The 67,180-nt window shown below is 35.7% G+C and overlaps 4 protein-coding genes and 2 long non-coding RNA genes across 7 annotated transcripts; 4 read left to right on the forward strand and 2 right to left on the reverse strand.

Moving 5' to 3' along the window:
• The first annotated feature begins 18,581 nt into the window (after positions 1 to 18,581).
• Positions 18,582 to 19,543, forward strand: LOC124456506. Its single transcript, XM_047006928.1, has one exon. The coding sequence runs from the start codon at positions 18,607 to 18,609 to the stop codon at positions 19,423 to 19,425; it is 819 nt and encodes a 272-aa protein (XP_046862884.1). The 5' UTR covers positions 18,582 to 18,606; the 3' UTR covers positions 19,426 to 19,543.
• A 311-nt stretch (positions 19,544 to 19,854) lies between these two features.
• LOC124456505 (evolutionarily conserved signaling intermediate in Toll pathway, mitochondrial-like) lies at positions 19,855 to 21,989 on the reverse strand. Its single transcript, XM_047006927.1, is given in 5 exon segments — positions 19,855 to 20,076; positions 20,850 to 21,033; positions 21,126 to 21,410; positions 21,413 to 21,482; positions 21,484 to 21,989. Coding segments are annotated over 5 exon segments (882 nt in total). The 5' UTR covers positions 21,687 to 21,989; the 3' UTR covers positions 19,855 to 19,936.
• Positions 21,990 to 22,123: 134 nt separating this feature from the next.
• LOC124456504 (40S ribosomal protein SA-like) lies at positions 22,124 to 26,561 on the forward strand. Its single transcript, XM_047006926.1, has 7 exons — positions 22,124 to 22,172; positions 23,104 to 23,279; positions 23,963 to 24,081; positions 24,202 to 24,345; positions 24,991 to 25,221; positions 25,294 to 25,440; positions 26,359 to 26,561. The coding sequence occupies exons 2-7, from the start codon at positions 23,141 to 23,143 to the stop codon at positions 26,512 to 26,514; spliced, it is 936 nt and encodes a 311-aa protein (XP_046862882.1). The 5' UTR covers positions 22,124 to 22,172; positions 23,104 to 23,140; the 3' UTR covers positions 26,515 to 26,561.
• Positions 26,562 to 29,863: 3,302 nt separating this feature from the next.
• On the forward strand, positions 29,864 to 51,898 carry LOC124456501 (BAI1-associated protein 3-like). 2 transcript variants are annotated; one of them, XM_047006924.1, is made up of 36 exons: positions 29,864 to 30,354; positions 31,510 to 31,600; positions 32,799 to 33,008; positions 33,414 to 33,473; positions 33,996 to 34,023; positions 34,978 to 35,016; positions 35,466 to 35,643; positions 36,491 to 36,535; positions 37,897 to 37,974; positions 38,530 to 38,617; positions 39,338 to 39,445; positions 40,086 to 40,193; positions 40,579 to 40,679; positions 41,485 to 41,602; positions 41,937 to 42,061; positions 42,268 to 42,352; positions 43,273 to 43,329; positions 43,711 to 43,808; positions 43,913 to 43,961; positions 44,498 to 44,646; positions 45,210 to 45,333; positions 45,399 to 45,467; positions 46,191 to 46,265; positions 46,344 to 46,448; positions 46,909 to 47,124; positions 47,281 to 47,349; positions 48,000 to 48,079; positions 48,146 to 48,212; positions 48,741 to 48,782; positions 49,228 to 49,299; positions 49,790 to 49,873; positions 50,264 to 50,342; positions 50,412 to 50,450; positions 50,525 to 50,648; positions 50,959 to 51,173; positions 51,577 to 51,898. In XM_047006924.1, the coding sequence occupies exons 1-36, from the start codon at positions 30,155 to 30,157 to the stop codon at positions 51,684 to 51,686; spliced, it is 3,585 nt and encodes a 1,194-aa protein (XP_046862880.1). In that variant the 5' UTR covers positions 29,864 to 30,154; the 3' UTR covers positions 51,687 to 51,898. The 2 variants fall into 2 exon arrangements, with proteins under 2 accessions (XP_046862880.1, XP_046862881.1); XM_047006925.1 differs by lacking the exons at positions 29,864 to 30,354; positions 31,510 to 31,600; positions 32,799 to 33,008; positions 33,414 to 33,473; positions 33,996 to 34,023 and adding an exon at positions 34,031 to 34,194.
• Positions 51,899 to 54,715: 2,817 nt separating this feature from the next.
• LOC124456503 lies at positions 54,716 to 57,905 on the reverse strand. The gene is made up of 2 exons (XR_006952318.1): positions 57,767 to 57,905; positions 54,716 to 55,331 (listed from the first exon to the last, which is right to left on the reverse strand). It is a non-coding gene; the product is annotated as an uncharacterized LOC124456503 (long non-coding RNA).
• Positions 57,792 to 60,018, forward strand: LOC124456502. Its single transcript, XR_006952317.1, has 4 exons — positions 57,792 to 57,878; positions 58,551 to 58,578; positions 59,204 to 59,242; positions 59,955 to 60,018. It is a non-coding gene; the product is annotated as an uncharacterized LOC124456502 (long non-coding RNA).
• The last annotated feature ends 7,162 nt before the right edge of the window (positions 60,019 to 67,180 follow it).

The following is a 67,180-nucleotide window of genomic DNA, read 5'->3' on the forward strand; positions in this document are numbered from 1 at the left end:
GATCGACTAATTATAAAGGCAGAAGATGTAGGAGTGAATAAAAACCATTTCCCGTCAAATCAAAGGAAAGCTTGGATATGATATTATGCAATAAAGTTGTAGAGAAAAAAAAACATTTTTAACGTTGTCACGGATATTACGAGTGCCGTAACAAAGTGTTGACGAGTTTCACATGCATTTGTCAAACAAGCTTGGTAGACAAAGAGCATGCCAAAAATATATGATGGAAAACTTGCTCAGCGCATCTACAAGCACCAATTTCAGAGCTCGCTCCACAAATTAATTGAGAATCTGAGCATGCGTTGTCAACTCCACAAACTCTCCAAGCTCATGGTAACGACCAACTGGATGTACTAGTACCGATTTTGGAGTAATTAGCCTTCAATCACACTTTAAGACAAATCATCTGCGCATGCGCAGTCTCATTGAGCATGCGCAGTCAACTTGACCAGCCTAAGGTCATGGTCATGGCAACGACCAACTGCATCTACTAGCACCAATTTTGAAGTAAATAGCATGCTTAGTAACAATTTAATAGAGAAATCGTCTGCGCAGTCCACTCGAGTAATTGTTCATAGTCATGACAACGACCAACTATATGTACTTGCACTACATTTTGTGTCAATTAACTCACTTAGTCGCAAATTATCAAAGAAATCATCTGGGCGCAGTAACGATAACAATCATCCCACAACTTTCGTACGCCTTTAAATTTTGGTATATATATATAAAGCTAAAACTTCATATAGTAGATATCAACTAGCAGTGGAAGCTGGGTGCGATATAGTATGCAGTGGCTTAGGGCCCACACGGTGGCGACCGCACTCTCCTGCGTACCCTGAGCAAAGCCTATCGCAGGTGATCTCAGGTCTGATAAGGGCCTATTGGCATCTCCCAAGTAGGATAGCGTGGAGGGGCCGAAATCTCCTACCGAAACGTTAACATGCGGCGTTCTAGTGCCTTGCGCTTAAGGTATCGGGAAGCATGGACCGAAAACGGGGTTTTGCCGAATTTTATCTTTTGTTTTCTTCTCATAAAACAAACCAAGCAATGTTTCAATTAACTTCTTATGACCCTGTCTTTCTGACACTTATAAATAAAGACAACCTTAAACATGTTTTATACCAATTTTATCGGTTTATATCTTTCTGATTTAACTCTCCCATTTACTGTTTCTCACGTATTACGAGCAAACCATACATATGTTTCCAAACAAACAAGGATTATGTGGTTCTTTAGTTAACATGCGACGCTCTAGTGCTCAACTATCTCGGGCTATCGGAGGCATGGACCGAAAACGGGATTCTTTGGTTTCAAAATTTATCTTTTTCTTTACAAGAATTCTTTCATAAAAAACTAGAACGTCCAAGGATACTTCAAACGTTCAAACAACTTCTGCCTTTTGAACTATAACTTAAAAAACTCTAAGCATGTTTATACGTTTTTATTTATTACCTTTTACAACGTAACTTTCTATAACCTCTCGTGATGAACGAGAGCCTCCTTATACAATATGACTCTTTCATCATGAACGAACGCATCCATGGGCTTCACGGAAAAAAGGGATTATGTACTTTGTTATAATCGTTTCTACAAAGATAACATTTATTAGGCTAAGAAATTTGAAAATAAAAATATATTTGAGTTATTAGCAAATGACAAGTCGAGAATTCATTGATCATACTCATTCCAATTGGTCAACAACCATGACATTTATAATTTTGAATCCAACCCTTTATCAAGGGCTATATTGTTAATTAACGACAGTAACTTCATACGTCGTTCTTGCTGAACACCTTCAGGTGAAGTAGGATCATCAATAATCTGTTATATACAAAACATAATTTATCCATAGAATCATAGCAAAGTTACGATGGACAGATGAGAGTTATTAACGCTATAAAACTTAAATTCAATATATCGTATAAAGTACCTCAAATCCCGACGATTTCTCGTATCGAAAGGATTCTAAAGTAAAGATGAAAATTAAGATGAGAAATTTCCAAGAATTGAAACTAGAGAATTTTTCAACAAAAATGTTGAAAATACCTGTACACTACCATAAGATTCTTCAATGTCTATACTCTAAAATAATAATCATTAAAACGACAATTTCAAAAAGCATAAAAAAACTAAGTATTTGTAACATTGGTGAAAGATACAGGATGAACATGAAACCTTCTCAGAAGACGATGGAACGAGACCATAACCATTTGATGTGAACTTCTTTCAAACAACGTTTGCGTAATCCGTTAGCATACCATGAAAACTACCTTCTGGTTTAGGCGACGCTTTACTAGCAACCTCCTCAACGTCTTCAGGACAATTAACGTATACTGAACTGGTGTCACAGGCTCAATGACGATGACCAACCACTAGCCATACCTAACATGTTACCACCAGAGATCTTTCTTGGGTAGATCAAGGTTTTAGGAATTTCAGACAAGGGTTGTGTTGAGCTGAGAACTAAAAAAGAACAAATATGGATAGGTGATGAAGTGGAGAACAAGAATAGAGGTTATAGGAGACACACTACGTATGCTCATTGGTGTTTACAAGAGTATACATTACAGGATAACTATGGATCCAAGTAGTCTAAACAACTAGGTACATTTAAGCAATCCATCTTTCCCATCGTAAACACAAGTGTCAAAAAAACGTGATCAAATTACAAAATTCGTGCAATCAAATAGTCGGACATGGTATTGTATTTGTAGAAGAGAGCCAATAAAATAAAAAGATTCTCTTGGGGCATTTGTAAATATTAGTTTAGAAATACAGATCGACTAATTATAAAGGCAGAAGATGTAGGAGTGAATAAAAACCATTTCCCGTCAAATCAAAGGAAAGCTTGGATATGACATGCAATATGCAAGTATAAAGTTGTAGAGAAAAATAAAACATTTTAACGTTGTCACGGATATTACGAGTGCCGTAACAAAGTGTTGACGAGTTTCATGCATTTGTCAAACAAGCTTAAGTAGACAAAGAGCATGCCAAAAATATATGATGGAAAACTTGCTCAGCGCATCTACAAGCACCAATTTAGAGCTCGCTCTGTCACAAATTAATTGAGAATCTGAGCATGCGTTGTCAACTCCACAAACTCTCCAAGCTCATGGTAACGACCAACTGGATGTACTAGTACCGATTTTGGAGTAATTAGCTCGCTCAGTCACACGTTTTAAGACAAATCATCTGCGCATGCGCAGTCTCATTGAGCATGCGCAGTCAACTTGACCAGCTACCTAAGGTCATGGTCATGGCAACGACCAACTGCATCTACTAGCACCAATTTTGAAGTAAATAGCATGCTTAGTAACAATTTAATAGAGAAATCTGCGCAGTCCACTCGAGTAATTGTTCATAGTCATGACAACGACCAACTATATGTACTTGCACTACATTTGTGTCAATTAACTCACTTAGTCGCAAATTATCAAAGAAATCATCTGGGCATGCGCAGTAACGATAACAATCATCCCACAACTTTCGTACGCCTTTAAATTTTGGTATATATATATAAAGCTAAAACTTCATATAGTAGATATCAACTAGCAGTGGAAGCTGGGTGCGATATAGTATGCAGTGGCTTAGGGGCCCACACTTCGGTGGCGACCGCACTCTCCTGCGTACCCTGAGCAAAGCCTATCGCAGGTGATCTCAGGGTCTGATGGGCGGAAGCTTGCTATTGGCATCTCCCAAGCAGGATAGCGTGGAGGGGCCGAAATCTCCTACCGAAACGTTAACATGCGGCGTTCTAGTGCCTTGCGCTTAAGAAGGTATCGGGAAGCATGGACCGAAAACGGGGTTTTTTGCTTTCGAATTTTATCTTTTTGTTTTCTTCTCATAAAACAAACCAAGCAATGTTTCAATTAACTTCTTATGACCCTGTCTTCTTCTGACACTTATAAATAAAGACAACCTTAAACATGTTTTATACCAATTTTATCGGTTTATATCTTTCTGATTTAACTCTCCCATTTACTGTTTCTCACGTATTACGAGCAAACCATACATATGTTTCATGGAAAACAAACAAGGATTATGTGGTTCCCTTTAGTTAACATGCGACGCTCTAGTGCTCAACTATCTCGGGCTATCGGGAGGCATGGACCGAAAACGGGATTCTTTGGTTTTCAAAATTTATCTTTTCTTTACAAGAATTCTTCTCATAAAAACTAGAACGTCCAAGGATACTTCAAACGTTCAAACAACTTCTGCCTTTTGAACTATAACTTAAAAAACTCTAAGCATGTTTATACGTTTTTATTTATTACCTTTTACAACGTAACTTTCATAACTCTCGTGATGAACGAGAGCCTCCTTATACAATATGACTCTTTCATCATGAACGAACGCATCCATGGGCTTCACGGAAAAGGGATTATGTACTTTGTTATAATCGTTTCTACAAAGATAACATTTATTAGGCTAAGAAATTTGAAAATAAAAATATATTTGAGTTATTAGCAAATGACAAGTCGAGAATTCATTGATCATACTCATTCCAATTGGTCTGGAACAACCATGACATTTATAATTTTGACCATCCAACCCTTTATCAAGGGCTATATTGTTAATTAACGACAGTAACTTCATACGTCGTTCTTGCTGAACACCTTCAGGTGAAGTAGGATCATCAATAATCTGTTATATACAAAACATAATTTATCCATAGAATCATAGCAAAGTTACGATGGACAGATGAGAGTTATTAACGCTATAAAACTTAAATTCAATATATCGTATAAAGTACCTCAAATCCCGACGATTTCTCGTATCGAAAGGATTCTAAAGTAAAGATGAAAATTAAGATGAGAAATTTCCAAGAATTGAAACTAGAGAATTTTTCAACAAAAAAATGTTGAAAATACCTGTACACTACCATAAGATTCTTCAATGTCTATACTCTAAAATAATAATCATTAAAACGACAATTTCAAAAAGCATAAAAACTAAGTATTTGTAACATTGGTGAAAGATACAGGATGAACATGAAACCTTCTCAGAAGACGATGGAACGAGACCATAACCATTTGATGTGAACTTCTTTCAAACAACGTTTGCGTAATCCGTTAGCATACCATGAAAACTAACTTCTGGTTTAGGCGACGCTTTACTAGCAACCTCCTCAACGTCTTCAGGACAATTAACGTATACTGAACTGGTGTCACAAGGCTCAATGACGATGACCAACCACTAGCCATACCTAACATGTTACCACCAGAGATCTTTCTGGGTAGATCAAGGTTTTAGGAACTTCAGACAAGGGTTGTGTTGAGCTGAGAACTAAAAAGAACAAATATGGATAGATGATGAAGTGGAGAACAAGAATAGAGGTTATAGAAGACACACTACGTATGCTCATTGGTGTTTCACAAGAGTATACATTACAGGATAACTATGGATCCAAGTAGTCTAAACAACTAGGTACATTTAAGCAATCCATCTTTCCCATCGTAAACACAAGTGTCAAAAAAACGTGATCAAATTACAAAATTCGTGCAATCAAATAGTCGGACATGGTATTGTATTTGTAGAAGAGAGCCAATAAAATAAAAAGATTCTCTTGGGGCATTTGTAAATATTAGTTTAGAAATACAGATCGACTAATTATAAAGGCAGAAGATGTAGGAGTGAATAAAAACCATTTCCCGTCAAATCAAAGGAAAGCTTGATATGACATGCAATATGCAAGTATAAAGTTGTAGAGAAAAATAAAAACATTTTAACGTTGTCACGGATATTACGAGTGCCGTAACAAAGTGTTGACGAGTTTCACATGCATTTGTCAAAACAAGCTTAAGTAGACAAAGAGCATGCCAAAAATATATGATGGAAAACTTGCTCAGCGCATCTACAAGCACCAATTTCAGAGCTCGCTCTGTCACAAATTAATTGAGAATCTGAGCATGCGTTGTCAACTCCACAAACTCTCCAAGCTCATGGTAACGACCAACTGGATGTACTAGTACCGATTTTGGAGTAATTAGCTCGCTCAGTCACACGTTTTAAGACAAATCATCTGCGCATGCGCAGTCTCATTGAGCATGCGCAGTCAACTTGACCAGCTACCTAAGGTCATGGTCATGGCAACGACCAACTGCATCTACTAGCACCAATTTTGAAGTAAATAGCATGCTTAGTAACAATTTAATAGAGAAATCGTCTGCGCAGTCCACTCGAGTAATTGTTCATAGTCATGACAACGACCAACTATATGTACTTGCACTACATTTGTGTCAATTAACTCACTTAGTCGCAAATTATCAAAGAAATCATCTGGGCATGCGCAGTAACGATAACAATCATCCCACAACTTTCGTACGCCTTTAAATTTTGGTATATATATATAAAGCTAAAACTTCATATAGTAGATATCAACTAGCAGTGGAAGCTGGGTGCGATATAGTATGCAGTGGCTTAGGGCCCACACTTCGGTGGCGACCGCACTCTCCCTGCGTACCCTGAGCAAAGCCTATCGCAGGTGATCTCAGGGTCTGATGGGCGGAAGTTTGCTATTGGCATCTCCCAAGTAGGATAGCGGAGGGGCCGAAATCTCCTACCGAAACGTTAACATGCGGCGTTCTAGTGCCTTGCGCTTAAGAAGGTATCGGGAAGCATGGACCGAAAACGGGTTTTTGCTTTCGAATTTTATCTTTTGTTTTCTTCTCATAAAACAAACCAAGCAATGTTTCAATTAACTTTATGACCCTGTCTTCTTCTGACACTTATAAATAAAGACAACCTTAAACATGTTTTATACCAATTTTATCGGTTTATATCTTTCTGATTTAACTCTCCCATTTACTGTTTCTCACGTATTACGAGCAAACCATACATATGTTTCATGGAAAACAAACAAGGATTATGTGGTTCCCTTTAGTTAACATGCGACGCTCTAGTGCTCAACTATCTCGGGCTATCGGGAGGCATGGACCGAAAACGGGATTCTTTGGTTTTCAAAATTTATCTTTTCTTTACAAGAATTCTTCTCATAAAAACTAGAACGTCCAAGGATACTTCAAACGTTCAAACAACTTCTGCCTTTTGAACTATAACTTAAAAAACTCTAAGCATGTTTATACGTTTTTATTTATTACCTTTACAACGTAACTTTCATAACTCTCGTGATGAACGAGAGCCTCCTTATACAATATGACTCTTTCATCATGAACGAACGCATCCATGGGCTTCACGGAAAAGGGATTATGTACTTTGTTATAATCGTTTCTACAAAGATAACATTTATTAGGCTAAGAAATTTGAAAATAAAAATATATTTGAGTTATTAGCAAATGACAAGTCGAGAATTCATTGATCATACTCATTCCAATTGGTCTGGAACAACCATGACATTTATAATTTTGACCATCCAACCCTTTATCAAGGGCTATATTGTTAATTAACGACAGTAACTTCATACGTCGTTCTTGCTGAACACCTTCAGGTGAAGTAGGATCATCAATAATCTGTTATATACAAAACATAATTTATCCATAGAATCATAGCAAAGTTACGATGGACAGATGAGAGTTATTAACGCTATAAAACTTAAATTCAATATATCGTATAAAGTACCTCAAATCCCGACGATTTCTCGTATCGAAAGGATTCTAAAGTAAAGATGAAAATTAAGATGAGAAATTTCCAAGAATTGAAACTAGAGAATTTTTCAACAAAAAAATGTTGAAAATACCTGTACACTACCATAAGATTCTTCAATGTCTATACTCTAAAATAATAATCATTAAAACGACAATTTCAAAAAGCATAAAAAAACTAAGTATTTGTAACATTGGTGAAAGATACAGGATGAACATGAAACCTTCTCAGAAGACGATGGAACGAGACCATAACCATTTGATGTGAACTTCTTTCAAACAACGTTTGCGTAATCCGTTAGCATACCATGAAAACTAACTTCTGGTTTAGGCGACGCTTTACTAGCAACCTCCTCAACGTCTTCAGGACAATTAACGTATACTGAACTGGTGTCACAAGGCTCAATGACGATGACCAACCACTAGCCATACCTAACATGTTACCACCAGAGATCTTTCTTTGGTAGATCAAGGTTTTAGGAACTTCAGACAAGGGTTGTGTTGAGCTGAGAACTAAAAAAGAACAAATATGGATAGATGATGAAGTGGAGAACAAGAATAGAGGTTATAGAAGACACACTACGTATGCTCATTGGTGTTTCACAAGAGTATACATTACAGGATAACTATGGATCCAAGTAGTCTAAACAACTAGGTACATTTAAGCAATCCATCTTTCCCATCGTAAACACAAGTGTCAAAAAAACGTGATCAAATTACAAAATTCGTGCAATCAAATAGTCGGACATGGTATTGTATTTGTAGAAGAGAGCCAATAAAATAAAAAGATTCTCTTGGGGCATTTGTAAATATTAGTTTAGAAATACAGATCGACTAATTATAAAGGCAGAAGATGTAGGAGTGAATAAAAACCATTTCCCGTCAAATCAAAGGAAAGCTTGATATGACATGCAATATGCAGGTATAAAGTTGTAGAGAAAAATAAAAACATTTTAACGTTGTCACGGATATTACGAGTGCCGTAACAAAGTGTTGACGAGTTTCACATGCATTTGTCAAAACAAGCTTAAGTAGACAAAGAGCATGCCAAAATATATGATGGAAAACTTGCTCAGCGCATCTACAAGCACCAATTTCAGAGCTCGCTCTGTCACAAATTAATTGAGAATCTGAGCATGCGTTGTCAACTCCACAAACTCTCCAAGCTCATGGTAACGACCAACTGGATGTACTAGTACCGATTTTGGAGTAATTAGCTCGCTCAGTCACACGTTTTAAGACAAATCATCTGCGCATGCGCAGTCTCATTGAGCATGCGCAGTCAACTTGACCAGCTACCTAAGGTCATGGTCATGGCAACGACCAACTGCATCTACTAGCACCAATTTTGAAGTAAATAGCATGCTTAGTAACAATTTAATAGAGAAATCGTCTGCGCAGTCCACTCGAGTAATTGTTCATAGTCATGACAACGACCAACTATATGTACTTGCACTACATTTGTGTCAATTAACTCACTTAGTCGCAAATTATCAAAGAAATCATCTGGGCATGCGCAGTAACGATAACAATCATCCCACAACTTTCGTACGCCTTTAAATTTTGGTATATATATATAAAGCTAAAACTTCATATAGTAGATATCAACTAGCAGTGGAAGCTGGGTGCGATATAGTATGCAGTGGCTTAGGGCCCACACTTCGGTGGCGACCGCACTCTCCCTGCGTACCCTGAGCAAAGCCTATCGCAGGTGATCTCAGGGTCTGATGGGCGGAAGTTTGCTATTGGCATCTCCCAAGCAGGATAGCGTGGAGGGGCCGAAATCTCCTACCGAAACGTTAACATGCGGCGTTCTAGTGCCTTGCGCTTAAGAAGGTATCGGGAAGCATGGACCGAAAACGGGTTTTTGCTTTCGAATTTTATCTTTTGTTTTCTTCTCATAAAACAAACCAAGCAATGTTTCAATTAACTTCTTATGACCCTGTCTTCTTCTGACACTTATAAATAAAGACAACCTTAAACATGTTTTATACCAATTTTATCGGTTTATATCTTTCTGATTTAACTCTCCCATTTACTGTTTCTCACGTATTACGAGCAAACCATACATATGTTTCATGGAAAACAAACAAGGATTATGTGGTTCCCTTTAGTTAACATGCGACGCTCTAGTGCTCAACTATCTCGGGCTATCGGGAGGCATGGACCGAAAACGGGATTCTTTGGTTTTCAAAATTTATCTTTTCTTTACAAGAATTCTTCTCATAAAAAAACTAGAACGTCCAAGGATACTTCAAACGTTCAAACAACTTCTGCCTTTTGAACTATAACTTAAAAAACTCTAAGCATGTTTATACGTTTTTATTTATTACCTTTACAACGTAACTTTCTCATAACTCTCTCGTGATGAACGAGAGCCTCCTTATACAATATGACTCTTTATCATGAACGAACGCATCCATGGGCTTCACGGAAAAGGGATTATGTACTTTGTTATAATCGTTTCTACAAAGATAACATTTATTAGGCTAAGAAATTTGAAAATAAAAATATATTTGAGTTATTAGCAAATGACAAGTCGAGAATTCATTGATCATACTCATTCCAATTGGTCTGGAACAACCATGACATTTATAATTTTGACTATCCAACCCTTTATCAAGGGCTATATTGTTAATCAACGACAGTAACTTCATACGTCGTTCTTGCTGAACACCTTCAGGTGAAGTAGGATCATCAATAATCTGTTATATACAAAAACATAATTTATCCATAGAATCATAGCAAAGTTACGATGGACAGATGAGAGTTATTAACGCTATAAAACTTAAATTCAATATATCGTATAAAGTACCTCAAATCCCGACGATTTCTCGTATCGAAAGGATTCTAAAGTAAAGATGAAAATTAAGATGAGAAATTTCCAAGAATTGAAACTATAGAATTTTTCCACAAAAAAATGTTGAAAATACCTGTACACTACCATAAGATTCTTCAATGTCTATACTCTAAAATAATAATCATTAAAACGACCATTTCAAAAAGCATAAAAAAACTAAGTATTTGTAACATTGTGAAAGATACAGGATGAACATGAAACCTTCTAAGAAGACGATGGAACGAGACCATAACCATTTGATGTGAGCTTCTTTCAAACAACATTTGCGTAATCCGTTAGCATACCATGAAAACTAACTTCTGGTTTAGGCGACGCATTACTAGCAACCTCCTCAACATCTTCAGGACAATTAACGTATACTTGAACTGGATGACCAACCACTAGCCATCTAAATGTTACCACGAAGATTGAATCTGAGCAATTGATAGATAGATGATGAAGTGAGAACAAGAATAGAGGTTATAGAAGAACACTACACTCATTGGTGTTTGAGACATTACAGGATCTGGCACTAAACAACTATACATTTAAGCAATCCATCTTTCCCATCGTAAACACAAGTGTCAAAAACGTGATCAAATTACAAAATTCGTGCAATCAAATAGTCGGACATGGTATTGTATTTGTAGAAGAGAGCCAATAAAATAAAAAGATTCTCTTGGGGCATTTGTAAATATTAGTTTAGAAATACAGATCGACTAATTATAAAGGCAGAAGATGTAGGAGGAATAAAACCATTTCCCGTCAAATCAAAGGAAAGCTTTAATATGACATGCAATATGCAAGTATAAAGTTGTAGAGAAAAATAAAAAACATTTTTAACGTTGTCACGGATATTACGAGTGCCGTAACAAAGTGTTGACGAGTTTCACATGCATTTGTCAAACAAGCTTAAGTAGACAAAGAGCATGCAGAAAATACATGATGGAAAACTTGCTCAGCGCATCTACAAGCACCATTTCAGAGCCTGCTCTGTCACAAATTAATTGAGAATCTGAGCATGCGTTGTCAACTCCACAAACTCCAAGCTCATGGTAACGACCAACTGGATGTACTAGTACCGATTTTGGAGTAATTAGCTCGCTCAGTCACACGTTTTAAGACAAATCATCTGCGCATGCGCAGTCTCATTGAGCATGCGCAGTCAACTTGACCAGCTACCTAAGGTCATGGTCATGGCAACGACCAACTGCATCTACTAGCACCAATTTTGAAGTAAATAGCATGCTTAGTAACAATTTAATAGAGAAATCGTCTGCGCAGTCCACTCGAGTAATTGTTCATAGTCATGACAACGACCAACTATATGTACTTGCACTACATTTGTGTCAATTAACTCACTTAGTCGCAAATTATCAAAGAAATCATCTGGGCATGCGTAGTAACGATAACAATCATCCCACAACTTTCGTACGCCTTTAAATTTTGGTATATATATATAAAGCTAAAGTTCATATAGTAGATATCAACTAGCAGTGGAAGCTGGGTGCGATATAGTATGCAGTGGCTTAGGGGCCCACACTTCGGTGGCGACCGCACTCTCCCTGCGTACCCTGAGCAAAGCCTATCGCAGGTGAACTCAGGGTCTGATGGGCGGAAGCTTTGCATTGGCATCTCCCGCAGGATAGCGTGGAGGGGCCGAAATCTCCTACCGAAACGTTAACATGCGGCGTTCTAGTGCCTTGCGCTTAAGAAGGTATCGGGAAGCATGGACCGAAAAACGGTTTTGCTTCGAATTTTATCTTTTGTTTTCTCTCATAAAACAAACCAAGCAATGTTTCAATTAACTTCTTATGACCTCTGTCTTTCTGACACTTATAAATAAAGACAACCTTAAACATGTTTTATACCAATTTTATCGGTTTATATCTTTCTGATTTAACTCTCCCATTTACTGTTTCTCACGTATTACAGAGCAAACCATCCATATGCTTCATGGCAAACAAACAAGATTATGTGGTTCCTTAGTTAACATGCACGCTCTAGTGCTCAACTATCACGGGTATCGGAGGCATGGACCGAAACGGGATTCTTGTTTTTTCAAAATTTGTCTTTTTCTTTACAAGAATTCTTCTCATAAAAAAACTAGAACGTCCAAGGATACTTCAAAGGTTCAAACAACTTCTGCCTTTTTGAATTATAATGTAAACAAACTCTAAGCATGTTTATACGTTTTTTAATTGTTACCTTTTACAATATAACTTTCTCATAACTCTCTCGTGATGAACGCGAGCCTCCTTATACAATATGACTCTTTCATCATGAACGAAAGCATCCATGGGCTTCATGGAAAAAATGGATTATGTGCTTTGTTATAATAGTTTCTACAAAGATAAGATTTAATAAGCTAAGATATTTGAAAATAAATATATTTGAGTTATTATGGAAATAACAAGTCGTGAATTGATTGATCATACCCATTTCAATTGGTCTGGAACAACCATTACATTTCTGGCTGGTCATCTAACCCTTTTTCCCGGAATATATTGTTAATTAACGACATTAACTTCATACGTCGTTCTTGATGAACATCTTCATGTGAAGTAGGATCACCAATAATCTATTAAGTATAAAAACATAATTTATCCATAGAATTATAGCAAAGTTACGATGGACAGATAAGAGTTATTAAAGCTATAAAACTTAAATTCAATATATCGTATAAAAAGTACCACAACCCGGCATTTCTCGTATCGAAGGATTCTAAACTAAAGATGAAAATTAAGATGAGAATTTTGAAGAATTGAAACTAGAGAGTTTTCAACAAAAAAATGTTAAAAATACCTATACTACCACTAGATTCTTCAATGTCTATGCTCTAAAATAATAGTCATTAAAACGACAATTTCAAAAAACATAAAAAAACTAAGCATTTGTAACATTGGTGAAAGATACAGGATGAACATGAAACCTTCTCTGAAGACGATGGAACGAGACCATAAATATTTGATGTGAACTTCTTGCTAACAACGTTCGCGTAATCCATTAGCATACCATGAAAACTAACTTCTGGTTTGGGCGACGCTTTACTAGCAACCTCCTCAACGTCTTCTGGACAACTAACGTCAACTGAACTGGTGTCACAAGGCTCAAATGACGATGACCAACCACTAGCCATACCTAACATGTTACCACCAGAGATCTTTCTTGGGTAGATCAAGGTTTTAGGAACTTCAAACAAGGGTTGTGTTGAGCTGAGACCTAAAATAGAACAAATATGGATATATGATGAAGTGGAGAAAAGGAATAGAGGTTATAGAAGACACAATACGTATGGTCATTGGTGTTTCACAGGGGTATACATTACAGGATAACAATGGGTCCAATTAGTCTAAGCAACTAGGTACATTTAAGCAATCCATCTTTCCGGTGGTAAACACACGTGTCAAAAAACGTGATCAAATTAAAAATTCGTGCAATCAAATGGTCGGACATAGTATTATTTTTCGTAGAAGAGGCCAATAAAATAAAAAGATTCTCTTCGGGCATTTGTAAATATTATTTTAGAAATACAGATCGAATAATTATAAAAGGCAGAAGGTGTAAGAGTGAATAAAACCATTTTCCGTCAAATCAAGGGAAAGCTTGAATATGACATGCAATATACAGGCATTAAGTTATAGAAAAATAAAAAAACATTTTTAACGTTGTCACGGATATTACGAGTGCCGTAACAAAGTGTTGATGAGTTTCATGCATTTGTCAAAACTAGCTTAAGAGACAAAAGCGTTACAAGCACCAATTTCAGAGCTCGCTCTATCACAAATTAATTGAGAATCTGAGTATGTGTTGTTAACACCACAAACTCTCCAAGCTCATGGTAACGACCAATTGGATGTACTAGTACCGATTTTGGAGTAATTAGCTCGCTCAGTCACAAGTTTTAACACAAATCATCTGCGCATGCGCAGTCTGCTTAAGCATGCGCAATCAACTTGACCAGATACCCAAGTTCATGGTCATGGCAAAGACCAACTGCATCTACTAGCACCAATTTTAAAGTAAATAGCATGCTTAGTAACAATTTAATAGAGAAATCATCTGCGCATGCGCAGTCTGCTTGAGCATGCGCAGTCAACTTGACCAGATACTCAAGTTCATGGCCATGGCAACAACAACCTGCATCTACTAGCACCAATTTTGAAGTAAATAGCATGCTTAGTAACAATTTAATAAAGAAATCATCTGCGCATGCGCAGTCTGCTTGAGCATGCGCAGTCAACTTGACCAGATACCCAAGTTCATGGTCGTGGCAAAGACCAACTGCATCTACTAGCACCAATTTTGAAGTAAATAGCATGCTTAGTAACAATTTAATAGAGAAAACATCTGCGCATGCGCTCGAGCATGCGCAGTCCACTCGAGTAGTTGTTCATAGTCATGACAACCACCAACTATACGTGTTTGCACTACATTTGTGTCAATTAACTCACTTAGTCGCAAATTATCAAAGAAATCATCTGCGCATGCGAAGTAACGATAACAATCATCCCACAACTTTCGTACGCCTTTAAATTTTGGTATATATATATAAAGCTACAACTTCATATAGTAGATGTCAACTAACAGTGGAAGCTGGGTGCAATATAGTATGCAGTGGCTTAGGGGCCCACACTTCGGTGGCGACCGCACTCTCCCTGCGTACCCTGAGCAAAGCCTATCGCCGGTGATCTCAGGGTCTGATGGGCGGAAGCTTGCTATTGACATCTCCCAAGTAGGATAGCGTGGAGGGGCCGAAATCTCCTACCGAAACGTTAACATGCGGCGTTCTAGTGCCTTGAGCTTAAGGAGGTATCGGGAAGCATGGACCGAAAACGGGGTTTTTTTGGCAATGTTTTATATACGCTTAAGTACGTAATAAATTGGACGGCTGTCTCTTAGCTTTGCGATCAAAAGAATTCCTTTGAATCTGAAAAGTGTGCTGTTTAATCACAAATTTACTCGAGAAGAGAAGAGATGTTTCAATTAACTTCTTCTGACACTGGGCCTTTTCCTGACACTTATAATTTAAGACAACCTTAAACATGTTTTGAACAATTTTTATTGGTATATATCTTTCTGATTTAACTCTCTCATTTACTGTTTCTCATATTTCACGATCAAACCATCCATGTGCTTAATGGCCGACAAGATTATCTCGTTCCCTTAATTAACATGAGACGCTGTAGTGCTCAACTGCCTCGGGGTATCGTGGGGCATGAACCGAAAATGGGATTTTCATGTTTTCAAAATATGTCTTTTTTCTTTATAAGAATTCTTCTCATAAAAGCAACTAGAGCATCCAAGGATACTGCAAAAGTTCAAAACAACTTCTGCCTTTTTTACTTATAACTCAAACCAACTCTAACCATTTTTATACGTTTTTTATTTGTTACCTTTTACAATGTAACTTTCTCATAACTCTCTCGTCATGAACGAGAGCCTCCTTATACAATGACTCTTTCATTATGAACGAATCCATGGGCTTCATGGAAAAAAGGGATTGTCTATTTTGATATAATAGTTTCTAGAAAGATAAAATTTAATAAGCCAAAATATTTGTATCGTCTAAATTGAAGCTCGTTTTGAACCATTATGTTATAAGATTTTCTTTCATTTATGATATTAAATTTCTTTTTACCTTACAATATTTCGTGATTCAATCTAGAAAGTAACTTCTCTTCTCGAGTAAATTTGTGATTAAACAGCACACTTTTCCGATTCAAAGGAATTCTTTTGATCGCAAAGCTAAGACACAGCCGTCCAATTTAATACGTACCTAAGCGTATATAAAACATTTCCAAATCTGACACAAAAATTTCCTTCGCATGACCAAATTACCATCTTTTTAAATGATGTTGTATGTAACAAAAAGTTACCTTGACTGAAGCGAACCCTCCTTTTTCCAAACTCACGGAGAATCCACCACATTCTCTGTTGGTCCTTGTAATATATCACTCGTCAATAGCATTCATTAGAGTACTCTTCTCACAATACTCCATCTGTTTAAACAAAGTTTGCGGAGTACATTTTGAATCTTCGTGCAAATCTATTGTAGTGATTGCTTCCTCTTCACTTTCGAATCAGAGTCCTTGTCCTAAAGGAAAGACGCAGGTAGTCAATTTTACATATGTTTAGCAAAATCATCAACAGTTCCCACTACTATATACCCAGAAACGGATCCAACGGACCTCGAAATATATTATAGCTGCTCAATTTTAAATTTAAATTACTTTCAGAAAAACACAATTTTTTTGAATTTCCAAGGAACATAATTTTACCACTGAACTTGTCTCTTAGGTGCTTAGAAATGTAAATACATTCCAAATTACGCTGCAGTAATTGATTTTGATGTACCATAGATCCGCTACTGTATATACGTCGTGAGCCAACGAGTTTCCAAACTCTATGTGTGGTGTGCATATTTTGCAATCAAACAACTAACAAAATTCCATATTGTGAATTGAGTTTAGGCTGTTTTGTACAGTTTAGCCCCCAATCAATAGATTAGGATCTTATCATAGTATTTTTCTTAAAATATGTAGTAGGAGTCAAGAATAGAGTTGTTTTGAAATTGAATGCATTGCTAACAATATTGTCAATACTCGAATCCTTGCGTCTTTGCACAAATTGACAAATTGTAAGCATTAAAGATAATAAGTGTGAAGGTTTCTTGTGATTGTAAGTGCTAGCTCTTGGTTTTCTTTAATTTAAGTATGCGTTGTTATAGTAAACAGGGTAATACTTTAAAACCAACATAACAGAACTGTTTTGAAAATATTTGCTTCTACCTAAAATTTTTATTGAAAGAAATTTTTGATGGCTGCATGCATTCTACATTTTAGCAATTCGCCTTTAGCCTCATATAACAAAAATCTACTTGGTTTAATTACAGTTAATCGAGGATTCACATGGGAATGATTTTATGAATTAGTTGTAATGAAGTTGAAGGCAGAAGAAGCAGAAATGAATTGAAATAACGTTTATATATCTTATGAAGATGAAGTGGAACTAATTAAAATGGACAATGAAATAAATGTGAAATTGTAAAGAGTGAAGATGAAATTTTACAAATAAGTGGTGGTCCAGCCATAGTCTCTTTGTTCATTTTTAGTCTTTCTGAACCAAGCTTTTGTCCAAATAGTTTCTTTACATAATACACAATGCTAAAATATTACACATAGTGTACAATATTATTTATAAAATTTGTTAAAATATTTTCCTTGACACAACCATTTCAACAAGATTTGCTCTCATGCAGCAATAAACAAGCATGAAAATATAGTCCAGGAGTTCAGCAGTTGGTCATGGGTCGTTCTGAATATTTTTTAATCTTGTTGTATGTTAGTTTAAATTATCTGAAAATTTCTAACCAACAATATGAAGGGCATCATATCATAGTATTTTGAATTATGTTCTTTTTGTAGCACACCAAGATATTTAAAAATTAAATGAATGCAAAATTGCAAGAATATCACTATGTTCTAAGGTCTGTTTTATACGTCGCATTTTACATAAGTCGAGTGCATTCAAAACAAAAGACAATAAGATAAAATTCGACTCATGTGAAATGCGACGTATGAAACAGGCCTAAGACATCAGCGAACATCCTAGCAAAGTTAACTCAAAATCTAATGACTACGTCTCATGCCTTCACATGTATTTTTTCTAAGACTTGTCGACTTAAGAGATGAAAATATTTGCACAAAGCTGTCAGCAAACAGTTAAGTTGTCCGTTTATGCATACGTAAACTTGAAGACATTTTTAACGGTCAATTATAAAATAAAACAATAAAACGCGTGCAGTGATTGGTCTAGAACCGTTTTTGCATTAGCCTGTGCAAAACACATCTGAGCTCAAGCAATCAAATCAATCAAAACAATCAATAAGTCAAAGAGAATTTGCAAATCGATCATAAATACATTATACAGGAAAAATTAAAATGTTTGTCTGTTTTGCATTATTGTTATTTTATAAAAGAAATAGAAGATATTTTTCGTGTTTGGACTTACTTGGATTAGATAACACAGGAGATTTTCGCGGTGTCTTATGGAGGGATGGACATGGGATGGATGGAGCCATGGATTATGGATATTGAGAACAATTTCACGGTCTGTTGGCGTGTGACGTGTAACCAATGCGTGTGACGAATCCAAACGATGAACATTAATTGCGTGCGTTTTCTGGCTCTGACCTTGGTTTTAATAAGTTTAGTTTATATTTTTTACTCGATATGTGATGCTAGAAAAGGCAGTTTCTTTAGCAATATCGTTGCACCGAAACGAGTGACTTACATTCTTGCATTTGGCGACTCACTGACACGAGGCTACGTTTCACCTTCTACAGGAAGACGTGACCATCCATATTCAAAAATTTTATCGAAAACTCTGAAGTATCTTCACTCAAAAGATGACATTTTTATTGTCGACAATTATGGGAAAGCTGGCGAGCAAGCCTTGGGTACTGCACAAGAAAGACTTACAGCTGCCTTGAGGAGAAGGTTTTACAAATGGGTTATTATTTTAACTGGAACAAACGACTTGGCAGCCTACTCAAAACATAAAGATTCCAGGAAAAGATTTCATAACGACACAGTATTCATAACAGCGTTGTTCTCAAAAATTAAGACTCTATCCAACATGGCTATGCACACCGGTGCCAGAGTTTTTCTTGGTACGATATTTTCTCGTCAGTGTGAAGAGCAATTAAAGAATAAACGCTGTGATAAGTTAGCCAACAATCGCAAAACACTGAATAATAAAATTCGTAATTATGTTCTTGATACCAAAGGTCTATTGATCCTTGTTGATTTCGATCGAGAATTTCCATATAAAGAAATGAGCCAGCAACAAAAGCAATTGTATTGGCAAGATGATGTGCATTTTACAGAAGCTGGATACGAACGCATGGCCAAATTCATTTATACAACAATGTTTCCTTACCTTCCTGAAAGACACTATATAAGACCAGAACCTTGAATTGTTCATACAAACATTTATATTTCCTGCTATGGATTTTCTAGGGAAAAGTGTTTGCTAAGGAGGAATTTGTGTTTGATGGAGCTCATTTCCAATAAATACGTATCGCCCAATCAAATTGTGTTAACTCTTTCACTGCCATGTATGTGCTACTAAAGTAGCCCACCACTTTTTGCCAAAAAAATTGCAATTTTTCACAAATCTAAAGTTTAGTTAAGGCATAACTTGGCAGTGAAGAAGTTGAAAAAATAGAACTTGACAGAAAAAGTTTAGCCTGACATGCCACTGAAATCTAATCATAACCAGAGCACATGCCCCTCTGGCCTCCCACCTTAAAAATTAGATCTGTTTGCGTAGAGTTAATGTTTTCATTCTAAAATGCCAGAAAAAACTGCCTTGAAAATAAGTGACCAGAAGAGTTACATCGTATTAGATGTTAACTAGATTAACCATGGAGTAACAAAAATACCCCGGTTCTTTATTAATGATGACAAGCCATAAATAAAGATTCTCAATTTACTATGTTTCTGACATTGAAAATTACATTGAATTCCGAAAGTTTGGGATGGTCAGTCTGTATTTCATTTAACCAAATTCTCAGAATTTCTTCAGTTTCTTTTCCTTCAATGATACACATTGCAAGTATGTTATCTGAAAAAGATAAGTGGTTTATTATTTGTTCCTATATATTACTATTAACTTCACAAGGGAAATCAAGTTTGTACCAAATAGTGAGGTAGTTAAAGCTGGAGCGCCTAATGTCTCAAGTTTCAACCTCAAATTGTTCAAAATCTTTTAAGTGTGAAAAAAACATTAGACTGGACAGTAGATGATCCAGCTATAGGCAAAATAAATTTTCATTGCTAATTTTGAATTTAAAACACCTCTATAACAAAGTCATTGGTTATAAATTTCTAAAGAATAAAAATTAACGAATCGATGTGATAAAGTAATTTATTTTGCCTATAGCTAAATCTGCCCCTGAGATTGGAGAATATAAGAAGTCAAGTTTTAATATCAGATTACTCTTGGTGATAATATTAAAGTGAATTATATAAGGAATCAAGTTTCAAATTCAGATCACTCTGATTAAGAGAGATGTAACAATTGAAGTTTCAACATCAGATCACTCCAGATAAAGATGCTAAACTGGAATATATAAGAACTTAGTTTTCAACTTAAATCACTTCTGATGAAGACATTAGACTGCAGTTTCAATGCTTACATAGTCTAGCTTAGTGTCTTAGAGCATCTTAGCATTCTGATTTCACAATCATATCAGCTACTGAAGATTTCAGACTGGAGTATATAAGAACTCTAATTTCAACATAGGAAGTAAACTGTTATGAGGATTGACTATCACCATGATCACTAATACAAAAATTAATCCATTTGTGTGAACATTGATGAGTAAAATACAACACCTTCATGACAACAGCTGTCAACAAAATCAGCATTTAATAGATAGTAGGGTACAGTTTTTTTTCTTAGCCAAACATTGTGAGGCCCTTCTAAAAAAATTTGTCTTTTCAAATCTTGTTCTTCTAGCAAATTCTCGAGGTTCCCATTCTTGGCACCAATGATTTGTTGCTGAACTCCATCATGAGTCTGGAGCAAATGAACAAAGATGAATTAAAGAGATGAATTTAGAAAGAACAAAACTTTTCTATGATTAATTGCAATGATAGATGATGGCTCACCTTATATCTAGCATCAAAGTTCACCATACTTTCGTTTATCATGCGCTCAATTGCCAACTTATGCAATTCCTCTATAGTTTCAGGCAAATCTATAGGCAATGGATCTGGATACATTTCATCAAACTTATCAAACCAAAAAACAATACGTCTCAGTTTATTCAGTGGTATGCTATTGTTTCCAAATACAGCATCCACAATGTCGTAGGTATCTATATTTGGCCGAATGTGGTTCTCTTCAAGTTTAGTGAGAACCCTCACAGCACAATCAATTTGACGCCTGTGTGGGTCCACAAGGTATCAAAAACTGTCTTGTTATGATAAACACCTTTGGGAAAACTTCCAACAACTGATTGTAAGTATGGACGTTTTTTGCCAACCGAATGCATCCATGTATGTCATTGCAGTATCGATAAAATCAATCACACGGGTCCGCTTTACATCGCGTTTCTTAAATGCCTCAACTGCATTCGTAAATCCCTGTTCATTCGGCGAGCTGGCTGCAACATTTTCAAAAAGTTGAGCTGACTTTGTTAACTGTCTCAAAGGAAAGACGGGAGGCATATCAACTTTTGATTATTACTAGGCTTTTCTGAAATGATATCAACAGAGTCTGATGTGTTAACCTCAAGTTGGAAACGATTCAGAAGAACACAAGAATTGTGGAAACTTTGGAATTTAGTCAATTTACTGCACACGTTAGAAATAACATTACGCTTTACGGATAAGGAAGCGTGCCCTTTGTGAAGCAGTAAACGTGAAAATAATCTCGAACCAATCATAAGACAGTTAGACATTTCATTTGCTCTTGAAAAATAAAGAACGTCGAATTTCCCAACTCATCAAATGGCAGCCATGTTGATCGATTTACGGATTCGGGTTTAAAAGATTCGAATGAAAAATAATGAAATTAATCTCCTTCTAAGATAATCATTTAACTCGATCTTGTTAGGCCCTGCGTTCTATATAAGGCCACCCCGCGTTTTCATGAAAGGACCACGTGCACAAAAGAATAGTCTTTTCGATTCTCCATTTTGGCTTGTTAACATAGTATGTGTTTTCAAGTATATATTCTTGTACTATTTGTGTGTTGCGAAGCTTGCATTTTTGTTAAGTACAATCCTGAATCATGTTTCTATCATGCAAAACATTTTGTCTACTTCACAGTACAGTTTGCCTTCTAAAATCATGAAATTTCAATCAAAGTTAAATAAAGAGACTAACAACTCATGCAAAGCCTAAAGATATTACTTTGTCTTTATCTTATCCGAACCTTAATCATATGTAACTTTTTTACTGTAACGAGTGTATCGTTTAAGTTGATATTTTGACTTTTCATTCTGAATATACATGCATGAAATCTCTCTTTTACGTTTTGTTTTACCCCCCTCTCCCTACCGTTTTTACCCCCTTCCCCAATGGTAGTGCCCCTCTAAAACATAATACAGTTGTACATTGTGTGTATTTTCCCTTAGTGCATTCCTTTTAAACTGTATATCACACATATAGCAACATTTAAGATAAGTTACATGTTTGTAACTTATAAATGCTGCTTATCATTTACTTTATTTATGATAAGTATTTGTTTGTTGCAAATTGAAACTCATGATTTGCAGAACAGACCCAGACTGAAAAATTTGTACCACTCACCCGAGATTAATTTTGAGAAAACTATGCTTTTCAAATTTCGAATCTTGATTGTGCAGTTTTGAGACTTTACAGTCTTGGAGTTGGCTACATTGATTGAATTCTGGGTCTGCAGTCAGCTTTAGTTGGACATACCAGTGCAATTACTTTCAAAGTTTTTAAACACCCATGCCAAATATGTGCTCGAAAAGCAAGAGTGAAAGAAAGCATTAGATTGTTTTAATATAACATTTTGGCAATGAAGGCCATCTCTATTGCTTTCTTTTGCATTTTTGCTACATCATGTAGAGCAATAGATTTGAATGCTCAGGACATTACAACATATTCTTTGTAGGTTGTCCGTCGTAACATATTTTGGTGCAACATTTACAATGTCTGGAGGACCAGCCGCCGAAGTTTTACAGTTAAAGGAAGAAGATGTTGTGAAGTTCTTGTTATCAGGAACTCATTTAGGATCAAACAATATTGATTTCCAAATGCAACCATATGTATATAAAAGAAAACCAGATGGTAAAGTGAAATTTTATTGGTTCTATTTTACAGCCATTTGCAATTGACCATGCAGCATGCATAAATTAAAAGTTTGCTATAGTTTCAATACTTGATGTTACTAATGGCTAACTCATTGTTGCTAAGGCATGCATGTTAAGTTATGGAAAATGTTGTTTTTATTTAATAAACAACTGTGACATGTCAAAATTTGGGAAGTATGGAAAGACATTTGAAAACGTTAAACTGTATCATTAGATATAAGACTTTAAATTGGTATTGGTGAGACAGTGTGTCTTTTTTGTGACTCGTAGGGCAACACTTTGTTATTAACCAATGCTAGCTCAGAGCTACGCCTTAGCAACAATCAGATAGCTGCATAGTAATGTCAAGTTTTGAAACTATGACAAACATTTAGTTTATGCATGCCTCATGGTCAATTGCAAATGGTAGCTTGAAAAAATATGTCATCTACTGGCAAATAATGAAAAAATTGCCTTTTCTATCATGTGAAAATGTTACTTTCGGCTGATTTTGGTTAGCATCTGATCTTGATTATAAAAGCGCTGGAGTTATTCCAGTTTTCTCTTTGAAATTGATGTAACAATAAAACAGTTATTGACTGATATCTCCGGAAACAGTGTCTCATGTCAGCAAAACAACATTCCTTTAGTATAATGGATAATTGTCATTTTTCGCTGCAGGTGTGTATATTTTTAATCTCAGAAAAACTTGGGAGAAGTTGATGATAGCTGCTCGTATTATTGTGGCCATTGAAAATCCTGCTGATGTTTGTGTTATTTCTGCTCGTCCTTACAGCCAGGTTTGTTAACTAAACTTTTGTTTCTAAGGTTACTATAACTAGGAGTGCTAGATACTATTACACGACTAGAAAGGAAAGGCTACTGTTGCTGTTGCTGTTGTTAATGTCCTGTTATTTTAGCGTGGTATTTTAAAGTTTGCTGCCCACACTGGTGCTAATGCTGTTGCTGGCCGTTTCACACCTGGTACATTCACCAATCAGATTCAAGCAGCTTTTCGTGAACCTCGATTGTTGATTGTCAGCGATCCGAGGATTGACCATCAGGTTGTGTTTTTGGTTTCAGTAATGTTTCATTAATGTTTTTGTTTTTGTTGTCATAATGAAATTGTATAGAGTGTTTTTATCGGTTGCCATGTTGGGGGAAAATCCCATTTAGTGACAATAATTCATGTTAATTTCATGCTTTGTCCAGCAATGAGCATCAACAATTTGATGTGACCCCCCCAACATGGCTGCTTTTATGTCATGTGCAAACACTCTGTTCGAAAAGTTTTGAAAGATTTAAATGTCGTAATGTGTCCACTAGCTACATATCCTATGAGGTTTATTCTTGCAAATTTATACATACGTATTGGTGTTTGCCTTTGGATGACCTTGACACATATGGTCATCTTATACATAAACTGTACATGTTTTGGACATACGTATTGGTGTTTGCCTTTGGATGACCTTGGCACATATGGTCATCTTATACATAAACTGTACATGTTTTGGACACTTATCAGAAAAAGCAGACAATTTTAAACAAGAAAATTTAAAATATTTCTCAACAAGATGTCTATATTCGGAATCTGTTTTATTTTATCTTATTATCAGAGGTTATGGTTATTTTAATTTTTGGTATTTTCTGAAGAAAATTTATTCTACTTAGTTATTCTAATGCTTTATTTTTGATGTATATTTTGCTAGGCTGTAACTGAAGCAAGTTATGTTAATATCCCAGTCATAGCCTTTTGCAACACTGACTCGCCTTTGCGGCATATTGATGTTGCCATTCCTTGCAACAACAAAGGTGCCTTGTCTATTGGTCTGATGTGGTGGATGTTAGCACGTGAGGTGTTGCGTATGCGAGGAACCATTAGTCGAGATAGCCCCTGGGATATCATGGTTGATCTCTACTTCTATCGTGACCCAACAGAGGTTTTACAGATTATAAAGCCATCCGTATTTCAAATATTGCTCTTATATAATTAGCATGCATTATTGTATCAGGTTGAGAAAGAAGAATCTGCAGCAGCCGTTGAGGAAGCTCCATTTCAACCACCTCCAGTTGTACCTTCAACCGATTGGACAGCCAGTCCACAGGTTGATACTGTCACCGATGGTGCTGATTGGGCTACCATGTCTGAAAGCAAGGATGTAAGTATTAGTAATGTATTAATTTTGCTATGTACTGGTACCGTTTGTATATATTGTGATGTCAGAATGTCTTGTACGTACCACAAAGACATTCTGACATCACAATATATACATAATCTGAAGACATACTTTTATTACACATATACAAAATTTCCTTCATTATGCCTACTATGTTTGCCGGAAACTGAAATTTACGTAACATGGTTATACATACACGAAAAACATGCGGCTTAGATAAGAATAGTACTCATTACATGTTTGTAAATGTAGATCGTCCAGGCTGGTATAGTCCTGAGAAGGACTGTGTTGTTGTAGACTGACATTTCGACAACCTTAGCGGTAGTCATCTTCAGAGTCAAATGAGGAGTAAACGTCAGGTTAGCTGTATTTGTTATCTGGTTCTTACGTCATTGTATTGTGTGTACAGGAAATGCGTATTGTCATTGTGTATTGTCATTGTGAAATATTTCACTTCACACTAATTCACAATGACAATACACATTTCCTGTACACACAATACAATGATGTAAGAACCAGATAACAAATACTAACTATACCAACCTGGACAATCTACATTTGCAAACATGTAATGATACTCCCGGGCTCAAACCATTTACTTTAATAGTACTCATGTAGTCACCATGTCAGATAACCATTTTTGACTCTTTCAAGATGGTTTTGAATAGAATAATCATAAGCTGTGTCCACTATTCCATCAAGGCTACTAAGACTTGACTTGTACCCAATACCTGATGGTTTGGTAGCACATAAATGGAGCTTTGGACTACAGCGATCAAATCTTATGAAAGCCATGTTTTTTTTTATGAGCATATAACAATATCAGATATCAATTTCTGAATCTCTCAGTATAATAAACTTATGAATTAACTGTTTATCAAATTAATGGTTTTGTCATAGTGGGCTGCTGAAAGCAATGTTCCTGCTGCTTCTGATACTGGATTTGGGGCACCTGTGTCTACAGATTGGGGTGCTGACACAAACACTGATTGGGGTGCCAGTGGTACTGGTGATGCTGACTGGGGAGCACCTTCAGGTGGAGAGAACTGGGGTTAATCTGCTGCATGCCTATGTTATTGAAGCATTAAAAAAATCATGAAGTGTTTGAGAGTTTGTTTTTTTCTTATAGTCTTTAAGTTGTCGTTTTTAAGAGGAGAAAGTTCTAATGGGGAGATTTTTCTTTCGGGCTCTGAGTGTGTGGTAGTAATACCATGTTTTACAATTACGCGAAATTGATCGCTTACCTTTGACATATTGGTTAGAGATTGGATTAGGGACGATTTTGTGGAAAGACCTGCAAGTTTTCTTTCTGCCATTGAAATTTCAGAAAATCATTCATTTCTTTAGAAATTATGCATTTCCCCACCCACGCCATCAAAGAGAATAACAAGAACAAGTCCCGAGCACCCACATGTCTCTGCTAGGTCCGAATCATGGAATAAAGCCAATCCACACGACAAACTATCCTGGGTGCAACTCAAATTTAAAATTAACTCATTGATTTTTAGCGTGAAATAAACACAACTAACCCAGATTTAATTTAAGTTTATTCAACTACTTGCGATCAGTGCTTGTGATGGTTTGAGTTAAACCTGCGTTAGTTGTACTTACATGCACAAAATTAACCTGGGTAAATTTGGACTCGGGTTAGTTTGTATCGTGTGAGTTGGGCTTAGGAAACGAACTAATAAGTTACTCATTGTGCCCGAATCCTAAATTCAAGACAATGAAACATTTACGTCAAACAAAAACCAAATACTGCCAATCTTGTACATTGCATGAAAGAATGTTAATATTATATCAAAATATGTACAGATTTTAAGCACTTGAGACACTTTATCGAACGTCTGTAATTAAATACTTAAGTGCATGACGCGTTTCGCCAGGTGAACGTCGAGGACCTGGAAATCGTATCAAAGACCGATCCCTGTATTGCAAATGGCGCGTTAACTGACTACATCACAAGCTAGTTAACGACCAAAATAATTTGTCATTGACCAGATTTTTGATAGAGAGTGTAAAAGGTTTTTAAGACAACGATTTTGGCCCATAACTGCTGCACCAATCAGTTGTTATGAGCAACGAAAATGGCAAATTTTGAACAACAATTCACAGATTTCAACTCAGCCTTGCAAAATGAATTTCAACGTATAGAATCTCAACGTCAAGATCTGGAGTCTCGAGAAAAACGTTTGACAGACGAGAAAACCAAGATGATGCAAATCGACAACAAAAGTGACGATGTTATTTCCTTGAATGTCGGAGGCGAATCAATGGCGTGTCTGAGATCAACATTGTGTCAAATTGACGGTTCTCTACTTGCATCAATGTTCAGCGGAAGATGGGAAGATCGTTTGACTAAAGATAAAGATGGAAACGTTTTTTTGGATTACGATCCTGAATGTTTCAAGTTTATTTTAAATTATCTTCGTGCGAAGAAAATGCAATCACCTAAACGCCGAGCGATAAAACCCAGTCCTCCTCAAGACAAAAATAATGATTACTGGATCTTAATTGATTATTTAGGATTAGAAAACGAATTTAATCAAGGGATCGTTTATGCTTGGTCATAAGTATTAGGATATCGTTTAGTATTTGGTAAGCTTTACTCTATCCATGCTACATATCTATGAAGGTTTTTAGTTTATCAGGTGAGAATTTCCTCAAAGTATAGAGCACACTGTCCCAAAGTTCATATTCGAGATTTTTGTTCTGAAGCATAGTTCTATTATTTAACTGACATTTCTAACCCTCTTCACAAGCAATTTTGCTTCGGAAGTCCTTCTTTAAAAAATGGCAACACCATTCCAGGACATTCGACATTTTATTCTTAGGCTTTTGAACCATAATTCAGTAAAACTTGTCCAGATTCTTTACTCCACGTTCACTAAGTGAAATTGAAGTCCACTGACTGTTGATGTAACCATTATAAGATGTCCTTTTGACTATTGTGGGACATTTCAACAATTACTGATGGAAACAAAAAGACCAAAACACGGCATAAACTAACCATCTTTCTTCTACTACCTCTATAGGAGACCATAATTGGGCGCGAAGACAGTTATGAAGATGAGATTGAAGTTGAAGACGATTGCAACACACCTCATCAGATTGTACGAAACTATCATGAACAAAATGAATGGGGGGTTCAGTGAGGTGGGGGAGGGGAGGGGGTTCAGTGGGTTGGGGGAGGGTCAATTAAGAGACGTTAATTTTGATTTAAGTACTGTTTGCGTTAACTCTAATTGAAAAAGTAGAAAATCATTAGTGTTCTTTTACCTCTTTGAAATACAATTTGGCGGCTACAAAAACGTTTAAAACTTTTCAGCGTCATATTCGAGTTCAAGTTTATAGGTAATTGACAATGTAAGTCTTAACCTCCTTTGTCGTCTATATCGGATGTCTAATTGTACAGGCTTGTAACGTTCACTCTTCCACAATTTCAATCCAGTCATGAACTGAGTTACATTACTAAGCCCTACCTCAAACAAACCAAGAAGATAAGAGAATTGGGCAACGTGATACCATTTTTTTCAACCCAGACCACCTTCAACAAAACTTCAGAGCTTTTACTTTTTTTAACTAAACACTGCAGTTAAGTTTCAACACGTCGATGAACACTTGATTTCAATTACAAAAGTAGTGAAATGTGAGAGGGAAGAAAAAGGAACACAAGGGGGGCACTAAACGACAGTTAGATTGCTAGAAACCTTATGGCAAATAGAAGACTTCTTCTTTGAAAAGAGAAACATGCAATAGGCAAGCTAAGAGCAGTACTTCTGGAGGGAGAGGGAGGGGGGATTTATCCAGAATGTTTCAAAATGATTTTGAATAATCTTTGAGCAAGAAAAATACACTCATCTAGAGCGTTAAAACTGCTGAAACAAAATCCTCACGTATATATTTAGCGAAAATACCTGTTCAACCATCTGTTGTTCTATTTCTTTCTCCCGGTCCAAAGTAATTCTCCACATTTTCAGTTCCTTTCTAAAATACAAGTTATTACATTACACTAGTTCATCTTGTTCAGAGGCAGACGAACGAACGTAATATAAGATCAATATAGTTCGGGAAATCACTGAGCCAAGTCATGCGGTGTCACCATAGTCACGTGACACGCATGCACCGTAAGTTGCGTGTTAATAGTTCTATTGTGCTTACGAACCTAACAATGGAGTTCTTCTCTTTAAGCCTCCGAGGTGAACTTGCTTTTTAAGTACAGTTTGATGATGTTTAAGGCTTGGTCACATATGGTACAAATCCCGTAAATGATCCAATAAACGCCCCCTATCAAATAACTACTTGTATCTACTAAACGCTGCGGGCGTCTACGATAATCCTCACATGCACACTTAATATTTTTATAGTATTAGCATAAAAAACAACGAGAAATCATTGGAAGGTTTTGTTATTCGCCTTTGTCCTGGTGTGCAAATGTGACATACAAAGGTCACGTCAATAGACAAAAAAACAATAACGAACAAATTCCTTTGGTTGTAATCATCAGAGAATACGAGATATTAGTGGCTATTGTTTATGGCAAGTTTGCACACATGAAAGGAAACTAATATTTGCTCGTGGTCGATTTCCGCAGCAATATAATGAAAATTTATTCACACTTGTGCTAAAAAAATTGGTATGAGTCTCATGACCGTGCTCTCGTTTTCGAAATCAGTTAAAACGAAATTCGTACAACATGTCTCTTAATGAGTCAGTGAGACAAGTGCTTAAAGAATGGCATGACACTATTAGCAAGACAAACAAACAACAATTTCAACCATTCTGGCAGTCACAACTAGAGAAGCTCCGCCGCTTAAAACCAAACGAGTCCAATGCAAGTGTTAGCGAGGAGGAAAGTACAACTTGGTATACGGGAGAAAACACTGACAGTCAAAGGTATATTTCACCTGTTGTAGGTGATCGCGTCACACCAAGTCTTCAAAACTGTTTGTATGCACTTCCAACGCTAATTTTGAAGAGCCAAACATAGTTATTACGCTAAAACAATAGGTTTTAAGCCATGGTGATGTTGAAATGTTTGACAAATAATACTTGCTTATGTAATGCTGAAATGGGTGTGAGTTAAAGTACACTTGTGTGCCAGCGCTTTGCCATCTGTCAATTGTTGAACTTTAGAAAGGATTCTAATATAGCATATGTCTATGTGCGTTGACAAGAATGATAAAAATAATTAATATGTTAAAAGGGAGGCAATTTACTGTTTACTGTCGTGGTTCTTATGTATATTGTTTTCGTTATGCTTCACTCTCCTTTCAAATGTAAACAATTGTGTTTCAAAGTTTTCTAAAGCCGAGCACGCCGCCTGCAAATGGTTGTGCAAACTAGTTTTCCAAAGAAAAGCATAGACTGGAGATAACTTATGTTTTCGCCTTATCGTTTACCAAAAGCATCTTGAATGCCTTATATCACTTGAATTAAATTGACATAATACTCACAGTCATCGTCATTTGCATCGCAAATTAGATGAAACATAGTGTGAAAGCCTACAAGTAAACCCTTGGATAGTACATTAGCAACGTCTTTGTTATAGTTTTCAAACTTAGAGACTGTCCCATAAAATTTACCTGTCATGAAAACAGCGCCAACATTAAGGTTTTTGTCACTTGAAGACGACTATTTGAATCGAATTATTACAGAACGAACTCCTCTGCAAAGGCATTTGGTATTTGACAGGATTATGCTTTAAAATATGTCATGATTTGTTGGTTTAAATTGATTCCTCACGCTAGATTTGAATATTGTTGCAGGCATGCAGCTTGCAAAAGGCATGTGTGTAGACACATTTATGTAAAAATTTCCCAAAAGAATTCGTTTTTTACCAAAAAATAGTTACATTTTTGAAAAGTTATACCAGGTAAGTTGATAGACGCCTTATATAAGAAATTATTCTCTTATGTTGAGTAAAATGTTGCAAAAAATTATTGAATATTCGTATGTAGTCGAATGGATTAAAAATCAAATATTTGTCAATGAGGGTGACTTTTTCTGTTATATATAATTTTGTGATGTTATTTTTGTGCCCCCCTGTAGAGCATTGCAATTGGACAATGGGTTTTTTGAAATTATTACTGATTTGGACTGGAAAAAGCAGACAATTAAGCCTCAATCACAAGCAGTAGAGGTTTGTATCAATTCATGCTTGAAATAATATTCCTGGCTATATTTGTGGCTTATATAACTTAAGTGTTTTCTCATATACCTCATAAATTTTCTTGTGTTTATGACTGGAAAATTTACATTTGCATAGCAAAGATCATTTACAATGAATCAAAAACTTCTTGAATTGCCATTATTTACTTCTTTCTACAGTTATTGGACTTTCTTTGTGATGCAAATATCATCATCTATGCATCAGATTGTAGTTTTAGGAAATTGGTAGTTTTCATGCGTACTTTTTTACTAAAATTCCCAACTTATACATCCTAAATGCACTTATTTGTCAACTCGTTTATTCAATAAAATGTAGTACTTGCAAAGAAAAAGTGTTAGCCATTTTGAGAAATATTGCTTTCACAATGTGATGTCAGAGTAATGGTATTTCCAAAATGAGCAAATTCAAATGAAACTAAGAAAGTTGACTGCCACAAGAGAATGAAGAAATTTTATATGTTCTTTTGATTCTTGAATCCAGACATTTGTGTTGTGGACACTTTTTATTGCAGGGGCTTGGGAAGCTGTGGGTGTCCAGGTGCTTGTATGTACACCCACAGTTTTTGGTGTGTGGATGCATCTTATAGGAAGGAGACCCAATTAATTTAGCTTCTTGCTTAAACATTTGTAATATATTTAATGTTAGGTACAGGTGTATTAAATTTTTCAAATAAACAAACAGACCTTTTCATCTGACATGATGCTGGAAGAAAGCCGTCTGAAAATAAATAATATCCAGCAGTTTCATATCTAGATCAAATATTGTGTGCGATGACATAGTGAGCATTTAAGTGATTTAATTTTTAACACCTGCGAATTTCAAAAGCTTCCTTAGTCCCTACTCTATTGGTCTTAAATTTATAAAGACTGAATTTGAAGCATGACCTTCAGTTTTTTAGCAATGTGTACCTGGTAATTTTTTTATAAGTTTAACCTCCAAAGGACATAATGTGTTTGTTTATCGCTCTTGATCTTGTCATAAGTAACTGTTGATTTGTTTCCATGGTAACAATTAACATGTGGCAATATTTTAGTAAAGTTATGTATAAAAATCTGTATAACCTTCTCTACAAACAACTGTTCCATTGTTGTTAACAGCTCATAACAAACATTGTCAATATATCCATTGCATCATAAAAACTTTCACAAACATTTTTGCTCCATTACAGAATTTACCATCACTGCCAGATGAAACTGAGGAAGGTTCTGGTGATGATGAAGTGTTACCTTCAGATGAGAAAGAGAAAACCCTCACAGATGAGGAGAAATGTGTTGAACTTTACAGTGAATTATTGTTCATCATAAGAAATCAGTTTGTGTCTGAACAACAAAGAAAAGATGTCCCCTCACAAGGCGAGATTTATGCCTATGGTCAAAAGGTAGCCTATAGCCTTTAAACAATGGGATGATGTAGTACTTCTGGGTACAATGATGGTGGTGGGAATGCATGATGGGAGAGATGAATCTGGGATGATTTTGTAGGGGATGTTCGAACTATTTTCAATTTTATTTTGGTAAATACTTTGTTGGTGTTTACCATGCAGCTATGCCATGGTGGACTTTATTAAAATAATGAAAACTATAATTGCTGTGTATCCAAAAACCTGCATTAATTTGCTCAAAAACATGCATATATTTGCGACTGAGGACAAATGGACAATGATATGGCATTGTAAAGTGACGAAATATTATACAAGATTTTGCAAAATGGAGCATCTTTTTTCTGACTTACCTCTTTTCTACAACCACTGTTCAATGTCAACACGTTGAAATGATAATTTTAGGTGTTTGGAATTGATCAAGAAAAACATCGGGAATTATTCTCCCGTGTGAAAGAACGCAAGGTACTTTGTCGTCAACCATTGTCGTCAACCAAATAACACCACTAACTGGCGGATTACTTCATGTAACTAAAAACGACGTTACTATAGAATGTTCTTTCTCTTTCACCCATTTCACGTAGTCTTAATGTGTAGTATTAATCGTGAATTGTTTGAACCCGGGAGTATTGTTAGATGTTTATGTAGACCGTCCAGGTTTAATGCTTTCCTGAAGAAGGACTGTTGGTGTTTGTGTTTAGCATTCGTATAGGACATCGGTGGTTTATCCACCCATTTCCTTGGCAACCTGCATACAATATTGTGACAAATGAATAGAGGACAATTAAGATGACTACCGCTAAGGAAGTCGAAACTTCAGTCAACATGAACACCAACAGTCCTTCTCAGCAATCTTCTAACCTTGACGATCAACATCCACAAACATACAGTCTATAGCTACGTAGCTCTGTAACATTGCCACAAACATCGTTGTTTGCTTAAAATGAGGCAAAACTGTGCCACTCAATTTTCTTATTTCGTTTGCAGCCTCCTACGTGTCACGTTGAAGTCAACGGTAAGTATGTAAATTTGTCATGTATAAGTATAACTGTGTTTTTTTGTTTAAGGTCGGAAACGGAAATTCCTCCCTCTACGTTCTGTTTAACCCTCCATGCTCATCCATTTTTTCTCAGCCCTTGTTTCCAATGCAGCACTTTTCATTGAACAGCCAGTCCTTAAGATTAAGGTAGTGGTTACACGTAGTTAGCGCTATCCATTGAATAGTAATTTTTTAAACTTGTGAAAAAGTTGGTTGTATTTTTTTGCGATTATGAAACTTCGTAATTCTGGAAACAGTAATGTATATTTTATTGATCGTAGATTTTTCCCTTTTAGCTAAGAGATCTTTGAAGTGCTCAAAATTATGCTATGCAATGGACAGGGCTATTTGGCCACTGTGCTGAATGAATGACTGAGAGTTTTTTAAGACAAGTCATAAACGTATCAAAGTGCACAATTTCTGATCATTTTATTGCACGCGGCATGCTACACGTATTTGACTAAGTCACAGAATAGACATCTAACATAAGGCCCACTCGGCTAAAATCGTGGCGTATTTTTCACTACGCATGCGTGAATTCTTAGGAAGATACTTTCACAAAATCGATATGGAATAGTATTGCACAAGAATGTTATTTTACTAATAATTCACATTTAAAGCTTGTTAAAAGTTTGCCGAAATTTTTTTAAAATGCTATCTTCTTGCGAAGAGGATAAGGTTCCAAGCTTTTGTTGTGCAATTTATAAAAGCATTTATATTTTCTATTACGATCTAACGGAAGTATCTTGCTGGAAGGCGTGTCTGCTTAGAATTTGCTTCAGAAAAGTGGGGGACACGAACATCAAAGGTTCCGACACGAGTAGACCTTCTGTTAAGATATCTATTCTGTGGCTTACTTAGTTATCTCGCCATTTTGCAGTAGGTCATAAGTGTAGATGATTGCTTGATTCTCCTCTTGTTCAAATATAGTTGTTGAGGCAAAAGGCGTTGAAGCAAAAGACGCTAATGGTATGTAACCTGTCTTATAGTACGTTATTTTCCATCTTAAAGTAATGTTTTGAGATTTCTGACGTTACCCAACAAAATCACCGTCCATTCACCTCTCTAGGATTTGTTGGCATATATATGTTTAACTCGAGTTATTTATTTCATTTCATAGAGAATATATTTTAAGTACGGTGGAAGAATTTGTTAATTTTCTTTGTAAGCATTGCGAACTCCACACATACATCACATTGACATATTTTAAGCAAAAAGCAAAAGCAACGAAAATTGAATAAACTAATGTAGAATGAGCTGTCTTTGCTAACTCTTTGGTAGCGATGTCACGTGATGTTCAAAGGAGCAGCTGGGCATTTTGTTTTGAAAGACTGAAAACATCCACGAATTTGTAACCCCCTTATTAGCCTAGCCCCCCTGGCTTCCCCGTATCTGAAAAACTTGCGTTTTTTTCATAGGTTTTAGTGATCCATATTGTATGCTTGGTATTGTCATTGATGACTTGTTTGATCGTAAGTTAAAGAAAAAAACAAGTAAGACAAGAACAGTTTCGGAGCAGTTGGATGAGGATATTATTAAACTCACTTCGGTTAGAAGGAAGACGTTGAATCCGAAATGGAACGAAATATTTATTTTGTAAGAGATACCAAGATGTGTAAGATTAAATGTGTGTTTGAAGCAGTTATCGTCCACATGTCAACATGAACGATGGGAAATAGCTTAAGTCTTTGGTTATTGTATCGGGGGCGGTTGCACGAAGCCCGGATAGCGTTATCCATTGGATAGCAAAAATCTTCAAACTTATAAAAAAGGTGTTTATATTTTTCTTACGACAAAGAAATTTCGTTATTTTTGAAACAATATTTTATCTCAGTGATTGTTCAGTTGGAATCTTATACTTTTTGCTATTTAAAAGGTTTTATAAAAGTTTAGAAAAACTTGCCATCCAATGGATAACGCTATCCAGGCTTCGTGCAACCGGCTCCGGTACTGTTGTATTATTACATACATGCTTGGTGATCATCTGAACCGAGATCATGTTCTAAAGTGGATTGTTTAAAGTTTGGACACGAGAGTATTGCTACATAGATTTTGATCGTCCATGTTAGTGCGTTGCTGAGAAAGACTACTGGTGTTATACTTGACTCTGAGAATGTTGTCCAAACCTCAGTCTACAACAACAGTCCTTTTCAGGACTATACCAACCTGGACAATTTACATCTACAAACACATAACGATACTCACAAGCCAAACCATTCATTTTATTACGATTTTTTGTACGACAAAGAAAAGTTCTTTCATTATATTTCAATCTTGCTACTGGACTAAATTTGCAGTCCGACTAGGCTTTATTTGCCTACTGCGTAAATAAATTCAATTTAAATTACAAAGCTCGACTAAGTATATCTCCCCACCAATGTTCAAATTGGGTCGTCGTGTCATCATTATCAACTGAAGATAGAGTTTTGATGTTTTTTTACAGGAAAGTAAATGACGTCATGAAAGAAACATTACATTTGGACATATGGTATGTTGATTTTGTCTAGGTGTATTGAATTCTTTTATTAAACCCATCCTCTCTCCCTCTTTCTTGCGTTTTTTGTTGTGTCTAGATTACAATGAAACCTTTTTAAATGATCGCCCTTTTTTAAACGGTCATGTGGTATCCCTTAAATTTTCATTGTTTTTGAAACGATATTAAACGGTTGCACTTTGATTTAATTATCTACCTTTTTGTGCTAGATTTAAGATGATTGGAATGTAAGAGAACTAATAATTTATTTCATAATCTTTGTAACGTTTTTCTGTATTATGAAATACATTAACTCAAAACACATAACTAAAAGCACGTTCACACGTGTCGTGTGAACACATGTAAAGTGAGCTTCTGACTGTTGGATCTGTCAATCTAAAAAATAGGATGGAAATAGAACTTGCTCTATTTTCATCCAGCAAGATCAAAAGAAGCCGACCCGCCAAATTACATTGATTTAAAAAAGACTTGCAAACAAGAACAAAAATACGATAAATATATCTATAAATGTACTGGATAACACAAATGTCTGTTCAGAGGACTATAGATATCAAAACAATCAATACAAATATAAATATTAACAAAATTATCGGACCGTCTGAACAAGCGACCAAAAGTCGGATCCGACTAATCGGATCGTCTGAACGTGCCTTACAGTTACATTAACAATCCTTTTCGGGACTGCACCAACACATGGATGATCTACGTTTCTGCTAATATGGACATCAATCTAACGTTAATCGAGGGGAGCCATATTCATAAATTCTGTTATGCCGGGCTGATTTCTTTTGAAAGTGAAATGTTTTTGAAAAGAAATTACCCAGCCATATAGCAGAATATTAGAATATTATTCCCCCCAATCAACGTAGGATTGACGTCAATGTGGACAACGCGAGATTGCACCCAGACACGCCTGTTTCGTGTTTCGAGATTTTCTTACACACGTGTGTCTGGACGTAATCTCGCGTGTCTTGGTGTAAAATTTGGCTTCAAAAAATTATCAGGCTTTTCTATTTCAGATAGCGTTCCATCTATTTTCGTTTATTGGTACAATGACACTCCTGGGTTAAAATAATAAACTTTATTTTTTCTTGATAAACTGTTAGTAGACATTTTCAAGTTGTAGCTAAAATTTGGGAACGACGGCAGAACATGTTTGCATTTTTCTAAGCATCCCTGCAAACTAGAGTAAAACTGATAATAAACATTTTTAAGTTGTAGCTAAAATTTGTGAACGATGACAGAACATGTTTACGTTTTTCTAAGCATCCCTGCAAACTGGAATAAAAGACAAAAACACATGATTGAGCCTAAATTCGTATCAATCTCATTTATATTTTTCTTTTTTTTTTCAGGGATCACGACGAGGATACGGCATTTCTTGATAAGGAAAACAAAATCACACAAATAAAAGGCGTCGCTGGCGTAGGACGGTACGCGAATTTTCATAATCTGTTGAAATTACTGACACAGTATCTATAAAATGACGTGGCCATCCCAAAATGCTTTGCTTGTCGATGTAGAAAGTCTATTTCATAGCATTAGCAGCTTCCTACATATATAAGTTTTTAGTTGTAACTACGCCATGTTGAAATCCAATATGAAATTTTGTACTTTACTTTTCAACTATTTAAATCGGTGTAATGACAACAAATTCTTTTCGTAAGTACAATCAGTATCGGATCCAAGGTTAGACAAAATCACTACCCGATTTTATAAACTTTCAAATATCAAAATCTTATCAATCAATGGGCTTTTTTAATATACAGTTTTACTACTACAGAATACGATTGGTCAGTTTTGAGATCATGCAAATCTAAAGAAACAGTCATAAGCTATAATGAATTTAAGTCAATCACGACGCCCAACTTAGATTTAAGTTGTTTGATGAGCAAATCCCCTTGTTTCATTTCTAGATGTTGAATAGTTTACCATCCCACGTCATCTTTATCTATAATGTCTGTACTCAGTTGTGCTTCATTGTTTAGTTTCCTAAAACAAGTTGTCCAATCAAGTAAAAAGTGTGCTGGTGGTAGCATGGATGATTTTCTAGGCTTTGTAGAAGTTCCAATCAAGGTAACAGGAACTGAATATAAAACCGTAATCTTTGCAATTTATATTTCACGTACTTATGTAGAAATTTGTGTTGCTGTAGTAATGACGTGTAGCAGTCATGTAGAAAAGTATTTCTATTTCTTGCTGCTAATTTCTAAATAAGATAAGATAGTGAAAATTTTCCATGTAAATTTTTCTTAGTAACTATTGAAAACAATCGTTTGCACAACGCACTTGGTGCTTTCCCGTAACTCCTAAATGATATTGTTCACTTTGAAGAATACAGATTAAAATATAATGTGACTTACGTTTTCAGACACCTATAATCTACATCTGTTTTATTTTTTTTGAAAAACTCCCTGCAAGATACGAAAATATTTCATGTAAAGAATAATTTCGTGGAAAACAATTTATAACAGCGGTGTTCCATGGCATTTTTCAGTCCTGTGTTTGAATACACATACACAAATGTGAACCTATGTACTGAATGACGGCATAAACAGATGCGTTATGAAATTGTTTACTGGCAACCAATCATGATGTGTGTGCACTTTTTATTTAGTGTAATAAATTATGTTAGAAAAACATGTTTGAGTTGTCCGTTGCTTAAATTGTCCAGCAAAGTGCGAAGATCATATCTTGATTTAATTTCAAACACCGCACTGCATAAAACATTCTTTAATTAAGGTGTATAGCACTCCTATGTAATTTGTAACTATATATATATATATATACTTTCAGGACATTCCATCTGGTGGCGTTGACAAATGGTTTCCATTGCAAGCAAGATCAGCGAAGTCAAAAACAAGTGGAGATTGTCATCTTGTTCTTAGACTCGTCGGTGTTCAAGTAAGACACACTTGGAACAAATGTCATTTTATTTTCCAACAAACCATTTTCATGAACGAATATGATATCTGAAATCATGTTTATGTTCTAATAAATTACCGAATGAATGTTTTTTTGGGAAGTATTTAACAGTGCAGTGGGAACCAAACCAAAAATGTCATTTGTCCGTTCACTTAATTAATCAGTAGCTATAATCTATAAGAAGGAGAAAATCTTCTGTCAAATGATGTACCCATCAAGATACAGGAAATTTGGAACGTTGAATCGATTTTTAATTAACCAATTAGAATGCCTATTTTGCAAAGTTATTCAACAATTGCTTAAAGAATGTTTGTCAAGCAAGATGCATTTGCGCGCTTTTGTTTATGTTTACATCGATAGTTTTTAAGCTTGTGACACACTGAAGTCAATTTCGTCAATACATCGTCTAATTTATCTGAAAAGTTAGCAAAATAATTGATTAAAAACTCTATTTTACATGAATGGTTACGGTTTGTCTAAGTTGAATGGACTACAACAACACAATCCGCCATTTTCTCTACCCACAAATTGGCCGTAGAGCTGTGATTACGTATCGCGCAATGCATCTTGGTTGACACACATTCTTTAATGCTATTAAATACGTTTAATATTTGATTAGAGCGATAATGGCATTCGAAAAGAATCTTCAAAGACCAGCTCATCCAGCAGTGTCAGTTACTCGGTTTTTCTGAAGTCATTTGTAGTTTATGACGGAGATCATGCTGGGGTGAGTGTCCTCGCGTATATTTTATGTACATTTATGGATATTCTTAGAGGAGGTCCTTGAGGTGCTATTCTTTGGCGATCGAGAAAATACCTTACTTTTGATTTCTTTGGTTATGAATAACAAAGAATGATAAGATCTGCTTTAAAGCAAAAAAGTGCCTTTACCATTCTGAAGAAATGTGTATCAAATGTATATTTAGCGTGTCCAACATTTGAATTGCGATTTTCCATAGTCAAGATTAAAACCGTTGTCATCATTTTACCATTACATTTCTTCCTGCATCCATTAATGTCACTCTTGTGACTTCTTGGTCTTTGGCTCCGATTATGTTGTATTTGCTTTACCGATGTGAATGATAACGTTTGCTAAAATTTTGTGTATTAAGGATGACGTGTTCGGAAGTGGAGAAATTTCCAGATTTGCTCAATGGGTATTGCATCAATATGCAATTCAAAATAACATCTCTCACTTACAAAAAGCCATAAGGTACGTAAAGTATTATAGAAATATGGGATGAGGGCGAAGTGTTCCTTTTCATGAACCAGTTAGCTAGTAACAGGATGAAACGATGAACCTTTATACGTACCTGCTAACTCTTTTACTCTGTCAATAGCATGGTAAGGGGGGGTGTGAACGTCCATTTTTTGCGGGGGGACTCCTGCACCTAACCAACACCTGCCTAACTGTTGAATTTATTGACGATATAACTTCCTTGTTGATGAGCCCGAATGAATTACTATTCAGCGGTAGCTCTGTCAAAATTTTATGCAACCGTCTCCATACCCCCAGCTTTAGACACTGACTTATAAGGAAATGTCATTTGGATTAAACCTCGCTGACAGTTTTTGACTTTTAGTGGACATATAGGCTCAGAATAATGATTATACAGAAGGGTCACTCAGGTGTGCAATGCGTTCTCATATCGGCCATTATTCCAGCCAGATGATTAGGATTTCTCAGTTGTTTCCAACCATTAAAATTACAGACGTCAATACTTAATAAGGAATTTAAGTTTCTTTTGACTTAAGAAATGACTTCGGATCATTTTAGAGGTTGGAAAAAGTCAAAAACCCTAATCATCTGGCAGGAATAATGGCGGCCACCATGGGCGGCACGACATGCGCGAGGACAAAAGCATCAAAGGTTCCGACACGAGTGACTCTTCTGTATATTCTTATTCTGTGCTATAGGTATAACCTCACCACACAGTGTCGTTATTGCCTGGTGTATCTCTATACCCCACCAGTCCGATTGTAATGGTTATTAACGATTGGTCATTTGTAATGTTTAGTGAATGGGAAGTTTACAGTTGGTATCATCAAACACGTTCATTAAAGTATTCTTTCTTGGAGAAATTGTTGTCGAGTATAAATAATAAGTGGAAATCTGGCGAATTGTCTTCAGCTGATGTAAGTGTTTTTATGATGTAACTATTGTTCATTCTGTGGGTCTGTATTTACATTCTTTGATAAGGGTTTATGATTGGTTAATGAGTATGAGTTAGTAAAACTCGAAACATGACTATTGTTCGCCGCGCGCTATTGTCTTATTCAATCAAATGGCAAACTCTTAAATAATAAGAAGATAGTAACTGCTCTCTGTAGGTTAGTTTGTCTCATTCCTCAATATCAGGGGGAAAACCTCAGACATTGAGATTGCTTTGCGCGCCATAGCTTGGTCTAATGCACGTATTCCTTGTTGGAGATTAGATTTTAAGGGTTTAAAATACGGATTTTATTTCAGGAGGAAATGTTTCATCAGTCTTTGGATTCTTTTGTTGAATTTTGTCTTCGTCTGATAAGTAATCACAGATCTCTTTATCCAGCAACTAACTCAATGAAATTACGTCGCTGTGCCAACATGTTAAAGTAAGTCCTTCATGAATGCAGGGCTTTCACGGGAGGGGAGTGTTAGTGAATGGGAAGTTTACAGTTGGTATCATCAATCACGGTCATTAACATATTCCTTCCTGGAGGAATTGTTGTCAATTTTAAATGATAAGTGGAAATCTGGCGAATTGTCTTCTACTGATGTAAATGGTTTAATCTCTTTACAATATTTTCACATATTTCAGTTGCATAAAGTCCATACAAAGCCTTCCTAACTATTGTGCAAGACGTGGTAATGATATCAGGGATGAAATATTGAATACTGTGAAGGTTTGTTACCAATGAAGCTCGCCAGTCTTCAAGTTTGGTAGTGCTAGGTTAAAGTGTTGTTAACGACACGAAATTTTATTTCAATTTTCTTTATTGTATAACAAAGAACTTATAAAATTACTTTATAACCTCTTTAATATTGATTTTTTTACTTTTGTTTAATGCTAACTGTCGACAAAAATTACTATTTGTCAATGCTGATTATGCAATGTGATGTCATAACACGATGTCATTTCAATGTTGAAGAAAAGTTACACATCTCTAAAAAGAAATAAAATAACTCAGTTCTATTAAAGAAGTTATTGAGTCATTTTAAATTTCCTTTACAATGCAATCAAAAAACATTATGGTGAAATTTCGTGTCTTGAATACTTTTGGTGTTCACTTTATGTAAAAACAATACTTTTCAAAAAAAATAACCATAATTGTGATATGAAATTTACATAGCACAGCAAACTTGAAGGTTGGAATGATTACGCCACTCTTTGTTGTAATGCGGTTTACAAATTCAATAAACATGCTAAAAAAGAAACTAAAACTGGTTTTCCTCTTTGCTGCTTTGTCTCGTTTGTTTTTTGAACAAAAAAAGCACTCGATGAACTCGTGCCCATGCTCTTTTCTCGACAAGAGTAAATAGGATTGCGTGGCTTGTCATCATAGTTCTTCTTTTCTTTTAAATATTTTTGATCATTCTTAAAGTGATCTTAGGTTGCTCAAAACTTGCATAGTACTTTTTGAAAATTTCAAAAATCCATGGGACAGTCATAAAATTTTTTGTGAAGTAAATATAAGCACCATTGTAAAGTATATTTTAAAATTTCACTGTACAATAGACACCGTTCGTGTAACCACCCCTGTTGTTGCTAGCAGGCTGTGGTCAATATTATTCTTTTTCATTGTCTTTTTTGAACAAATTTCAGGTTTCAGCTGAAAAATGGTACACTCTGCAATTCGCATGGCTAGAACCTAAAGATCAGGTGAAACTAATTTGAGATTATTGTGTACAATTTTAGTAGCACGTGAGATTAGCTTCAGGGGACTCAGTTAGAAAGATTGTAAATTTTTCTTCCTGAATGGCTTCCTTCCTGAAGCGTTATGGGACGTCTATACATACTTCATGAATGGACACCATGTTTTTTTGGTAACTAGTTTACCGACACTATGGTGGGCCATACAGTTGTGACGTCACGTATAAACGTCACGAAATAACAGCAGTAAACACAAATTCTAATAGTCATAAATTCTGTTTTCTTTATTGGTATAGCAACTAACATCTTTGATTGTAACAAGTTTTTTCCGATTTCGCTCTCAATATGCAATGAAATTTGAGACCTCGAGACTATTTTTATTCCTTTTAGACTCAAGCCAGTGCAATTTTGTCGCTCGTGTCTCTGTCCGAGGTTATTGTATGTGATTTGCTTAAAGCTATCAAGTTCTATAGTAAAATATTCAACGAGTAAGTTCACTTGTTTATATGATGTGTCCGGAGTCATATTTTTGCTGTTTTTTTGTAAATAAAAACAGCTGTAACAGATTTCTTGTTGTTTTTTTCTTACCTAGAGTTGGTGTTGATTATTTCTTAACAACATATATGTCTTTGGAAAGACTGGTATGTGTAAGTTCTCCTTGATGTAGCACGTGAACGCTTGCGCAGATTTTGTTGGTTCATGTAGTTAACATGTGATTGCATGCGCTTTGTTAACACCTGATCATCAATAAGGATATTTTCAGTTGCGGAAACTTTATGAAATATTGGGGAGGGGAGGGCTTGTCCTCAAGGCCTGAGATGTTCCAGGATGTTCCAGGTCATGCTTATAGGTATACCCCTAAATTTTATCTCAATTTAAGGATTCTTACGTATATACACATAATCTTACACACACAAGAAAATTTAATACGTCTGCTGGTACGTGTACAGTACTGAAGTCGATCAAATAGTCTTTATTTAACATCACAGTTATGTTATGTAGGAGTGATTTGAGTGATTTGGAGAAAGATTTTTAATTTTTAAATATTATTGGAAATTTCACCTTGTGTCCGCCACTGAATATTTTGTATAAAGACGCAAAACTAATGACGATTTTCTTTATTTTCTTTATTAATGTTAATTACGTTCTTTATTGAATATGTGTGATGTAATTTTAGCTTGCTTCGGACATGCGTCAATCCATTGCAAAAATGGATGTAAAAAAATTACAAGTGGAAGTTGGCGATGGAGATTTGGGAACGAAATTGTTTTCGTTGTATTTGGCGGCGAGAGAAATCATCGAATATCGAAAATATTTGACTATCAGGTAATCACAATATGAAAAAATCGTCCTTTTTTCTACATTACTGACGTATAGAGCGTTTGGGAGGGGTTTGAATGCCAGCATTGTGAAATGATTTAAGTATTTGTCTTGTAAAACACTTAACACGTGCAAACAATGCATGTTGTAGACAGGTGGTGGCTCTCCCAATTTTCTGATGGATTGCTCGCGTGAAAAAATGTATTCTGGGTTAAAATTTGGAAGGCAGGGCATAGATTGTTCACTACCTATATTACAGCGAAAATTGCCATGGAAAGAGCACACACCATTATCCCCCTTCTAGAAAGGTCTTTATCCTTGGCAGTGGACATTATGTCCTTCCAAAGCTTCTGCTCTAACCAAGTTTGCGTCTAAATAACTTTAACTATTTGGTTTATTGCAAAATGCTTGGCATGCCAAAAATGTAGCCAAGAATTCAATTATTTGTCAAAATCGTCAATTGTTTTGTTTCCTTGTTATATTTTACATTCAATAATAAAATTTTCCTCTCTGTCATTCGTCGAAAGATGGAAAGTTGCGTTTTATTTGAACATAATCTTTTGCATCAGTGAGAATAAAGAATTTGCCTTCGACAACAGTCATGTTTGGTTCAAGAAGTTCATAGATTATTGGTTTCGCGTGGCTCATCAAAAAGCTCTGGCTCGAATAACGAAAGCCGTTGAAATTGACCAGGTTTGGGCCACTTTTAATCAGCATTTAATTTGCTTAGTGATACTCAGATGTCATTAATATTGTAGACGGTCGCCATTGATTCAAGTGTACAATATTCAACTTCTGCTGTTGACGTCACTTGTTGTTTTTATCAGGTATTGGTGTGGTAATAAATCATATACACGTCTTTGATTTACAAGGTTTTGAATTTTTATATACTCCAGTCTAGTCTCTTCATCATGAGTGATCTGAATTTGAAACGTGAGTCCTTATATACCCCAGTCTAGTATCTTCATCAGTAGTGATCTAATGTTGAAATTTGAGTCCTTATATACCCCAGTCTAGTATCTTCATCAGTAGTGATCTAATGTTGAAACTTGAGTCCTTATATACCCCAGTCTAGTATCTTCATCAGGAGTGATCTAATGTTGAAACTTGAGTCCTTATATACTCCAGTCTAATGTCTTCATCAGGAGTGATCTGATGTTAAAACTTGAGTTTTTTATATACTCCAGTCTAGTATCTTCATCAGTAGTGATCTGATGTTGAAACTTGAGTCCTTATATACTCCAGTCTAGTGTCTTCATCAGCAGTTATCTGTGTTGAAACTTAAGCCTTTATATACCCCAGTCTAATGTCTTCATCAGGAGTAGTCTCATGCTAAAATTTGAGTCATTGAACGCTTCAGTCTAGTGGCTTCATCCGGAGTGAACTGAGGTTAAAACCTGAATCCAAACATACTCAAGTCTAGTATCTTCATCAGAAGTGATCTTATGTTAAACTCAGTTTCTTATACACTCCCTCTCCAAACGGGAGTCTTTTTTCACAATTTTGTGTCTTAATTCCTTTTTTTTTTTTTTTTCATCGTCATTTTGTAGCTGTGTGAATTTTGGAAGAGATTACAATGGCCTAATGCCACAGAAAGCTATCTTTTTGTTCTGAAAATAAGCGATGTAAGTTTGCTAGACTAAATCATTGTGAAAAAATATCTACCAAAGTCAACGGATGAGATTATCTTTTTTTGTCTTCAGGATATATGCGAAGCAGCTCGACATTACGCTGAAGAATTGGGAAATAAACTGAAAGCCAACAACTATTACAACGATAATCCTTCCTATTTTGGTGTAAGCGAATCTGTAAGTTTATGTTAAAGAAAAGAATACACTTTGAAGACGACTTTTTTGTATGTTGTTCATAATTGATCTCTACATTCAACTCTTGCCGTGAATTTTGACTCCCGCTATTAAGAAATTATGTAAATCCTCAACTGAAACTACTGCCAAATGTATTGAGGCTACCTTAGCTGTTTTGTAGCTACTGCAAACATTTAAAGGCGACATATTTTGCAGTAACTATCACCTAAGCTTTGAAATTAACTGAGCATTTTAAACAAAAAAACCTCAACAATACAATACAATAACATTGTACCACCAAACTTGGAATATTTTCATCAAATCTATTATAAATACTAAATTGCCGTCCCTGGAGCGTTTTCTATAACAAGAGTGAACTGTATAAACTGATAATGAATTGAACAAATGTCGAAAATATTCTAAAAAATGATGTTTATCGGGGAACTCCTTTATACTTTTGTAGTTATGCATCACATTAAATAATCTGGCCTATACTCAACAATGGCTGAAGGAGCTTGATACGCACTTAGACTGGCACAGTGTCATCAGAGACATGAGACTTGCGCATGACAATGAGACGGCAACGAAATCCGAACTCACTTTAAGACAGTTATCCGAAAACACACAAGAAGTTCTGTTCAATAAAATGGACGAAATGATTGATCATATTGTAATGAAGGTTCGAGGCGTTCTGTTTTTTTAGCATATGAATGGATGTTTTGGCGTTTGTTGTTATACTTCTCTGGGGAATTTTGAGAGCAATGGACTTCTACCTTTATATAGCTTTCACTGGCGTGGAGCATTTTGTGTACGCTCTGTTTATTTCATTTATCAGATGTCCATAGACTTGAAAAGATTTATTTCTGAACTCGTGAGCAGCAACGAAGACATTGAGATTGCCGATGTAAGTATTTATTAAAGTTTAGTTTCCAATTTGTATTGTGTGGAGCTAGTGGCGGGCACTGAGTATGAGGGTACCGACGCCCCACCCACACTTTTCATTAAGGTTTGTGAAAGACAAAAACATTACACCAAATACCACAAATTTAATGATGTCTGTACTGTTTACGTCCCAGCACACATTAAACTTTGACTTGTAGATGAGGATTGGATGTTCTTGGAAATCTCGTTCCTTTTCGATAATCCTCAAACCTCGGTACTTCATGAAGTGTTCACCATTGTGAGAAGTTTTAGAATTATTACTCAATAGATGATGTGGAGATTGTTCCTTTCTTTGCCAATTCGTGTTTTTTTTCTAAACATTTCTCATGTTCATTTTTGAATATTTGAGTCAAGTTTTGTTTAGTGGTTGACTGCTTCACTGTTTAATTGCTTCAGTTGTAGTCAAGTTTTGTTTAATGGTTGACTGGTTCACTGTTTAATTGCTTCAGTTGTAGTCAAGTTTTGTGTAGTGGTTGACTGTTTCACTGTTTAATTGCTTCAGTTATATCAACTGAGTCATTGTTGAATAGATTGCTTGTATTAGCTTGTTCATTAGTCTTGTGTCAAATTTATGAAGACAATATAATTTTCACGGATCTTTTTTAAATGCAGGCAATGGATCCGTTACTCGCATACCTTGAAAAATCATTGAAAACATTTTACGAGACTTTGGTTCGTCCTGTTTTTGACAGGCACGTGTGTTACAATGGATTTTAAACTTTTGATTTAGCTTAAAATTCTCAAGCTTCATCTTGTAGGACGTTGCCTAATCTTTGGAATGGACTCGTAACGATTGTTGTCGATACCATCAAACATGATAAAGGGGTGAGCGCTTACGATATTGAATTATGGAAAGAGTAATGGTGTTACCAGTGAACTATAATATCAACTGGAACACTAACAACACCGCCATTTTTGAAGCCGAATGTGAAGCATGTTTTTCTGAGTTTTTGCAAGTTTCATGTTAATATTTTAAAAAATCAACAACGAAATACCTAAAATAAAGTAGCACAAATTCCATGAAAAGTTTTACGAAACAAGATTTGGTAATAAACCTAAAAACTCATCATAAATGGCTTAAAAATTGCGTATAAAAGCTAGCAATGAGACTAGCATTGGAATTAACTCTCCAGATCATATTACAGCTCATTGTGTGTTATTGAAGAAGGGTGGGAATTGGCGCTTCGAGGTTTGACAGTGAAGGTGTTAATTGAGAGGTGGAGCTCAAGTCCAGTTCTTTTTTCTATATTTTATATTATATTTGTTTCCAAATTTGTCCTATTTGCTTAAAACAAGAACATTACTTGGTTGTCTGTGTGTACGATTACGTTATCCATGTATTTTCATATCTAGAGATCGCCAATTTTCTATCAACGAATGAATCAAGTCGTAAAGGTATTATTGTTGATGTAGGAAATGTTTGACTCGATAGTGAAAATAATTTAAGAGAGAAGAACCATTTCTTTTCCGCTGTTTAATGACCTGATGAAAAACATTTACTATGTTCAATATTTTCCCAGCACACACGCATACAGAATTTCTCGCGTTATTTGACGTGTTTACGATTTGGTTTTGAAAAACGAAACAGGAAGAAGTTAAAAAGGAATTAGTCTGCTTGCATCACTGAGCCCAAGATATACCTGGAACGATAACTTCGTTGCTTTTTCGAACCAAATGGCATTGGCTTGTTGAAACTCCTTGCGGAAAACATATTCTGTTTTTGATGCGCACTATAATGTAGAGAATGCGATGCGACACTAGTTTCCAGTTTTCCAGATCTCGTACAAATAAATTATTTCCATTTTCTATTTGATAACTTTTCCCACGTGTTTCTTTTCAGGTTCTCACAGATTTCTTTTGCGTCGATGGCATTGGTATACCACGGGAGAACATGATAACTGACGAATTAAAGGTTTGTTTTTCGCCGTTTGCTTTCACCCTCTATGCATTGGTTTGGTAGAATTACATGGCGCCCTGTATTTTTTTTTGGGAAGGGAAGTCTCCTGGTTGCCATTTGTCACAGTTTGACTGGAGTGTTGACAATTGCCTTTATTTTGCTGTTTTTTTCTATTCAATAAGATAGCCTCGAAGGCAGTGCGCCCTATGAAATATGGGGGTGGGGCCTAGTCCTTTAATTAACTCTACTTAACGAATGCTACGTATACGTCACTGCGTCAGTGGATCAAAGGCAGTGTGACCATACATTGAAAAAATTTCTTGCAGATTTGGTTTGATGAACTTTAACACCCCCCCTGTTCCATAGTTTGCAACTATAAAAAGCAGGTGGGAGAGTCTAAGATCATCAGACCAAATCTGGTTAAAATATTTCTTATATGGTCTCACTGATCTTTAGGTGAATTACTTTGAAAATGATGTTCACCCTTTTTTTTATATTTGTGTAGGAACTCCTTGACGATCTTGGTATTCGTCAGCTTACATCGGAGAGACTTATCGAAGAATACTATGCTGAGAAAATGATCGAAATGGTTTGTTTGGCTGATTTTTTCATGGACTTATCAATCAGTTGAAATTCTGTATATGAGAACAATAGTGCTTATTTACTCATATCCTTCTCTGTATTTTCAATGTTCGCTCACTGTGAAAGCAACCAGTAGCGTAGCCAGCCTGCAGATTTCTCCCACGATGCAAGTTCTGAAAGATTACCATTATTCATTTCTTTAGAAATCTATTGTTCTCACTATCATTAAACACAAAAATATTTCCATAGAGGGAGTAAAAATTCGGGCTGGCTACGCTACTGAAAAAAAACAGATTTCTAAATTAACACAGCTTAACCAAAACTGTGCTGTTTGAGAAAGATGTTGTGCTTTAAAATCAATTGAAAGATTGGAAATCTCATGTTTCGTATTTTGTAGTTGGAAAAACCACGTGATTTAGGAGAACTGGCGCTCAGAATGTTTTACGATTCCAGGAATGAGAAACTCCACATTGAACGTATGTTTTGTTGATTATATTTTCATCGCATAAAAGGAGAAAGTATTTGGCATTATGCTTTTTTTGTAGTGTTAAATGGTAGAAATTTACCTGCATTAGACTCAAATGGTAAAATGATTTTGAAAATTTATTTATTGTCTAATGGTTTGTTGTGGATGGTCAGCATTATTTATCCTTTTCAGGTTATAGTGACCCGTATGTTAGGTTGACTCTTGCTCCACGTCATCTCTTTCCCATGGCAACAGTGGAAAGGACTGACGTCCAATGGAAAACGCTTTTTCCATTGTTTGATGCGAAGTTTCAGTAGTAAGTTCAGAGCATTGCTTTTGACACCATTGCTGGGTAATTCTTGCGTCACGTGATCATATTCTCTCTCTCTTTCCACGCTGTCATAGCATAACTCTCTTGGAGACAGCAATTGTTGTCCATGTAAAAAATTATCATCGTATCACAAATCTCTTAGACACAATAACAAAAAGTCTTTGCGAAGTACTTGTAGTGTTTGTACGAAGAGTTCTTGTCCTGTTTTTCCACAAACGCCTAAGAATGCTTGCAAGCCTTTTCAGTATCTTTGACAAAGTTCGCATGCTGAATTTATAATTTATTCTTTTCCAAGCTCTGTGTCGGCCGAGTCATGTAAACAGCATGGCGCTCACGTCCAACTGACCGTAATTGATTATGACGTCCTGACAGATGACATTGCTGGTCAAGTGTTTGCATCACTCAATCATGTACCAGGCCTCGAGACCGAAATCCCGGCCACTTTCTCTGGTATTGAACAAGTCTTAGTACCCGTCATTCACCCCACCCCAGAAGGGAAATATTTTGAAAGTAAGTGAAGCAGGAACCTGTTGTTATTACCATGCAAATGGTTGTTATTTGACTGAGATATTTTCAATCGTTCAAAATGTTGTTGAAACCTTCGACTATCATACTATTGATGTGTTGCAACAAAAGACGGCATGTGATGAAAGACTGGTTGTAAAGTGTATGAAAATGATGGTTAATTGATTTGGAGAGTAGCTTGGGGTAGGGGGGTTCAGTGATTTTTGTGGTATCCGTACTTTTTCTGTACCTGCCAGTGTCGGCGAATACTGAGTACAGCGAATAACCTGGTGTTGGTCAGTAGATGCTGTGTATTTGTGCTGCGCCATAACATTGTGAAAAGTAGCTAAAGCCAGTAGCATTGTTCTACATCTGTCGAAACTATTTTCATGTTCTTGTTGTTGTCTAGTTCTTAAAGCAAGAAGCGACGAGTTGGCGATGAAATTCGTGAAAGAAAGACAAGATATTTACCAAAAACTTTCACCTATACGGAATAAAGCAAAAGGGAAAGGTTCTTAACTTACGAGAAAAATTGCAAGTTAAAAGTGTTCGGGCAAGAACAGTTGCAAAGGCAGCTGGACATGCTATTATGACTGGCTATCAAAAGGGAAATTGGGATACTTGCTCTTTTCCATTCATGATAAAATGTTTTGTAGAGGGTATTTACTATTTAATTTCGTCAATAAATTATTAGCTGTGGTTCTTTATTCTTAAAGTGCTACAGCAGAGAATTTTTCGACCACTTTTTTATTTGCTCAATAAATATTTCTTCTTTTAGAAGCAATTTGATATTGAAATGACTATCATACGTTCACGAAAAGTAGATTAATTTTGCCTCCAAAGCTTGTCATGATATTACCAACAGGAAATCTATCTAGCGTAAGTTGACTTCTCCATGTTTTAACTACATGCTTCCTCCACAACTACACATAGCCCAACAAACTTGGTATGGACTGTTTGATTTTGAGATTTCCATTTAAAACAGAATTTTCAAAACAGGTCATTGAGACAGCTATAGTAAATTGTAAACATTGGTCGTCGTATAGACTAGTTCCTTCATCAACATAAAAATATAACAATTATTAACTCTTCAGCCGCTGAAACAATTCCTGCCACGTCAATTGTAGGAATGGCATTGTCTTTCAAAGTTGCTTTAGTTTTGAGCGACTTTGTCAACGCATTCAATCGTCAAAGTTGGTTGAATAACAATGCGATGTAACTGGAGCTTGAAAATTTGGTCGATGTTTTCGGACAAAATTTCTCCAATTTGTTCGCCGTTCAGATCTTTTTCTTTTTTCGGAACAAGATGCAATGATATTCCTTCCGCAAATTGTGTATTGGTAGGACTTTCTAACTTTGCACAGCCAGCAACACAACTTCTAGGTCTGCGAAGGCGTTTATCACTATTAGTCAGTGAAATGTAAAATACCTGGAACGATAACTAGTATACAAAACCCAGTGATTGGATGAAGCCGTTTTGGAAAGGTTTTGCGGTTCGTGTACGTCTCGCGTGCACTGTGTTACGTGCGTGCACTGTGTTACCTGCTGCTTGTCGATGAAAGCTTCGATTGAAAACAGCATGATTTGAAAAGCGGGAAGTTTTTGATGAGAAAATATATTTGTAGCTGATGAATCAGGGCAGAAATTTGTTTGAATTTGTATTCAGAGCCACGTCAAACTTATTAATACACGTGACTTATTAATACACGTGACTTATTAATACACATGTCTTGGAGTTATTTGCCATATCGAAAAAAACATATTCATGCAAAATGGCTTCGACAAACGAATCCATTTGTCAACACAGAATTTGAAAAAACATCGCGAAAATGTATTCACTCTTCGCAAATATTCATACATGTTTGAGAGAATGATAAATACTAAAAAATATTTGAGCATGTAAATGTATAGCAGCATCGTTCATCAACTTTTTTCTCTTAACACTTTTGCTAGATGCTGTCAAACTTTATGTTCAAGAGAACAAGTTGTTGCCTCATGGTTTGCCTTTTCTCAACTTTGTTGTCTATGCAGCTTATGCTGAACATTGTGAATGATTCACTTACAATGCTTGTATACTTTCATGCACAAGAAGTGACTTTTTGTTGAAAACATTGTCTGCCCAAAATACATGTTTTAGATAGGTTTACGAGGAACTTTGTTCTTAGGCCTGGGGAGAGTAAATATCGAACAACAACATCGTTTTTGCTCTAAAAATCGCAAAAATACAGTTTTTCTACAGATTGTGTGACTTTGATACTAAAAATAGCGTATTTATGGAAAGCTGTGTATGGTTTGCGTTCATTCAAATACAAAAAGTTTCTGGTACCAGTTTCATATTAAAGTTATTTGACCTAGAAAATGTGAAAAAATCACTTTGTGATTTTTAACCTGCAAAAACATCTTAAAACCTATTTTTGTGTAAATAAACAAAGTAAATATAAAAATTCAATGTGTGTAAAAGATATTGAGCTTAAAACAGCCTTATAAAGGGGGTATTTTAAGGTCAAAAACAGAGTTTTAAAAAAGACATTTTTTCGTCACTCGGTTATCAATGGCGGCAATCATGAGCGGCTTCAAAGATGGCGGCCAAGTTATCGTTCCAGGTATTTTACAGTTCACTTGTTATCATATTATTATCCACAAACATATTAAGAGTTATCATCTTGGGAAGGAGATCGTACGAAGCTTTTGTAGTGCAAAACGATATGTTTGTAGAAACATCTATATTTTCTATTACGATCTTGCTGGAAGGCGTGTCTGCTTAGAATTTGCTTCTGAGGAGTGGGGGACACGAGCATCAAAGGTTCCGACATGAGTGGACCTTCTGTTAAGATATTTATTGCGTGGTTAAACCTGGGTTAGTTGTCCTTAAAAGCAAAAAAATAAACCTGGGTCATCTTAAACCTTGGTTAGTTCATGTCGTGTGAATTGGGCTTAGGGATATACTCAGTATTCTGTGTCCGAATCCTGAATTCAAGTGAATGAAACATTTACGTCAAACAAAAACCAGATACTGCCAATCTTGTACATTGCATGAAAGAATGTTAATATTATATATATCTTATATCAAAATATTTACAAATTTTAGGCACTCGAGACACGTTTCCAACGTATGTAAATAAATACTTGAGTAAGTAGTTAGTACATGACGCGATTCGCAAGGTTGAACGTTTAGGACCTGGAAGTTGTATCGAAGAAGATAGCTGAATAGCTAACGTATGCATTGAAACTAATTTATCGTAGCCCAGATTGTTGAAGAGAATATGAAAGTTTTTAAGAACATAATTATGGCGCATGACTGCAATATAAGATGAGTAACAAATTTCTACAATGGGAAGAGCATGATAAAGCTGATTGAGGCATTGTGAAATCGAAAAAAAATCATAAATTACTCTCAAGTTGAGCACCATGGTACCAATCCCGTAAATGATCCAATAAACGCCCCTATCAAAAAACTACTTGTATCTATTAAACGCTGCGGGCGTCTACGATAATCCTCACCTGCACACTTAATATTTTTATAGTATTAGCATTACAAACAACGAGAATTCATTGGAAGGTTATGTTATTCGCCTTTGTCTTGGTGTGAAAATGTGACATACAAAGGTCACGTCAATAGACATAAAAAAACAATAACGAACAAATTCCTTTGGTTGTAATCATCAGAGAATACGAGATATTAGTCGCTATTGTTTATGACAAGTTTGCACATGAAAGGAAACTAATAGTTGCTCGTGGTCGATCTCCGCAGCAAATAATGAAAATTTATTCACACTTGTGCCAGAAGAAGTGACAGGTGTCTCATGACCGTGCTCTCGTTTTCAAAATCAGTTAAAACGAAATTCGTACAACATGTCTTTTAATGAGTCAGTGAGAAAAATATATAAGGAATATTACGAGGCTCTTGGCCCAACAGAAAAACGAGAATTTCAACCAATTTTGCAGTCAAAACTAGAGAGGCTTCGCCTTTCAAAACCAAACGAGTCCAATGAAAGTGATAGCGAGGAGGAAAGTACAACTTGGTATACGGTAGAATACACTGGCAGTCAAAGGTATATTTAACCTGTTGTAGGTCATCGCGTTATTCGAGTCACACCCAGTCTTGAAAATCTGTTTGTTCGCACTTCCAACGTTAGTTTTGAAGAGCCAAACATAGTTATTACTCTAAAAAAAGGGTTTTAAGCCATGGTGATGTTGAAATGTTTGACAAATGATACTTGCATATGTACTGCTGAAATGGGCGTGAGTTAAATAAGTTTACCAGTGTGCCAGCAAGTTGGCCATCTGTTAATAGTTGAACTTTATAAAAGAGTCGAATACAGCATATGTGCGTAGTCAAGAATGATAAAAGTTATCGATATGTTGAAAGAGAGGCAATTTACTGTCAGAGCTTTTATATTGTTTTTTGTTATGCGTGAGTCAGCCTTACCCTCCTTTCTCGGGCTTTCAGATGTTAACAATTGTGTTTTAAAGTTTATGGTCTAAAGCCGAGCTCGCTGCCTGCAAATGGTTGTGCAAACTAGTTTTACAAAGAAAAGCATAGACTGGAGATAACTTATGTTTTCGCCTTATCTTTTACCAAAAGCCATCTTGAATGCTTTATATCACTTGAATTAAATTGACATAATACTCACAGTCATTTGCATCGCAAAACAGATGAAACAGAGTGTGAAAGCCTTAAAGTAAACACTTGGATTGTACTTTAGCGGCATCTTTGTCCACCAAGTCGTTGTTATAGTAAATAACGAAGTTATAGTTTTCAAAGTTAGAGACTGTCATATAAAAATTTAGCTGTCATGAAAACAGCGCCAACATTAAGGTTTTTGTCACTTGAAGACGACAATTTGAATCGAATTATTACAGAACAAACTATTCTGCAAAGGTATTCGATAATTGACAGCGTTATGCTTTAAACTGTATCATGATTCTGTGGTTTAAATAGGTTTCTCACGATAGATTTGAATAGTATGCAGCTTGCAAGAGGCAGGCGTGCAGACACTTTATGTAAAAATTTCGCAAAAGAATTGGTTTTAACCAAATGATAGTTTTTTTTTGAAAAGGTATACCAAGTGAATATATAGGGGGTCTTTTTAATAATTAAGTTATTCCCTGAATAAAATATTGCAAAAAGAGATTCATTGAATATTCGTATGTAGTCAAATGGGTTAAAAATTAAAGATTTGTGAATGCTCAATGACTTTTCTGTTATATAATCTTGCAATGTTATATTTTTTGGACTAGAACACTGCACTCGGGCAATGGGTTTTTTGAATGTGTTATTCAGCTGGACTGGAAATTGCAGTCTATTATATCTCCTCAATCACAAGCTGTAAAGGTTTGTATCAATTTATGTTATTTTGATAAATATGAGCATCAGATATTGCAAATACCCATATATATATACATATATATAAAGATGAGGTGGGTGTTGACTTTTAATTTGAGACTTTCACCCAATTTTGGCAAGGTTAACAGATTACCAAAAGGGTTACAAAAGTGTTGCTAATGGGAAACTATGATGAATCTTCTTGTGTATGTGGCAAGAAAATTTACAGTTGCATGGCAAAGATCATTTGCAATGAATCAAAAACATCTTCTGTTGAATTGCCTTTATTTACTTCTTTCTACAGTTATTGGAATTATATTCTTGCTTAAACTAATATTGATCAAGCAATTTTATAATTATATCAACTGTATAGATGTTGACATGGTGAGCATTTAAGTGATTTAATTTCAAATTTCAAAAGCTTCCAAAGTCCCTGCTTTAATAGATTTAAATTTATAAAGACTAAATTCAAAGCATGACCTTCATTTTTTTTAGCCATGTGTACCAGGTAATATTTTTATAAGTTTAACCTCCAAAATGCATCATGTGCTTATTTATCACTCAAGACCTTTTCATGAGTAACTATTGACTTGTTTCCATGGTAACAATAAATATGTGGCAATATTTTTGTAAAGTATGGTAAAAAATCCACACAATCTTCTCTACGAACAACTGTTCAATTTTCATTAACAGCTTGTAACAAACATTCTCAATATATCTATTGCATTATAAAACTCTTCATTAACATCTTTGCTCCTTTGTAGAAATTGCCATCACTGGCTGATGAAACTGAAGAAGGTTCTGGTGATGATGAAGTGTTACCTTCAGATGAGAAAGATAAAACCCTCACAGATGAGGAGAAATGTATTGAACTTTACAGTGAACTATTGTTCATCATAAGACATCAGTTTTTCTCTGAACAAGAAAGAAAAGATCTCCCCTCAATGGGCACCGTTTGTGCCTATGGTCAAGAGGTAGCCTATAGCCTTTAAACTGTGGGATGATGTGGTACTGGAGGGTACAATGATGGTGGTGGGAATGCATGGTGGCAGTGATGATTAAATCTAAGATGATTTTGTAGGGGATGCTCTTCAGAGAATACTTCGTTGGTGTTGCACTATATGTCATTGTAGTCATTTTTATTAAAATAATGAAATTGCTGAGAACATTTAGCATTAGCAGGACAGTAGCCTGCGGATGTTGATGATACATGGCATGGCTAAGTGACTACGTCTTAATAAGATTTTGCATAATGAACATCTTTGTGACTAACCTCTTCACTGCAACCACTGTTCAATGTCAACATGTTGAATTGAAAATTTTAGGTGTTTGGAATTGATCAAGAAAAACATCGCGAATTGTTCTCTCGTGTGAAAGAACGCAAGGTACATTGTTGTCAACCATGTTGGAAAGTAAACAATTAACTGGTGCAATACTTCATGTGATGTAAATTAATGTTGACTGACGTTTGAACGTTGCTCTGTCGTCCAAATGATCGTAATAAAGTAAATTGCTTGAACCCGGGAGTATCCTTACATGTTTGTAAATGTAGATCGTCCAGGTTGGTATAGTCCTGAGAAGGACTGTTTTTGTTGTTGTTGACTGACGCTTCGACAACCTTAGCGGTAGTCATCTTCAGAGTCATTTGACATTTGACATGTAACGATACTCCCGGGTTCAAACCATTTACTTTAGTTTGAACGTTGCGGTAGTCATCTGTAGTTAAGTAAAGAGTCACCTTTTAGGTCAAGTGAAGAACAAACATTTCTTCTATAATCTACATACAATATTGTGAAGTATGAATCACGACAACTAACGCTGCAAACCTGGCGTATAGTCTTTACTTGATTCAGAAGATGACTACCGCTAAGGTTGTCGAAACGTCAGTCAACATCAACACCAACAGTCTTCTCAGGACCCCACTAACATGGAAGATCAACGTCTATAAATATACAGTCTATAGCTACGTTGTTATTTAATGTTTACACAAACATCGATGTTGGCTTAAAATGATGCAACATTGTACTACCATATAATTTTCTCATTTCTTATTCCAGCCTCCCACGTGTCATGTTGAAGTCAACGGTAAGCTTTTGAATTTGTTTTGGGTAATTGATTTTTTTTGAAGTCAGGGGGTACGTAACTGGACTTTCCTCCCTCTACCTTCCGTTTAACTCTCTATGCTCACCCGCCCCTATCATCTCAGCCCTTGATTCCAACGATACTGTTTAAAGGTAGGAATTTTAATTGAAGAGCTAGTTCTTTAGATTTGTCCTAGGAGTGGTTACACGAAGCTAGCCTTTTTAGCGTTATCCATTGGGTGGTATTTTTTTCAAACTTGTTAAGAAGATGGTTGTATTCTATTTACGATAATAAAACTTTGTGATCGTAGAACCAATAATGGATTTTATAAACTGTCCATTTAAAATCGTATATTTTGAAGTGTTCAAAAATTATGCTATCCAATGGACAGCGCTCTTCTGCCACTGCGAGAGTTTCTTGAGACAAGACTTCAACGTATCAAAGTGATCAATTTTCGATTATTTTATTGCACACGGCAGGCAACACGTAGCACGCAGCAGGCAACCCGTTGCACGCGGCAGGCAACACGTAGCTACTGGCATTTATTGACATGGATAATGTTAACAAATGGCTTTTAGGCTATGTCTAGTGTAGTTGATTGATTGATTGTCCTCTTGTTCAAATATAGTTGTTGAAGCAAAAGGCATTGAAGCAAAAGACGCTAATGGTATGTAACCTGTCCTATTGTTGGCTATTTTCCTCTTAGTCTTAAAAAAAGGTTCTGAGATTTCTGGCGTTCCAGAACGAAGGTCAATCGCTACTCACAGTCGACTCACCTCTCTAGGATGTCAACTCTAGTTAGTTATTTCATTTCATAAAAAATACATTTTAATTACGGTGAAAGAATTTGTTTATTTTCTGTACAAGCAATGGGAGCACCGCACATCCCATTGACGCATTTTAAGCGAAAAGAAAAAGCGGCGAAAATTGAATAAACCAATGTAGAAGCTGCCTTTGCTAACTCTTTGGTAGCGATGTCATGTGATATTTTCCAGAACAGCGAAGCGTTTTATGTTATAAAATAAAAACAATAAAACATCTGAGCTCAACCAATCAAAACAATCAAACAGTCGAAGAGAATTTGCAAATCGATCATCAATACATTTTGGAGGAAAAATTGAAATGTTTGTCTTATTCCCATTATTGTTATTTTATTAAAAGAAATAAGATGTTTTTCGTGTTTGCACGGGCTTATGAAAACCTCGGAGACCTTTGTGAGAATCCTCGAGGATGTGCAACCCTCGACGTTCGGTTTCCTCGGTTTTCATTTCTTAATTAAAAGGCTGGAATCATCCAAGAATCTGCAACCGCCCTCATCCATGGTTGCAGCTCCCCTGCATGGCTTCCCCGTCCATGAAAAACTTTCGCTTTTTTTACAGGTTTTAGTGATCCATATTGTATGCTTGGTATTGTCATTGATGACTCGTTTGATCGTAAGTTAAAGAAAAAAACAAGTAAGACAAGAACAGTTTCGGAGCAGTTGGATGAGGACATTATTAAACTCACTTCAGTTAGAGAGAAGACGTTAGATCCAAAATGGAACGAAATATTTCTCATGTAAGAGAAACCAAGATGTGTAAGATTAAATGCGTGTTTGAAGCAGTTATCGTCTACATGTCAACTTGAAAGATGGGAAATAGTTTCATTCTTTGATTTTGTTTGCATGTGTGTTGTTGTTACGTTGTGTTACGCGCACGCTTCGTAATCATCTCTACAACAAAATGTTTTAAAGTGAATGGCATGATCCACGGATTATTGTTACGTAAATGCTCATCGTCCAGGTTGGTGTTGTCCTAAGAAAAACTGTTGGTTATAAAGTTGTTTTGTTGAGTCAACTTCACTCTGAAGATGACTACCGATGTTGTCAGCTAAAGGTTGTCAAAATGTCAGTCAACATTTACACCAACTGACCTTCTTGGGACTCTACTAAACTGGACGATCTACATCTACAAACATGTAACGATATCCCTAGGCTCAAACTATTTATTTTATTACGATTACTTGGACGAGAAAAAAATGTTCTGTTATTAAATTTCAATCTTGCTGCTTGACAAAATTTCTGGTCCGGATATACGCTTTATTAAAACAACTTCAATGTTAATTCCAAGGCTTAACTGAATATAACTCCCTACAAATGTTCTAGCTTCTAACCACTGCAACCGTTGTCATTAACGGAAGTAAGAATTTGCGGTGTTTTTTTCTACAGGAAGGTAAATGATGTCATGAAAGAAGCATTACACTTGGACATGTGGTATGTTGATTTTGTACTGCTTTATTGAAAGTTTTTTTGTACAGACTAAGCCCGTAAGGCGAGTTTTCGTCCATAAAAAATAAACCTTTTCAAATTGTATCGTCTGGATAGTTAAACTATTTTCCAAGTGCTTTTCCTTCGAATCACATTCGTAAATGGTTTTTGGTTTCGTTTATTTTTCGTTTTGCTGTTTGCATTACGAAGTTTGTTCACATTTGACATTAAATTACGTGTTTTGGACCGTGGTCAATTACCTGAAAATAATGGACCGGCAAAAATGTTTCTCAGCCAATCAAAGCGCGCCATTTAGCCGAAAGTGACGCTTGCCGTATAATAATTTTATTTAATCTATCCCCCGACACGTCTCTTGATGTTCTGTCCAGTATACAGTAGAGTTGAAACTCTATGAAACGACACCATATTAAGCGGTCGCCCTTTCGTAAACGGTCATGCGGCACTAAACGGCCAGACCGTCTGTTTCAGTATTTTCCTTTTTGCGCTGTTAAATTTAATGTAAGAAAACTGATAATTTATTTAATGATTATTGTGACGTTTTTTTCTATCATAAAAAATACATTAACCAACAACTGCAGTAACACTTTCTAACTGAGGACTTCACAAACCTGCACGATCATGCAACATCATCTGCAACATGTAATGTTATACTCCTGGGCTCAAACAATCAACTTCATTAATTTTCTTGATGAACTGTTGGGAAACATTTTTAGGTGGTAAAATTTGGCAGAATGATGGCAGAAACATGTTCGCAGTTTTCTGAGCTTTTTTTGCATATTGTAGTCAAATAACAAAAGAAGATGGTCGAGTCTAAAGTCGTATCTATCTCAATGATATAATGATATTTTTCAATTTTTTCAGGGATCACGATGAGGATTCGGCATTTCTTGATAAGGATAACAAAGTCACACAAATAAAAGGAGTCGCTGGTGTTGGACGGTACACGCATTTTCATATTCTTTTAAAATTGCTGGTACAATTTTTATACATTGACATAGCAATCCCAAAATCCTTTGCATGTCGATGTTCAATAACTTTCTTGTTTCTAGTCGTGACCATATTGTGGTCGATTAAGAAATGTCTTATTTTATTGTTGAACAAACCGAATCTGAGAAATACTAACAAATTCTTTTAAGCGATAAAATCTGTACCACATACAAGGTTATAAAAAATCAATACCCGCTATAATTTTAAATTGAAATCATCCCGACAACAATATTGCTGTTTATTAACTTTCAAAGGTCAAAATCTTACCAGTCGGTCAGTTTTGAGATCATGCAAATCTAATGAACCAATCATATGCTATTATAATCTTTGATAAAAGTCACGAGTTCCTATTTAGATTCATGTTGTTCGATAAGCAAATGCCCTTGTTTCCATTTCAAATTTGGAACCAGTTCCACCTCACCTTCTCTAAAACGTCTGTTGTGTCATTGTTTAGTTTCCTGAAACAAGTTGTCCAATCAAGTAAAAAGGGTGCAGGCAGTAGCATGGATGATTTTCTAGGCTTTGTAGAAGTTCCAATCAAGGTAACAGGAACTGAATATAAAACCGTAATCTTTGCAATTTATATTTCACGTACGTATGTAGATATTTGTGCTGCTGTAGTAATGACGTGTAGCAGTCATGGAGAAAAGTATTTCTATTCCTTGCTGCTAATTTCAAAATGAAATATTTCCTGCTGTGAAATATTAACTTTAAAAATTTCCTATGTAAAAATTTTCTTGAATAAGTGTTGAAAACAAGTTTTACATCTACTCTATAATTTCGAAGAAACTCCCTGTGAGATACAAAAATTTTTCCTGCAAATAGTTTTGTGAAAAAAATTCATGGTTGCAGTGCTCCTTGACATTTCCACTCCTGTGTTGGACTACGCATACAAGTGTCGATGTATTTATTGAATTAGAGCAAAGATAATTGAGTTATTAGCAACCAATCATAAAGCGTGTTTGCACTTACTCTTTAGACTAATGAATTAAACTGGAAAAACACGTTTGAGGGTTACCAAAGTAAAATTTGCTTTGAGATGTAATAAAGCAATTTCTTAGTTCATTACGACAACATGTCGATTTTGTTGTAGTGTAACGTTTTCTTGTATTTTTCATATATTTTTAGAATATCCCGTCTAGTGGTGTTGACAAATGGTTTCCATTGCAAGCCAGATCATCCAAGTCAAAAATAAGTGGAGATTGTCATCTTATCCTTAGACTCGTTGGTATTCAAGTAAGACTACATTGAACAAAGGTCATGCACGTGATTTCGTTTTTCAACACGTGATTTGATGAAAAAACACGTTGTCTGGATTGATGACTTTCTCCTAATAATTTACCATTTCAATGTTTTTTGACCACATTATGGAAGTACTTAACAGTGCAGTGGGAACCGAACCAAAAATGTCTTTTTCTTGTTCACTTAATGGCTGAGTAACTATAATCTTTGAAAAGAACAAATCTCCCGTCAGATATTGCACCGATCCAGATATGTGAAATTTGGAGCATTGTTTTAACTTCTAACTAACTAATTTGAATACTTATTTTGCAAAGTCATTCATTAATTGCTTATATATAATTACATTTAATATCCAATTAGAGCATAAGTTCCATTGCAGGAAAATTCTTTACACACCAGTTCATCCAGAAGTATCAGTTACTCGGCTTTTCTTAAGTCATTTGTTGTTTTTGACGGAGATCATGTTGAGGTGAGTGTCATCTCTTGCATTTCATGTACATTTATGGATATGCTTAGCGGAGGTCCTTGTTGTGCTATTCTTTGGCGTTCTGAAAATCGCTTACGTTTAATTTCTTTACGTATGAATACCAAGGAGTGATAAATGCTTTACAACAAAAAAGTTACTTTACCAACCAGAGGAAATGCGAATCAAATGTATATTTATGGTATCAAACATTTGAATGCTATAAACCTAAAAGCGTTTTTCCATAGAGAAGACTGAAACCGCTGTGAACATTTTATTACACATCGCCCTACATCCTTAAGGTGTCGCTCTTGTGACAATTTTTTTGATATTTGTTTTACCCCAATTTGCGTAAACTTGCCAAATTTTGTGTTTTGAGGAATTGGATGACGTGTTCGGAAGCGGAGAAATTTCCAGATTTGCTCAATGGGTATTGCATCAATATGCGCTTCAAAATAACATTTCTCACTTACAAATAGCTATCAGGTAAGATCTTATAGAAATATGAGACGAGGGATGTTGTTTTCGAACCACTGTGCTATTCATTAGATGAAGTATATAATTGATGGATATTCATACGTGTAAACCTTTTTACTCCATCGATGGCGAAAATTGGCGATAAAAAGGGAGGGGTGAATATTTTCATTTGGGAGGGGATGGCTGCTCTTACCTCCAGAACCGTCGACTGTTTAGTTTATTGACGATATAACTTCTCTGTTGATGAGCTTTAAATAGCTACTATCAAGTGACTAGCACTGTGTATATTTTATGCAACCTATGTGGGTGAAGCCTTTTTTTGATTTTCGTTGGGTAATAGGTATCACCATACACGGTCGTAATTTGCTGAGGGTATCTCTCGCGCACCCACCCCCCCAAAAAAAGTGGGTTGTAATGGTTATTAACTATCGATCATTTGAAATGTTTAGTGAATGGGAAGTTTACAGTTGGTATCATCAAACACGGTCATTAAAGTATTCCTTCCTGGAGAAATTGTTGTCGAATATAAATAATAAGTGGAAATCGGGCGAATTGTCTTCAGCTGATGTAAGCGTTTTTATGATGCAACTATTGTTCATTTTGTGGGTCTGTATTTACATTCTTTGATAAGGGTTTATGATTGGTTAATGAGTATGAGTTAGTAAAGCTCGAAACAGGATTATTGTTCGCCGCGCGTTATTGTCTAATTCAATCAACTGGCAAACTTTTTCATAATAAGAAGATAGTAACTGCTCTCTGTAGGTTAGTTTGTCTCATTTCTCAATATCAGGGGGGAGCTCAGAAATTGAGGCTCCTCAAAATCAGGTGGGGAAAACTCAGAAATCGAGACCCCTCAAAATCAGGAGAAAAGCTTCAGAAATTGAAACTCCTCGAAATCAGGAGAAAAACCTCAGATATTGAGACTCCTCAAAATCAGGGGAATAAACCTCAGACATTGAGACTCCTCAAAATCAGGAGAAAAGACTCAGACATTGAGATTGCTTTGCGCGCGCACCATAGCTTGGTCTAATGCACGTATTCGTTGTTGGAGATTAGATTTTGAGGGCTTTAAATACGGATTTTATTTCAGGAGGAAATGTTTCATCAGTCTTTGGATTCTTTTGTTGAATTTTGTCTTCGTCTGATAAGTAATCACAGATCTCTTTACCCAGTGACCAACTCAATGAAATTACGTCGCTTTGCCAACATGTTAAAGTAAGTCCTTTATGAATGCAGGGCTATAACGGGGAGTGGAGTGGATGCTGACATTCATGTGAGCGCTTTTGGCAGTAAAATGAAACTCTAGTTGGGGAGGAGAGGGAGGGAGGGTGACATTCATGTAATCGCTTTCGTAAATGTGACACTATCTTGGTAATCTCTTTACAATATTTTCCCATATTTAAGTTGCATAAAGTCCATACAAAGCCATCCTAACTATTGTGCAAGACGTGGTAATGACATCCGTGATGAAATATTGAATACCCTTAAGGTTTGTTACCAATGAAGACGACCAGTCTCCAGGTTTGGTCCTGCCATGTTGAAGTTTTGTTAATGACACGAATTTTTATCTCAGTTTTTCTTTATTGTGTTACAAAGATCTTATAAAAGGACTAAATAAGCTTTTTAATACTGATTTATTTTACTTTAGTTCAATACTAACTGTCGACAAAGATTACTATTTCTCAATGCTAATTATGCAATGTGATGTCATCACGATGTCATTGTATTGAAGAAAAGTTACATATTTCCAAAAAGACATAAATTAACGTAATTCATTAAAGAAGTAATAAAGACATTTTTAATTGCCTTTACAATGCAATCAAAAAACATTATGGTAAAATTTGGTGTCATGAACACTTTTATATTTTGGTGTTCACTTACCGTAAAAACAATGCTTTCCTAAAGAAACAACACTGTGAATAGTACTTTCTGACATAGTACTTTCTGACAATTTTAAAAATCCATGGGAAAAAAATATAAGCACCATCTTAAAGTATATTTTAAAATTTTCCTTTACAATAGACAGCGTTCGTGTAATCACCCCTGTTGTTGCTAGCAGGCTATGGTCACTATTATTCTTTTTCATTGGCTTTTTTGAACAAATTTCAGGTTTCAGCTGAAAAATGGTACGCTGTGCAATTCGCATGGCTAGAACCTAAAGATCAGGTGACACTACTTTAAGATCATTCTGAAATTTTCCCTGATTTCGTTCTCAATATGCAGTACAATTTGAGACGTTCAGACAATCTTTTTCCCCTTAAGTTTCAGTTCAGTGCAATTTTGTCGCTCGTGTCTCTGTCCGAGGTTATTGTTTGTGATTTGCTTAAAGCTGTCAGGTTCTATGGTAAAATATTCAACGAGTAAGTTCACTTGTGTGTCTGATGTGTCCGAAGTCATATTTTTGTTGCTTTTTGTAAATAAAGACAGCTGTAACTGATTTCTTGTTGTTTTTCTTACCTAGAATTGAAGTTGATTATTTCTTCACAACATATATGTCTTTGGAAAGACTGGTATGTGCAAATTCTCCTTGATGTAGCACGTGATTGCTCACGCAGATTTTATTAGTTCATGTAGTTAACATGTGATTGCATGCGCTTTGTTAACACCTTATCATCAATAAGGAATTTTTATTGGCGTACAATTTATGATATAGTATATTTGGGAGGGGGGAGGGTGGCTCTTCCTCAAGGCATGAGATTTTTAGGGAGATTCCAGGGCATTCCTATAGATATACCTCCCAAAAACTTTAATTTAAGAATTCTACGTACGTACACATAATTCCACACACACTAGAAGTTTTAATTTAATTTAAGGCTCCTACGTACGCACACATAGTTCCACACACACACTTGAAGGTTTAATTTAATTTAAGGTTCCTACGTACGTACACATAGTTCCACACACACACTTGAAGGTTTAATTTAATTTAAGGTTCCTACGTACGTACACACACACACTTGAAGGTTTAATTTAATTTAAGGTTCCTACGTACGTACACATAGTTCCACACACACACTTGGGTTTAATTTAATTCCCTACGTACGCACACATAGTTCCACACACACAGGTTTAATTTAATTTAATTCACGTACACATTCCACACACACTTGAAGGTTTAATTTAATTTAAGGTTCCTACGTTACACATAATTCCACACACACTTTAATTTA

The sequence above is a fragment of the Xenia sp. Carnegie-2017 genome, unplaced genomic scaffold, assembly GCF_021976095.1.
Source record: "Xenia sp. Carnegie-2017 unplaced genomic scaffold, XeniaSp_v1 HiC_scaffold_5, whole genome shotgun sequence".
NCBI lineage: Eukaryota > Metazoa > Cnidaria > Anthozoa > Malacalcyonacea > Xeniidae > Xenia > Xenia sp. Carnegie-2017.

Excerpts from the sequence above, each read along its gene's own strand:
- LOC124456506 (XM_047006928.1), top strand. The coding sequence starts at position 18,607 with ATGAACATTAATTGCGTGCGTTTTCTGGCTCTGACCTTGGTTTTAATA.
- LOC124456504 (XM_047006926.1), top strand. The coding sequence starts at position 23,141 with ATGTCTGGAGGACCAGCCGCCGAAGTTTTACAGTTAAAGGAAGAAGAT. Across the intron at positions 25,222-25,293 it reads TCTATCGTGACCCAACAGAG|GTTGAGAAAGAAGAATCTGC; the intron begins GTTTTACAGATT and ends TTATTGTATCAG. Across the intron at positions 25,441-26,358 it reads CCATGTCTGAAAGCAAGGAT|TGGGCTGCTGAAAGCAATGT; the intron begins GTAAGTATTAGT and ends GTTTTGTCATAG.
- LOC124456501 (XM_047006924.1), top strand. The coding sequence starts at position 30,155 with ATGTCTCTTAATGAGTCAGTGAGACAAGTGCTTAAAGAATGGCATGAC. Across the intron at positions 31,601-32,798 it reads CTCAATCACAAGCAGTAGAG|AATTTACCATCACTGCCAGA; the intron begins GTTTGTATCAAT and ends GCTCCATTACAG. Across the intron at positions 44,647-45,209 it reads CGAAAATATTTGACTATCAG|TGAGAATAAAGAATTTGCCT; the intron begins GTAATCACAATA and ends CTTTTGCATCAG.